Genomic DNA, 72089 nt, shown 5'->3' on the forward strand with positions numbered 1-72089 from the left:
TGCCCTGTGACGCAGGGTTGCCCACCCCACCAAAAGGGTGCAGGGCATATGCGTTGTAGAGGGGTGCGAGGGCCCGCTGCCTACCCCCAAGTGTGATCATTGATCCAAGATTGAGATAGCGTAATCGTGATTCAGCCAATGAAGTTTGGGGAGAAAAGCAAATGTTTGAAGATCGTCAAAAGTTCTGGCACTATTGCAGTATAGGCAAACAGGTCGTTTTTCGTGTTAAGTAAGAGTCAATTGACAAAGGTTTTGTAATTGAGACTTACTTGTACTTGATTTTTAAATAATAAAATTGATTTTTTTGGATTTGGCTTCCTCGTAAGGTTTTACCTTCAATCAATTCATTAAAAAGTTTCCCTTCATTACCAATTTTGGTGTTATTCAATTAATTTATTGTATATTATTATTTAGTTATTAAATAATTACATAATTGACGACTAACCAATTTTATAAGTGAATTGGTAGATCTTTGTGTTATGATACAGGGATACTTGAGTAATTTCAATTAACATTAGAGCATGGTTCACTCATTTTAGTGTGATCTGTATCCCTATAAATCATGTCGTCACTAGTCCCACCATATTTTGATAGGGACAATTATACTTACTAGAAAGTTAGAATGACGTGTGCAATTGAAAAAGGACAGACTAAACCTGAGACAAGACAGACTAAACCTGAGACAAGTCTGGACACATCTAGAGATGAGATCAACAACTTCCACTAGAATAACAAAGGACTTAATGATATTTTCATGAATGTATTTCATGAAGAATTTAAAAGAATCTCTATGTGTGAGATTGTCAAAAAAGCATGAAATATTTTGGAGATTATACATGAAGGCACAAAAATTAAAAAAAAAAAAATCAAAATTATAGCTATTAACATCAAAATTTGAAAACATTAAAATGTTGGGAGACGAGAGTTCTAATGATTTTTATGAAAACTTAATGATATTGTGAATTTCATGTTTAATCTCATCGAGAAAGTGGAAGATTCAATGATCCTGAGAAAGATTATAAGGTCCTTACTTGAAAGATTTCACCTAAAAGTTACAGTCATTAAGGAAAGCAAGAATCTGGATGCTATTAAAGTTGAAGAACTAGTTGGCTCTTTACAAATACATGAGTTCTCACTTCCTCAACGATGAAGATATAGATCTCAATGCAAGGAAATTCAAAAAATTCTTATTTAACAAAAAAGCTAGTGGAAAACAAAAATGAGGTAAGGAATTTCCTACAAAGTGATAAAGAAAAAGGACCAAGTACAATGTCATGAGTTCTTCGGTTATGGGGTCACATTAGAGTGGAGTGCCCAAACTTTAAAAAAAATAAAGGAAAAGTACTGAATATCACACTTAGCTGCAGTTCAGAACCTAAAACTTCTAGTTCAACGTCTGGTGATGAAAATTCATTTATGGCTTTTACTACTATTGTTGATGATTTTTCAGAAATAATGCTAACAAAATATGAAAGTGAATTTTATGATAATGATTCAGAGATAGCTCTTGTTAATACTAACCATAAGCTTAGCATATATGAGGCTTATAATGATTTATGTGAAAAATTGGTCAAACTGAAAAGGCTTAAGTAGAAGCTGTACAACAAACTCACAGTAGTGAAGAATGAAAAGAACAACCTCTCGGAAGCACTAAAACTTTCTTAAGTCAAGACATTGAGATTGAAGGTTCAAAATGAGGCACTAGACAAAAAATTGAAGAATTCCCAAGAGTGCCAGCAAAAATTAGCAATTGAGAAATTAGATGAGATGTTAAGTATTCAAAATTCTAAGTGTGACCTTACTGGACTGCGGTACACAACTTCCCAAGACAAAGATCTTCAAGCCTCATCATCCGCTACCACTACCTCTAAAAGTATCTTTGTCAAAGGAAATCAAATTGTGGATGGTCCAAAAGTAGTCACTTCAAAGTCAAATCATCTTGAAAAACCACCTGAAAGATCAACCTTAAAGAAGTTGAACCGAGGTAAGTTTGTACTTGCTTTTCATCATTGTGGTATTATTGGCCATATAAGACCATATTGTTTTAATTTGAGTAAAATGCAAAAAAGTGGAGGAAAAATAAAATCAAAACATAAGGCAAAAACTCTTGAAAATAAAGTTCAAAGTTGAGTCATCAAATAATCTCCATAATCCTAAAACTTGGTGAACTATTAGAATTTTGTCTTCAAAAAAAGAAAAAAAAAAATAGATCATGCAAAGTGGTGAGGATGAAAGAATAGTCCAAAACTTAAAACAAAATGGGTGGTCAAAGAAGATACCATGTGACATTAATTGATAGGAATCATTGCATATTCTTGCAATGATTTGTTTGTTTGTATCTCTTTTTGTTTGGTTTGGTTGAGTTTTCTTCTATTTTTCTATTTTTATTTGGTTAGGTTGAGTTATCTTCTATTTTTCTGTTTTTGTTTGATTTGGTTTAGTTATCTTCTATTTTTTCTATTTTTATTTGGTTGAGTTATCTTCTATTTTTCTGGTTTGCTCTATAAAATAAAATAAAATAAAATAACTTGAAAAAGGAAGAGTTCATTTTTGCCTTACCAAGTCAAGAGTACTCAGACCTTCACACTTCTCATATTTGGAGTTGGAACATCTCTCCATTTTTTGTTAACCACAATGTGAGTGTAGACCCCATGGTTCATATTTGCCCAAAGTCAAATTCTAACACTATGAGAAACGAATTCTCCACATTTTACTCATTATGTATGTTCAACAAAGATTCATGGATGTTGTCCCAAGGGGGAGCTTAAACCTCAAATTGACTAATAATAGTTGAACCTAGTACTAAAAGTCAAGGTCTCTTCTTGACAGACATAAAGGTTTGATCCATATAGAAAAATTCAATGTTTCGTCATTGCAAAAAAAGGCAAACACCTTATACAAATCTTGTTGCTTAAGTCCTTAAATAAAAAATTAAAAAAAAATCATTCCTTTACTCATTATCGAAAAGATGAGCAGTAAAATAGACATATAAATGGTTAAACAACCTTATATATGTTCAGAGGAGATACTCTTGTCAAGAATTTAAACCCTAGCATAAAGTTTAACTTTTGAGACAAAGATGACTCATTTGGAGTATTTATGTGCCAAAAAGGAAATATATAAATTACTCTATCTATAAGAAAAACTGACCATTGTGTTAAGTTGCCTCACTCACACACACACATAGACTTTGGCCGTGTTAAATTTGTGGTGTGTCATTACTTTTTTTTTTTTTTTTTTTTTTTGACTCTTTATTTCAAATAAGATAGTATGAACCTTTTCAAAGTTGGTTGTGTGATTGGTATATTGTGCTTAGATACTTGGTGCATTTAAACATGTGATTTGACTTCAAAAGAATTAAGTTGCTTAAAAAAAAAATATTTTACTGCTCATTGCAAAACAAAGTGTTGGTCAGTTTTTTGGTTGGGCATTTTTCTACATTAGGGCATGTTTCATATAGGGTCTAAAAGTTGTGTGTGTGAATGACTGTTTTTGGTCTGAGAGTTTAAGTCGTAGTGGGACTCTAAGCCTTAGGCTTAGGTGCGTGAAACATTAAGTCACTTATTAAGTCACTAAGTGTCTTATTTGCCTTAGAGGCTTACAATAGACACTGCGCCAAACCCCCCTCCCCAAGGCGATACTTTCTCTCACATACACCCACAGCAATATCACTCTGAGTGCCCTAACCGAACCTCACTACCCATATCACTAGTGTTTTAGAGCACTTGACTTCTTCCAAATTGCACAAACCATCTTACCTCAGGGATTCTCATTCACGATAAGTGAACTTTACTTGCTTATCTCTTCTTTTCACTTCTAGGGCTCAAAGCACACCCATATTTGGAGACTTTTGAAATTTGCTTTCATTTGTGATTTGAAACTTGGCCTCTTGATGCTTGGGTTGTGATTTGTGCCAATTGTGAATAGGCTTGTGTTGTTGATGTATTTAGGAGGGATTTTTGGTGGGTTCATAGATTTTACATTTTGGTTTTAATGCTATGACCACCAAGTATTTGGTTTTTTGTCTCAATAATTTGCTCATTATTTGACATACATTCATACCCATACATTAGATTCATCAAAATGCATGGTTGAGTTAGGATCAGAGAAAGTTTTAGCAATGTCAGGGTCTTTCTTAGTGTCCTCATCTCGGCACACATAGGCTTGGTATTTATTTATTTTTTTATTCTCTTGATGAAGATGTTTGAGCCTTGTTATATTAGTGATAAAAAGGGGGGAGTTAGAGGAGCATTGGAGGAGCAAATTGATTTTTGATATTGGGAAATTTAGGAAGAGTTGGAGTGCGTATATTGCTGAGGGGTAGTTGAATGAATCTTTTGTTGTTCTGTTTAAGATAGTTTAATATTGCAAAAATTACTTTAGAAACTTTTACTTGATGGTTGATTTCATCTAAGTTTATTTTTTATGGACATAATTTTGATGTTGGACTACAACATTGTTAGACTTATATTATTTTTAAACTTATGTTGATGAAACTAATCTTAGTCAATGCTCTATGTCAGTATTTTTGTTTCATTATTATTGTCTTAGATTTTCTACTTAGTTTCTTTGTCAGCTAGTTGTGTTTTGATGGGTCTATATTACATTAATTAAATGTTGATTTTGTCATCAATCCACCAAAATGGAAGATTGTAGATGCAAGAATTTGGCTAGAATTAGCTAACTAAAATAATAAGTTTGGATAGGACTATGTAACTAAGATGATAGACTTCATCTTATGTAGGGTTTTCTAATTTAGATGGATGTAAAACACTTTGAGTTTATCTAAAGTTATTTTTATTTTATCTAGAGGTTGTTAGGAAGTGTTTTAGATAAGTCAAAACAAATAGAATTTGAGTTCTAAGAGTTTTAATCTTATCCAAAGAAGAGTTCGAATGTGAAACTGCCACTACTGAGAAGATAAGTATTAGACGCTAGAAACCGTCAGTAGAGTTTCACTTTGACTTGAAAACTTCTTCTATAATTATATCTAAACTGTCCTACTAGCTAGGAATGGTAGAAATTCAGTTTTAGATATTTTTTAGAACACTTTCCCAGATAGCGTGATCGTAATTCAGCCACTAGAGTTTCAAGAGAAAAGCAAATGTTTGAAGATCATCAAAAGTTCTGGCTGCTGGTGCGGTAGAGGCAAATGAGTTGTTTATCGTATTATGTAAAAGAGTCAATTGACAAAAGTTTTGTAATTGAAACTTTTACTTGATTTTCAAATAATAAAATTGACTTTCTATAAAGGGTTTCCTTTCGTTACCAATATTAGCGTTATGCAATTAATTTATTTTATAATATTGTTTGGTTATTAAATAATTGCATGATTGATGACTAACCAATTTATTAACTAAATTGGTAAATCTTTGTGTTACGATATAGGGATACTTGAGTAATTTCACAACCAATTAAATTTCTTGAAAAACATGACACCTCTTGGAAAATAGCCATTCAAGCGATTGGTGGAGTACTCATCATTGATGTAGTGGCCATACATGGATTTGATCAATTAAAGTACACAAGAAAAACGAACATTTGTGATAATTCATTTACGATAAAAAAGACTATTTGTGATCAAAATAAACTCGTTTTGATAATAAATAGTCATTTTCATAAAATAAAATAAAAAATAACCAGCCAAAAATAAGCAACTTTATTTTAGTACGTGAGTTGATCAGTTCCCCATTCGACATGGATTAAATGGAAATATCACTAATGCACTCGTTCAGAGATAAGAAATCATAATCATGCAACTTCACTACTTTCTCCTTTTACTTTTTGCCTGTCTAGTATATATATGTTGCCATTAAATCAGATGAAACTTTGACTGAAATAAGCTCTGTATATGGTTCTATTATGATCATAACAAGGATCAGTTGCAATTGGTGATCAAAATCCATCTTCCAAAGGAGAAAAAATAATTAGCTGTGAAGTTAATACATTAAAGCGGGAATAGATCAGAAAGATGACCAATCCTGTCAGCTCTATACATAGATATCTTTAGATTTTCTCTCATCAAACGCAAAGCTTTTTCCAGAAAATAATGGGCGACTAGTTTCTTATATTGTAATGTTGCAGTGTGGGGCTAAAACTCCATTTGCCCATGAATGAGGAAAAGAAAAGAGCACAACATCAAAAAGCTCACTGCATTGAATACTATAAAATTTTGTTTAGGATCGAAGAACCGTAATGATCTGATCTTCACAGATCATGTCTGATTATTGGTTAACTCTGTAAATGGTTCATTGTGGGGGTATTAAAAGGCATATAATGATAGATAAAGAAACCCTAAAAAGACAGGTCTCCTAGTGGCTGATTGATTGAATTATATATAAAGGTATCCCACATTATATTTATATTGTGGAATTTGAAATGAATCTTTGACTGGAAGAAATGACTTCATGCATGGGATGGATTAATCAATCATGAAGAGGTAGTAGTAATCAAGGTCACGACAATTAATGCATGGAGTTTTGGACGATTGAAAATGGTGGAGACTTTGATTAATATGCGTAAGTGTCCACCAAAAGCATGCATGCAAGCAGTTGTCTTGACCAATTTGATTAATATGCATAAGTGCCCACCAAAAGCATGCATGCAAGCAGTTGTCTTGACCAATATATGTAATTAAAGTACGATAACTTTGCAGTAGTCATGTCTTCAAAAGAAAAAGATGAAGAAAGGGAAAGCTTGAAAGAGAAAATGAAACTGATCATAGGTGCGTTTAAAGATCAATAATTCAATCCACAGAAATGTTGGGGACAGATCATTTGGATGTTCTGATCCTCACGTTTCATCATCCTAATTTATCTGCCAATTGATCTCCGTGTAATATAAGCCGCAAATAAATTTTGTCTCTTGAGATGCTCTAATTTAGACGCAAGAACTTAAAATTATGTCGCAAAAGCTTAATAACCATTCGATTAACCATTTTGGCACTAGTTGCGTCAAAAATTAGCAACCACTTCAATTAAAAACGACGTAGATGTTTTCTTTTTATGTCAATTTTAAAAAATACGGAAATATTTTAGACACAACAAGTCGTTTTTTTTATAGTGATATAGTACTTGATTACTTGAGAATAAAGAGGAGAAGTGGTCCCTTTTTCTTGTACCCATGATCTCAATAATATTACTTGATCGAAGTTTTTTTGGTTCTTAATTGGAATAAAGAGGAGAAGTGGATGAAACCCAATAAGCATGATCTCATTCATATCAAAAGAATTACTCATAATACACTTCTAATTTAATTAATTATTGAGAAATGCTTTAATCACAAAAAAAAATTATAAAAATAAATTTATAAACTAACGTAAAATAATAAAATAATAAATGATAGAATCACTTGAATTTCTATGATGATTGAGCGGATCTCTCAATCTCGCTAGAAGGGGGAGTTGCATAGCTGACATGGATGAGGTTGAAGTTGTTCTCAATAATAATGTCGTCGAACTGAATCCATGTGTAGTCATTGAGATAGCTAGCTGTAGTGCTGCCCCCGTGGACCTCTATTAGGTGTGAGCTCACAAATTCGAAAATCCTTTTTGGCATATCTTTCGTTTTAATCGTTTATATATTTAATTTTTTAATTTTAATAATTCATATATTTAATATTTTTAAAATTTAATAATTAAAAAATTAATTATTAATATATTGATGTATTTTTTATTTTCAAAAAATATTTAAAAATACTTTTAAAAAAGTAATAAATAAAATATTTGTACAACAGCCATAAGATTTCTGCTCCCATGTTTTACTGTTTTCCCATTTCCCTGTCCAATGCATATAATCTTTATTCAAATTGTTGGGCTGCTAGCTGTACCTTGGAGCCCAAATTGAAATTAATGAATGTTCCTCCAGTATGAGCAAAAACAAAATGATTATAGTGGGCCCAATCTCAGAGACAACCTTCGACTAGCGAGTCATGGACAACCATAAAAATTTATTCTTTCTTCGCAATAGTCTACGATGCAAACGAAAACAGAGAGCTACTTTTGTAGTTTAGGTAGTAAATTGAAAAATAGGTGATGGTTTTTGCAGCTTGTTAATGTTAATATAAGATCATGTGTAAGGATTATAAGCCCATTCAAAAGCCCAAATTGAGTTATAAAAGCCCATAACCGAATGAAGGTTGACTATAATTAAAAAAAAATTAAACAAATCCCGCATTTTTGAATTAAGACCTTGTGTGTCACAATCAATACCGATTTTGTTGGCAGTTTTGCCTTAATATACATAATTTTGGTCTGTCATTTCAATCAAAGATTACACATGGCATGCTAGCTGTTTGGAAAAAGAACGGCAAGTAATTTTCAAGATATAATACCGGTCGTCTAAATAGAGTGGAATAAGGAATGTAAATAAATTATCATGCTGGTTTTGTTTTCAAGATAAATGGCATGCCATTTTACGTGCAATAAACAAATTATAACCTACGCACAACGCCACAAAAGGATTAGATGCCCTTTAACCTAATTGGAAAATAGATGCATGCAGTACAAGAATTTGTGTCCTTTGAATTAAGCACAATGATGAAGAAAGAAGAAGGAGAAGGAGGAAAATAAGAAGCTTTTTTTTACTCACTGTCAGCCTTACATTATTTAAGATCATATTGCTTATTTTCTCGTATTATAGCCCAGCCATACATTTTGATATGAAGCCAAATGCCTTGGAGAAGTCGGGTGGTCATGTCTTCTTTCAAAGCCTCTGCCTATGGCTGATTAGGAGGTGGGGGTGAGTAGAAGTAGAATGCCTTCGAAGGGGAAGATCGCCCATCTGCAGCAGCACTAGGTGGTGGTGGAGAGTAGAAGTAGAACCCTTTCATTTTAGGCGAAAGTGAAAGCAGCTTCCGGTTGAGGCCGTGGCGTTGAGGCAAGTCCTCAGCTAGATAATTAGTCTCTTGCATGGTAGGGTGTGAGAAAAGAGGCTGAAATGAACTAAAGAGAAGTGAAAACATGAGGAGAACACCCCAAACTTGGGTTTGAGAGAACTCCATGATTCTTAAATGGTTGTGAGAATGTGAAAAGGCCAATCCAATTTATAGGCTAAGAGGGATGGAAAATTGGAAAGTACATTTATGTAGGCAAAAAATAGTCTAAATTATAAGGCAGGGCCACATGTTTTCTTGTCAACAAAAAGATAAATTTGGGGTGGAAAAGTAGTCAAATTTTGATAGATTTTTGGTCAAAACCGTCCAACTTTTGGGGCGTAAAGAATGGTTTATGGTCGAATTTCCTTTTTTTTGGCCTACGTGATTTGATATTTGAACTTAATATACTCTCTATTTAAAGGATTACTTAAATTTTATCTATAATTAGCACATGATTTCTTCAAAATTGCTCTATAGCTAGCATAAAACATATGGATTTTTACGATATTACGAGGATGTTTTAGAACAACTCTTACAATAATTTAGGACATAAAAGTTGTAAATCCCAATTATTTTTATTAATTTAGTATTTATGGCATTAATTAATATATATATATTTAAGATATTTTTTTATTTTTTTCAAATAGAATGCACAGAACTTGCACATGCTACAACTGTAAATATCATATATCAATTTTATAATATTTATTATTATTTATGTAATTTTTTAAAAATATTAGAAATTTGTTAATTATTGTAGCCACCACAAGAATTTGCTTTTATTGATAATAAAATGCTACCTAATAATGCACTAGGGGTAGGGACTGAAATAAATTGGAAATTACTCTTACAGATATGATAGCAGCTGTATTAAATGGTTTAACTTAAAAACTATGCAATTCTCCACCATCCAAAAATGGTGGACCCATTTTCATTTTTTACTATTTTCTTTTCTTTCCTTTTCCTCTTTTTTTTTTTTTTTTTTTTTTTTTTTGTCATTTTGCTCCCCAATAAATGCCTTGTTAAATGTTAATTTTTTTTCTTTTATAGTAATAAGCTCTTAAATAATTTTTCGTTTAAGGTGCAGAAGTAGGGGCAATACGGTGTGGGGGTGGGGTTTTCCTCCCCGCCACCCACTCCCGCATCCTGGGTGCGGGACGGATATCCAATCCACCCTATCTCATTTTCACTTTAAATATTGACTACATTTCACTATGTTAAAAAATTATTTTTAGATCTAAAGGCGATAAAAAAAATATATTTTTAGATCTAAATTGTAAATTTAAATTTTATAAATATGACTATAATTTAAAAATTATTTAGTTTTTAAATTTGCTAGTGCGTATTTTGTGTAAGTTGTATTGTAGTAATTTTTAAACTATATAGTTTTTAAATTTGCTAATGCATACTTTTAAACAAGTCTAGTAAATTGTAATATATATTTATATATACACAATTTCTAAAATATAAATATATATTTATATTTATATATATAAACATATATTTATGTTTTTATATATATAATATATATATATATAGATGAGGGCAGGGTAGGGGAAATGCGGGGCCTCCCCACCCCCCGCCCCCACCCATGCGGGGCGGTGTTGCCCGCCCCGTCGTGCGGGGGTGAGGTGAACGGGGCCGGGGTAGCAGAGTGTGTGGCCCCGCTACCCACCCCTATGCAGAAGAGTCCATATATATAATAAATTAAAGGGACCCCTCTTGATGCGGAAAGATCTCGTGCAATTGATTTCAAAGGAAATATTGAAAAAGACAGTTCAAGACGCTACATCCCTTTCAAAAAAATAAATATTTTATGTGTATTTTATGTATAGTTATTTTTATATAATCTTTATGCATTTTACTAATATGATTAGCTGTAACATTTTTTTTTAATATAAAACAACTGTTTTGATCAATCACATTAATAAAATATATAAAAAAAATATAAAAATGACTATATGTACTTGATAGAAACAATCATTTCCCTAGTACGGGATTGCAGATGATCACTGGCCGTAGATCAGTCCGCTCAACGCCGTGATTTCTACTATATTTTCGTTTTTCCTAACCAGTAATCTCGAAAAAATAATTGCGGATCTCTCCAAAAATTACCAAAAGAATTGCGAATGTCTTATTACCATCTTTTAAGACAGCGTCTTCTTGATATGACATGGATGAAAACCAAAAAATTGGTCGCTAAAACCAATTTTCTTTATTTTTTGTATCCACCTCTTTGCACTGTTATCATTGTTCATGGATGTATGTTAGGGAACCCACCCCCTCCTCATGTATCATCTTTTCTACTTTTTTAATGAAGTCTACTCGCTTACTTAGAAAAAAAATTATATTAATTTTGATAATATATTAATGTTTTCAAATATATTTTATTAAGTGTCTAATAAGGAGTCTGTCTCGGAATAATTTTGAAATATAATTGATATGGTATTTCTCGCCTATCACAAAATGTCAAACTAGCATTCACATCTTTTAATGATGAAAAACATTTTAGTCAGAAAGAGATTATATAAAAATGTTATTTGATATAAAATGTTAGATTGTAAAACTATTTTTATTTTAAGATAAATCTAACTTATCATATAAATTCAGGTTATGGGTTTATTTTTGTAAAATCTATATGCAACTGTAATATTTCTCTTAATGATATGATATTTTATGGTAAATTAAGAATTACATTTATATATAAAATGTTAGATTGTAAAACTAATTTTATTTTAAGACAGATCTAACTTATCATATAAATTCAGGTTATGAGTTTATTTTTGTAAAATCTATATGCAACTGTAATATTTCTCTTAATGATATGATATTTTATGGTAAATTAAGAATTACATTTATATATAAAGTATAAACTAGAATTATGATACCCTTTGTTTAAACTTGAGATTTTTATTTATTTTTTGGTAAGCAACTACAAGTCAAGAGTTCTTCTTTTTTTTTTTTAATTCTTTTTCTTTTTCCTTGGACATGTCTAAAGTTGCTACTAGAGCTGAGAATCGGACGGTCCGGACCGAATAAACCGACCAGACCGGCCCTATTTGGACCGGACCGAACTGGACCGAATCGAGACCGGTCCGGTCCTGTCCAATTTTTAAGGGACCGAAAGGGTTCGGTCCGGTCCCGGTCCGAGGGGTTTTCACCCCGGACCGAACCGAATAGAAATTAAAAAAATATATATTATTTATATATATTATTTATATAATAGTTGTATATAATTAATTATATAATATATGGTATAAAAAAATATTAATAGTCTAATTTAGACTATAGTTATACTTATACTAATATAGTTATACTAAATCACTATAACTAATACTTTAACAATAGTTATAGTGACCTATACTAATAGTCTACTATTAATACTAATATACTTATTATATAATTTATATAGTTAAACTAATCACTATAATTAATACTATATATAGCTATATAGTATATTTATCACTTTAATTAATATAATTTAATTATCACTATACTTATATTTAATTAATATATATAAATCATTATAGTTAATACTTATTTAGTTATACTAAAGCACTGATTCACCATAACTAATATTACTAATATATAGCTATATTAATGGTCTAATACTATTATAATTTATATGGTTATACTAATCATAATAAGTTAATAACTAAATCACTAGAAATATAACTATATATATTTAATATGAATGTATTATTATATTATTTAATATATGACTATAATATATAGTACGAGTATATATTAATATATTATAAGAGTTATAGTATAAATATAATATATAAATTATAATATACTAAATCACTATAACAATATAACTAATACTAATATATAGTTATACTAATAGTCTACTATTATATAGTTATACTAATCACTATAATTAAAACTAATATATAGCTATACAATATACTTATATAATTGTACTAATACTATTAGTCTATTATATAGTCTAAGACTCAATTCTAATATAGGCTATATAGTTATAACTAATACTAATATTTATATTAATACTAATAATGTAAAATATAGTTATACTAACTAATTGATTCAATATAACTAATATTACTAATATAATATAGCCAAATTGAATTACTAATAGTCTAATACTAATACAATTATATAGTTATACTAATCATAAATTCATAATAATTAAATCATTATAAATCTATAACTATATATATTTAGTATCAATGTATTACTATATTCTTTAATGTATAACTATTAACTATAATATATAGTACTAGTATAACCAATCAAAAAAATATATATAGTACTAGTATATATATTAATGTATTAACATATTATAAAAGTTATAATATAAATTATAATATATCATATATTTGTAAATTTATAATAGTATTAGTATAGTTAGCTTAATATATAATATGTTAGTATTAAATCACTATAACTACATAGAGTATTCGTAATAAGAGTATTACTATTATTTAATATAGTATTACTATCATTACATATAGTTATTAGTTATAGTATTAGTACTAGTATAGTTATTAGTACTAATAGACTAATAGTATTAGTTATTAGTATTACATATAGTTACATATATAGTTATCAATATTACTATTATTACATATAGTTATTAGTTATAATATTATTACTAATAGATTAATAGTATTAGCGTATTACTAATATATATATAATAGTATACTATATGTATATATATTAAATATATCATAATATAATTATATAAGTATTAAACAAAATGTCATTAAAAAAAAAGTCAACAGTGGACCAAATGGACCGACCGGATCGGACCGATCCCAGATGGAGTTCGGTCCTGTCCAGGGTGGACCGGATTTTCACCGTAGACCGAATAGGTCCAGTCCGGTTCACAAAATCTCTCCAGACTGGATCAGATCGGATCGAACTCACCCCTAATTGCTGCTAAAAGAATGAACCTTAATTAATTCCGAATATTTCAGCTTTGTTTCAAACAAGTCATAGACAAACCTATCTAATGCTCTAGAAAGAAAGCAAGGGAGAAAGCAATGAAAGTGATGCCCTTCTGTTGAAGGACGTTGCTGGTCTATTTGGAATTTATTTTTTATTTTTCTTTTATCTATTTTTTTAATATTTTTTATTATTAAGAAAAAAATACACAACTTAGAAAACCTTTTTCACATGTCTTTCATTTTGATCGTTTATATATTTAATTTTTTTTAAAACTTAATAGCTAAAGAATTGATTATATATTGATGTATTTTTTATTTTTAAAAAATATTTAAAGATATTTACAAAAAAGCAAAAATAAATATAAATAAATAAATAAAATATTTGTACAACAGCCATAAGATTTCTGCTCCCATGTTTTACTGTGTTCCCATTTCCCTGTCCAATGCATATAATCTGTATTCAACTTGTTGGGCTGCTAGCTGTACCTTGGGGCCCAAATTGAGATTAATGAATGTTCCTCCAGTATGAGCAAAAACAAAAATGATTATAGTGGGCCCAATCTCAGAGACAACCTTTGACTAGCGAGTCATGGACAACCATAAAAATTTATTCTTTCTTCGCAATAGTCTATGATGCAAACTTTAAAACAGAGAGCTACTTTTGTAGTTTAGGAAGTAAATTGAACAATAAGTGTTTTAACTTTGTTAATGTTAATATAAGATCATGTGTAAGGATTATAAGCCCATTCAAAAGCCCATATTGAGTAATAGAAGCCCATAACCAAATGAAGGTTGACTATAATTAAAAAAAATTAAACAAATCCCGCCTTTTCGCATTAAGATCGTGTGTGTCACACTCAATATCGATTTTGCTGGCAATTTTGCCTTAATATACATAATTTTGGCCTGTCGTTTCAACCAAAGATCACACATGGCCCACTAACCATCTGGAGAAAGAACGGCACACAATTTTCAAGATATAATACCTGTCGTCTAAATGGAGTGGAATAAGAAATGTAAAAAAATTGTCATGCTGGTTTTGTTTCCAAGATAAATGACATGCCGTTTTATGTACGATAAACAAATTATATCCTACGTACAACGTCACAAAAGGATTAGATGCCCCTTAACCTAATTTGAAAACGGATGCACGCAGTACAAGAATTTGTGTCCTCTTAATTAAGCACAATGATGAAGAAAGAAGGAGGATGAGGAAAATAAAAAGTTTTATTTACTCACTGTTAGCCTTATATTATTTAAGATCATATTGCTTATTTTCTTATACTATAGCCCTGCCATACATTTTGATATGAAGCCAAATGCCTTGGAGAAGGTGGGTAATCATGACTTCTTTCAAAGCCTCTGCTTATGGCTGGTTAGGAGGTGGGGGTGAGTAGAAGTAGAATGCTTTCGAAGGGGAAGATCGCCCATCAGCAGCAGCACTAGGTGGTGGTGGAGAGTAGAAGTAGAACCCTTTCACTTGAGGTGAAAGTGAAAGCATCTTCCGGTTGAGGCCGTGGCGTTGCAGCAAGTCCTCAGCTAGATAATTAGTCTCTTGCATGGTAGGGTGTGAGAAAAGAGGCTGAAATGAACTAAAGAGAAATGAAAACATGAAGAGAACACCCCAAACTTGGGTTTGAGAGAACTCCATGATTTTTAAATGGCTGTGAGAATGTGAAAAGGCCAATCCAATTTATAGGCCAAGAGGGATGGAAAATTGGAAAGTACATTTATGTAGGCAAAAAATAGTCTAAATTATAAGGCAGGGCCACATGTTTTCTTGTCAACAAGAAGATAAATTTAGGGTGGAAAAGTAGTCAAATTTTGATAGATTTTTGGTCAAAACCTTTCAACTTTTGGGGCGTAAAGAATGCTTTATGGTCTAATTTCCTGTTTTTTTGGCCTACGTGATTTGATATTTGAACTTAATATGCTCTCTATTTAAGGGATTACTTAAATTTTATCTATAATTAGCACATGATTTCTTCAAAGTTGCTCTATAGCTAGCATAAAACATGTGGATTTTTAAACATCGTTACGATATTTTGTCAAAGATCTTTTCTCTCTATCATGAGGATGTTTTAGAACAACTCTTACAATAATTTAGGGCATAAAAGTTGTAAATCCCAATTATTTTTATCAATTTAGTATTTATGGAATTAATTAATATATATATATTCAATATAATAAATCTTGCTGTATAAAGATTTTATTTCTTTAATTTGAAAAATAGTGATTCAAGCTTGTGAAACTATATATCACACAATGTTTTGGTGGCCATGAAAGGTGGCACAGATAGTGGCCTTGTGATCATGTTGAGAATTAGAAGACCATGGGCATCAAGTACAACTTTCCTTTTTGTCGTTCCAATAAAGTCATGTTAGCACTAGATAACTCGAAGAATAATATTAGATACAGTTCTAAAATTTGCAAATCTCATGCGCTCTTTTTAAGAAAAAAAAAAAAAAACAGGAGAATGTACAAGGCTTGCACATGCTACGACTATAAATATCAAATATCAATTTTATAATATTTATTATGATTTATGTAATTTTAAAAAAAATAGATATTTATTAATTATTGTAGTCCCCACAAGAATTTGCTTTTATTGATAATAAAATGCTACCTAATAATGCACTAGGGGTAGGGGCTGAAATAAATTGGAAATTACTCTTAGAGATATGATAGCAGCTGTGTATTAAATGGTTTAACTTAAAAACCATACAATCCTCCACCATCCAAAAATGGTGGACCCATTTTCAATTTTCACCCCCCTTAAATGCCTTGTTAAATGTTAATTTTTTCTTTTATAGTAATAAGTTCTTAAATAATTTTTCTTCTCTCCATTTGAGGTGCAGAAGAGTCCATGGCTGAGGTGGACAGGATATATAATAAATAAAAGGGACTCCTCTTGATGCGAAAAGATCTCGTGCAATTTTTTTTTTTATTTTTTGATAAATAGAGTAAAACTTTATTTCATGGCATAACAAGAGTTACATAACAACGTGATCAAACCATAAGGCATGACCAGCAAAATCTAGGATAGAGCCCCACCACATCTGAACATCCAACACATTCCAAGCATATCTAACTAAACTATGACCCACTCCATTACCCTCCCAATATACATGCTCAATAACCACTTCATTAAAACAACTCATCAGACTTTTAACTTCCATGATTAAGTTGCCATTTACTGATGATGATTCCTGTGTAGATTGCAGCCCAGAGGAAGACACATTTGCGATCCCCTCAAGATAGCTAACAACTCAATAGTAGATGGTTCATGCACTTCAGGTTTTGAGACTGTTGTTGCCATCACTACCATATCATTGTTGTCACGTAGTATCATCTCAATACCAGCCTTTCTGTACTCTATGAAGATCGCCCTATCAATATTTAGTTTCAAGAAATTAGGTTGAGGAGGTTTCCACCTATAAAAATTCCTTGCATCAGATACATTTGTAGTCTTTAGGACAGAGAAAGACTACATTTGTCGTTAGTCAATACATTCTTCACATTTTCCTTAAACCTTTTCTGTTGTTGAAACCGTAAACCTGTTAGAACAAAATAACTCCACATTTTTGCTAGTTGAAGACAAAACAACAATATGATTAACATCTTCCTCCCTTTTTTCACAGAAACAGCAACCACCTTCCACTCCAATGTTTCGATGTCTTAAACTTGTGAGGGTAGGTAGGATAATTTTGCAAGCACGCCATGCAAAAGTTTTGATCTTCTGGGGCACATTCATCTTCCATAATTTCTTCCACATGTGTTTATCTTGAAACCAACTAGAAGATTCTGCCATTTCTCTCAAACTTAGTGCTTGAAACAGCCTATAGGCACTCTTCACGGTAAAACAACCATTAACTTCCTCTATCCATATCCATTTGTCTCTATACGGCACAAAAGGCACTATAATCTTTAGAATTTCATCAGTTATCATTGGATTAAAGAGAGCTCTAACAGTGTCAATCCTCCAAGTTCTTGTGTCTTGAGTAATAAGGTTATCCACAGTTGCATCCTCTTGACACTCCAGCAACCCAACCTAGGAATTTCTATTTAAAATTTTAAAACCAGGAACCCAATAATCTTTCAAAATAGAGATAGATGCAACAAACCCTATTCACCGTCTACAGCCCTCTATTAACCATTTCTTTACCTCAAAAATCCCTCTCCATGCATAAGAGGGATGCAACCCCAACTTTGACTAAAAAAAGAACTAGTTGGAAAATATTTAGCTTTATGTATCCTTTGCAACAGTGACCCTTTATTTTGTAGTATTATTGAAAAAGATAGTTCAAGACGCTACATCCCTTTCAAAAATATAAAAATTTTATGTGTAGTTATTTTTATATATTTTTTATGTATTTTATTAATATGATTAGCTGTAATTTTTTTTAATATAAAATAACTATTTTGATCAATCACATTAATAAAATATATAAAAAAAATGTAAAAATGACTATATGTACTTGATAGAAACAATTATTTCCGTAGTACGGGATTGCAGATGATCACTGGCCACAGATCAGTCCACTCAATGCCATGATTTCTACTATATTTTCGCTTTTCCTAACCGGTAATCTCGAAAAAAGGATGTGGATCTCTCCAAAAATCACCTCAAGGATTGCGAACATCTAATTACCATCTTTTAAGACAGAATCATCTTGGTAGAATATGGGTGAAGACCAAGAAATTGGTTACTAAAATCCGTTTTCTTTATTTTTGTATCCACCTCTTTATACTGTTGTTATTGTTCTTGGACGTATGTTGGGGAACCCACCCCTTCCTCATGTATCATATTTTCTACTTTTTTAATGAAATCTACTCGCTTGCTTAGAAAAAAAAAAAATTATATTAATTTTGATAAATTATTAATTTTTTCAAATATATTTTATTAAGTGTCTAATAAGGAGTCCATCTCGGAATAATTTTGAAATATAATTGATATGGTACTTCTCGCCTATCACAAAATGTCAAACTAGCATTCACATCTTTTAATGATAAAAAACATTTTAGTCACAAAGAGATTATATAAAAATGTGATTTGATATAAAATGTTAGATTGTAAAATTATTTTTATTTTAAGACAAATCTAACTTATCATATAAACTCAGGTTATGAGTTTATTTTTATAAAATCTATATGTGATTGTAATATTTCTCTTAATGATATGATATTTTATGGTAAATTAAGAATTATATTTATATATAAAGTATAAACTAGAATTATGATACCCTTTGTTTAAAGTTGAGATTTTTATTTATTTTTTGGTCACCAACCACAAGTCAAGAGTTCTTTTTTTTTTTTTTTTTAATTCTTTTCTTTTTCCTTGGACATGTCTAAAGTTGCTGCTGAAGGAATGAACCTTGATTAATTCCGAATACTTCAGATTTGTTTCAAACAAGTCATAGACAAACCTGTCTAATGGTCTAGAAAGAAAGCAAGGGACAAAGCAATGAAAATGATGCCCTTCTGTTGAAGGACGCTGCTGGTCTATTTGGATTTTTTTTTCTATTTTTTAATATATTTTATTATTAAGAAAAAAATACACAAATTAGAAAACCTTTTTGGCATGTTTTTCATTTTAATCGTTCATATATTTAATTTTTTTTAAAACTTAATAGCTAAAGAATTGATTATTAATATATTGACGTATTTTTTATTTTTAAAAAATATTTAAAGATATTTAAAAAAAACAAAAATAAATATAAATAAATAAATAAAATATTTGTACAACAGTCATAAGATTTCTGCTCCCATGTTTTACTGTGTTCCCATTTCTCTGTCCAATGCATATCGTCTGCATTCAACTTGTTGGGCTGCTAGCTGTTTTTTGGGGCCCAAATTGAAATTAATGAACGTTCCTCCAGTACTGTGCAAAAACAGAATTGATTATAGTGGGCCCAATCTCAGAGACAACCTTCGACTAGCGAGTCATGGACAACCATAAAAATTTACTCTTTCTTCGCAACAGCCTATGATGCAAACTAAAACAGAGAGCTAATTTCGTTGTTTAGGTAGTGAATTGAAAAATAAGTGATGGTTTTTGCAGTTTGTTAATGTTAATACAAGATCATGTGTAAGGATTATAAGCCCATTCAAAAGCCCATATTGAGTAATAGAAGCCCATAACCAAATGAAGATTGACTATAATTAAAAAAAAAAAAAATTAAACAAATTCCGTCTTTCCGCATTAAGACCTTATGTGTCACATTCAATACCGATTTTGTTGGTAGTTTTGCCTTAATATACATAATTTTGGTCTCTCGTTTCAACCAAAGATCACGCATGGAATACTAGCTGTCTGGAGAAAGAACGGCAAGCAATTTTCAAGATATAATACATGTCGTCTAAATGGGGTGGAATAAGAAATGTAAATAAATTGTCATGCTGGTTTTGTTTCCAAGGTAAATGACATGCCGTTTTACGATAAAGAAACTATATCCTACGCACAACGTCACAAAAGGATTAGATGCCCTTTAACCAAATTTGAAAACAGATTCATGCAGTACAAGAATTTGTCCTTTTAATTAAGCACAATGATGAAGAAACAAAAAGGAGGAGGAGGAAAATAAAAAGCTTTTTTTACTCACTGTCAGCCTCACATTATTTAAGATCATATTGCTTATTTTCTCATATTATAACCTTGCCATACATTTTGATATGAAGCCAAATGACTTGGAGAAGGTGGGTGGTCATGATTTCTTTCAAAGCCTCTGGCTATGGCTGATTAGGAGGTGGGGGTGAGTAGAAGTAGAATGCCTTTGAAGGGGAAGATCGCCCATCTGCAGCAGCACCAGGTGGTGGTGGAGAGTAGAAGTAGAATGCCTTCGGCGGGGAAGATTGCCTATTTGCAGGAGCACTAGGGGGTGGTGGAGAGTAGAAGTAGAACCCTTTCATTTTAGGTGAAAGCGAAAGCATCTTCCTGTTGAGTCCGTGGTGTTGTGGCAAGTCCTCAGCTAGATAATTAGTCTCTTGCATGGTAGGGTGTGAGAAAAGAGGCTGAAACGAACTAAAGAGAAATGAAAGCATGAGGAGAACACCCCAAACTTGGGTTTGAGAGAACTCCATGATTTGTAAATGGTTGTAAGAATGTGACAAATGCCAATCCAATTTATAGGCCAAGAGGGATGGAAAATTGGAAAGTACATTTATGTAGGCAAAAAAGTGTCTAAATTATAAGGCAGGGCCACATGTTTTCTTGTCATCAAGAAGATAAATTTGGGGTAGAAAAGTAGTCAAATTTTGATAGATTTTCGGTCAATCCATTCAACAAAACCTTCCAATTCCAACTTTTGGTGCGTGAAGAATGCTTTATGGTCTAATTTTTTTTTTTTGGCCCACGTGATTTGATATTTGAACTTAATATACTCTCTATTTAAGGGATTACTTAAATTTTATCTATAATTAGCACATGATTTCTTCAAAATTGCTCTATAGTTAGCATAAAACATATGGATTTTTAAAAATCTTTATGATATTTTGTCAAGGATCTTTTCTCTCAATTACGAGGATGTTCTAGAACAACTCTTTCAATAATTTAGGACATAAAAGTTGTAAATCCCAACTATTTTTATCAATTTAGTATTTATGGCATTAATTAATATATATGTTTTCAATATAATAAACCTTGAAAAAAAGTGATTCGAGCTTGTGAAACCATATATCACACAATGTTTTGGTGGCCATGAAAGGTGGCATAGATAGTGGCCTTGTGATCGTGTTGAGAATTAGAAGACCATGAGCATCAAGTACAACTTTCCTTTTTGTCATTCAAGAAAGTTATATTAGCACTAGATAACTGGAAGAGTAATGCTAGATACAGTTCTAAAGTTTAAAAGTCACACATACTCTTTTAAAAAAAAAAAATAGAATCAACTATTAAAAAATAATTTTTTTATATGAATTTCAGATATATTAATGTTTTTTTAAGGAGAATGTACAGAGCTTGCACATGCTATGACTATAAATATCAAACATCAATTTTATAATATTTATTATTATTTATGTAATTTTTTTTTTTAAAAAATAGATATTTATTAATTATTGTAGTCCCCACAAGAATTTGCTTTTATTGATAATAAAATGCTACCTAATAATGCACTAGGGGTAGGGACTGAAATAAATTGGAAATTACTCCTACAGATATGATAGCAGCTGTGTATTAAATGGTTTAACTTAAAAACCATGCAATCCTCCACCATCCAAAAATGGTGGACCCATTTTCAATTTTCACCCCCCTTAAATGCCTTGTTAAATGTTAATTTTTTTCTTTTATAGTAATAAGTTCTTAAATAATTTTTCTTCTCTCCATTTGAGGTGCAGAAGAATCCATGGCTGAGTTGGACAGAATATATATAATAAATAAAAGGGATTCCTCTTGATGCGAAAAGATCTCGTGCAATTGATTTTATAAGATATATTAAAAAAGATAATTCAAGACTCTACATCCCTTTAAAAAAAAACAGTTATTTTTATATATTCTTTATACACTCTATTAATACGATTAATTGTAATATTTTTTAATATAAAATAACTGTTTTAATCAATTATATTAATAAAATATATAAAAATGACCATATATATTTAACAGAAACATCCTTTCCCCGGTGTCTAATAAGGAGTCGATTTCAGAATAATTTTGAAATATAATTAATATGGTACTTCCCGCCTATCACAAAATGTCAAACTAACATTCATATCTTTTAATGATAAAAAATACTTTAGTCATAAAAAAAATTACACAAAAATGTGATTTGATATAAAATGTTAAATTGTAAAATTACTTTTATTTTAAGATAGATCTAACTTATCATATAAAGTCAAGTTATAGATTTATTTTTATAAAATCTATTTGTGACAATAATATTTCTTTTAATGATATGATATTTTATGGTAAATTAAGAATTATATTTATATGTAAAGTATAAAGTAGAATTATGATACCCTTTGTTTAAAGTTGAGATTTTTATTTTTTATTTTTGTTAAGCAACCAAAAGTCAAGAGTTCTTTTTTTTTTTTAATTCTTTTTCTTTTTCCTTGGACATGTCTAAAGTTGCTGCTAAAGGAATGAACATAAATTAATTCCGAATATTTCAGCTTTGTTTCGAACAAGTCATAGACATAACTGTCTAATGGTCTAGAAAGAAAGCAAGGGACAAAGCAATGAAAGTGATGCCCTTCTGTTGAATGGTCTATTTGGAACTTCTTCTTTTTTATTATTTTTCTTTTATCTATTTTTTAACATCTTTTATTATTAAAAAAAATACAAATTTATTAATAATGACTTCCTTAATTATTAAATAAAAAAAACCGAGCGGTCAAACCAACTGTATAAGTTGGACTATCATTTTCCTTTATTGAAACCAGAAGATCACTTTGAAGTTGCATATGCGCGGCCAAGTAAAAGTTATCCAGAGATCTCACAACATAAATATTACCTATGGACAATTTACAACAAAGTCTATATATTGTGTAAAATTGAAGAAAATCCTCATCCTTGAGTCCTAAATTATTCAACAGGCTAGCCACTCATACCAGACCCAAAACAAGATCACAAATTCACTATATCATATGCAACGTTACAGACAAACTCAAGTTCATCTCAATAAAGGGATTGCGGGTAGTACAATTTTAGAGTAGAAATATATGATGCGATCTCGTGAATCTAACATAAGTACGATACAAAATTAACAGATTTGAGTTTGATATTAATGGATTCGGATCAAAACAGATAGACCCGTTAAAACACGATTTATAAACTGGTCAATCTGTTTAACCTGAAATCTACCGTTTAAATTTTATTTTAAAATTAAAATTTTATTATTGTTGAGTTATAATAATAATATTTTCAATATGCTTATATTTTTATTCTTGAGATTATAATTTTGAATCTATACTCATACTTGTTATTGTAAAGTTTGTAATATTAGCTTTATTATATGTTAAAATTTTTAAAATGCTTATATTTTTTGTTAATAGGTAATCATTTTTTAAGATATTATGGCTATTAATAAATATAGATTTAAATTTTTATATGAAATTATGTTAATAAAGCCAAATAAGTTGTGTGTTAATTCAACCAATTTAAATAAAACATGTTTAAATCAATTATGTCACGTTGACATATTTCTAATTATTAAATGGATCAAAGCGAGTGACACAACACGACCCGACCCGACCCATGATTTAAATGGATTGGATTAAAATTTGAAAACTTAATACGTTTAGCTTAACGGATTAGATTCGAATTGACTTATGTAGTCGAATAATCATGACTTGACACGACACGAAAACGACCCAAACACACAATTGGTCATCCCTACTTTACACTCCATGAAGAAACCCTTGGAAGTCAATGGATGGCAAATGGCAAGACATCTATATAAATGCAAAGCAATAACAGATGGAAATATATATACATTTCAAAAACCCACTTCCCAGAGTCAGCAATACATTCAACCAACCTTAGAAAGAAAGCCACAAGGGCTTCTTTAGAGGTCCGGTCACCGTTTTACATATATCTACATATATAACTAAGCTACCAAAAAGTAAGAACCTCTATAACTTGGAAAAAGTAATACTAACCTACTAGGGGAAATGAAAGACATAGACAAGCCAGTGATAAATATGTTACAGAAATCACTAAAGAGGGAAGTGGACATTTAGGTGCCAGTAGTATCTGTTAGCATAGAAAAGCATATTCATAGCTCTCCATTTCTTCCCCACTTCATTTGCATACAGTCTTGAGTCTCTTTGCAGCCTGGACAAACCCGACAATGACTTGCAACTCGTCCATTTGCTTCACGACAGGAAAAAAGTCATTGCATTTTTCAGAACAGGATAATGCTATCTAATAAAAAAACAATGCTCAACCAAAGGAATCAAAGGAAACAGCAAACAAATTTGTAAACACCTGTGACATGAAATGCCTCTGAACAACATCTACCAGTTGCTCTTTCGAGGGATTGGGGATAGCATCCACCTATAAATCAAATATGTTAGTAAAAACAAAAAAAAGAAATGTATCCCACAGCTTGTAATGGAACAATATAAATTTATTCCCTTTAAAGAACTCACAAGATTAAAGTGTCGCCAATATCTCCTCAAAGCAGCCATCTCCAGTTTGCTCAAGTCAACCTTCTGTGAAGAAGATGTTTCAATAAAAATAAACACTTAACAGTAGATATGTTTAATGGTCTAGAAAACCCAAAAGATATGTTTGTCACTTTATTTCGTATGAAAGCTAGACAGGAGTACGAAAGGGTAACAATAAAAAGTAGCAAAGGTCACATACCATGGACCCACGAGGGGTAGAAACAGATCCCTTAGATTGCGAATCACAGGAGAGTGATCTGCTCATAGTCCTATGAGATGAGCCGGATGATTTATGCATTCTGTGCCTTGATCTGTGGGACTTTTGAGTGTCATCAGATGCTGGATAACCAGAAAAGCACTACCAAGATTAAAAAAGTGTTGCGGTCCAATGAAAGGATAAAGATATAAGCAACAAAGCTTTTGAAAATAGTAAAAGTAAAAGCTGAAGGCACAATGGATCCTATGTATAATGCTCATTCACTTTTCTCTAGAAAGCATTCTGTTCCAAACCCACAAACAGAGAGGCCCAAAAACATAATCACATTGAACATAAAAAGATCAATGTCAACCCTATCCAAGGCCATAGGCATGCACCGAAGGTGATCGCTGGCAGTTACTGGTGGATAGCACTGCCACTAAAATATGGGTACAAGATAATAAACCTGTATTCAGAATGCTATTCAAAGAAATCTCTGTTTAAGTTCCATATCAACACAGTCAAAGACAATCATGTCTTTACAAAACCCATGGTCGTGAAATCATTCTATCTTTTCCAAATAATTCTCAGGAGTCACGTAACAAAAATTTGCTGACCACAGCACATAAGTTACCATCCAGAATGCATTATGCAAACATACCCATATCCGAACCATTCCATGGCACATTTTCGAATTCAAGGTCATCATCTTCCTCGTTACCAGTAGGAGCTTCAATCACACTGAGGGCATTTCTCTGTAGCTTTACTTCTATGCCATTTGTGAGAACCTGTAAATTTTACAGTCAAGTACCAAAATCAGGACCATTAAGAAAGGCCTTACATTACTTTGGATGATAGCAAGTGAACATAAAATAATAAAACTTACAGGAGATAGGGAAGTAAATAAAAATTCCAAGAAAGGAAAGAATAAAATTCAAATCAATTCAGTCAGGTTGCATCCATGTTTGAGGATTTAGAGAAAAATAAATAAATAAATAAATATACGACTCAGAGCAGTTGTAGTATAAATCGCAAGATATGAATTTTAAACACAATGGATTTGAGCTTTGCAGATTTAGCTCCAATAAAAACACATGTTATGAATTTGAAATAACACTGTCCAAATTTAGAGCCAAAAATATATCTCACCCGTAAAAAAATTTCACTTTCGAATTTTTTTGCAAGTAAAATATCAAAATTAAAATTTCTTCAATGGGAGAGATTCATTGATAAAACTTCTGATATTTGCTGAAGCAATAAAGCTAAAAAACTAAAAACCAAATCTTTGTGTTAAAAGACTTCCATGCAAATGAACCACAAATTCATTCATATGGCGACACTCAATCAAAGGATACCTCGATCAGATATTAAAAACTGAACAATGAATTCAAAAGCAGGCCAGAATTCCAAAGAAATCTAACAAAAAACCTAGCCAGTTACCCACAAAACAATTGCACTTTAAAATCACATAATTGACTACTAGAGAAGTAAATAAGCAAAACAATAGAAACAACCAGAATATCTTTCAAAACAATAATTAGCAAAAATATTATTAGACCGATTGGGCAAAACAAGTCTTAGACAAATCATAATGTGATAATTTCTGAGGGTATCAATCTCAAGGATAAACATGGAAGTACTTCAATCAATCCAATCACGAAAACGTGAATAATACCAACATCCAAAAAAATCGGCTAACCATCTTCAATCTATCCATACCAACAATTCCAGAAATATCCTCTCCCATTAGCCAATTATGAAAAACTGCTAATCAATCTAAATGTAAAGAAAATTTCCCAAAGCCATGACCAAAGGTCCAAAACCCTGAAAGCACGCACATAAAAATGGAAAGTAGAGATAAAAGAAAAACCGTAAATAGTTATAAAGCCAAGGCAATAAGGCAAATTGTAAACCCACATTATTAAAAAAGCAATCAAATCCCCAGATCGATTGATAAAACAAAACATGCAACCAAAACCCATATCCAAAAGCTCAATTTTGAAACTTACCATCCTCATATATCATCAAATTCACCCAAAATTGCATCGGAGAAATCGAAATTTTGAATTTTTGTATCCAAAAACAACATGCTAACTCAAAAAATGTATTAGTAACTGAAAATTGGATTTTACTTAACACTATCAACGAACAGAGTCAAAGAATCGCTGAGTTCATATAAGTAACCAGTATGGTCAAATAATGGGGTCAATAATCAAATTGGCCCACATTGAATTGTTTCATATCAAATACCCAGCAAAATAAATTCTAATCCAAAAATTGCAAACAACGCAAATTACAAACTGAACTCAATCTCGGAAAACCCCGCACAACCCAAATCATTTCCCCAAAATCCAAAATTGACGAAGACAATTACCAGCCAATGCCAGCCGCCTAGCCCAACGGCCTTCTTGACCACACCTTGAAGACCCACAAGCACCGATTTGGTCCTGTTATTTCCGGTCACCACCACCTTGGTGTGACGCGGCAGCACCGAGAGCTCTTCCTCGCTACTGTCTCCACAACTCTGCAACTGCGAGAACCCGCCATTAACGGAATTCTCAACTGCCTCGAGCATTTCCGGTCCAACTCAGTGAGTTTCAGGAGCGAAAAAACTCTGAAAAAACCCGGGAATCAGAACTCGAAACTACATTAATTGAAAAGATCATGCATTGCTCATCACTTATTCGTGGGTTTCGGAGGCAAACGAGAGAGAAACGGAAGAGAAATTTGGTATTTTCCAGAGAGAACAAAACACAGAGTTGGAGAGAGAAAGAGAGACAGATGGAGAGAGAGAGAGAGAGAGAGAGAGTGTGTTTGTGTGTGTACGAGAGAGAGAGAGAGCGGGTGGGAGTCAGAGTGAGTGGTATTGATAATTGGCGACTCGGTATGGATCCCGAAGAAGAAGAACAGACCAACGAAAGAATGCCACGCTAGCAATAGTGCACTGAGGTTGCGGGCATGTTATGCTAAATACCTCCAGCGGTTTTGGTTTTGAGGAGCCGTTACCGTGGGTTGACCGTTTGACCAGTGATAAGCGAGAGAGTGCGGACTATGAATTGACTATACAGCCCTTGAGTTTCTTACATATAATCACAATTTCTTTTTCTTTAAAGTCACATTACTTTTTTTTTTTTCTAAAATGATATAGTATTTATAACATTAAGCACAATATTACATGTATTTAAGAATAGTATTATTTTTTTATTTTTTTATTTTAATTCAATTTTAAAATTTTTATTATTTGACAGCTGACATGTCAACAAATATAATTATAAATATAGATATTTTTTTTATTTTTTTATCATCTTTTGGTATTAAATGATTAAGGAGTTATTGTACTTAATTTATCTAATAATTAAATATCCCAGTAAATAATTCAGTAGATCATAATTAAAATATAATAAATAATATATTTATTAATTTTATTTATAAAGTTAATTAATTTTATTTCTAGCTATGAGAAAATCTCATAAAAACCCAATGATATAAAAACTAAGAAAGTTAAGGAACTCATAAAAAGAAATAAATACACATAATATTTGTTATCATTCATATGGGTTTCTCTAATATATTAAATATTTAAAATTTTTATGTTTAATTTATTTTATTTAATTATCTCTATAATTCAAATTCAAATTTTATATAAAAAATTACTAAAAAATCTTAATATTTTTTTGTAATATAGGTTATTATAATGAAATAAAAATCTAAACGAAAATCTAATGAAATAAAAATAAGAAAGGAGGAAAGCTTAAGAGAAATGGGCAGATTGGTAATTTTAGGCAAAGGAAGAAAGCAGAAAAGGACAAAAGAAGAAAAAGAAAAGTAACGGAGAGGAATGGAGGAAGTAACGGACACCCGAAATTCATCGGAGGGGTCCACGTCTTTTGGGGGAGGCTCTACCTGCCGTCGGTGTTGTCTTATCCAGCATGGGATACCTTCCTACCCCCACTCCCATGTTTACCACTAACAAAACATCCTTAAAATATTTGTAAAAACATTGTTATATTTTTTTTATATTTATTTATGTTTAATTTTTCCAACACCCTGATTTTCTTTCCCGCCACAGCCTGGAAACATGGACCGTGGATATAGCCTCAGCAGCATCTCATCCGTCGGATCTTTGCAGCGTAAATGTTAGCCGTCGGATTTAAGAAATCGGCAGTTGTGGAAAAGAGGAGACATGTTCACAGTTCACGTATACACTGTTCCACATTGAATTGACATCCTCCTTATGTCATACTCAAACTCAAAATGAGTGTTTTTTCTTTTTCTTTTGTTTAAAGTTGATGGAGGAGAAAGAAATCATTTATATTGTTGACATTCTAAAAATTGATTTACAAGAAAGATTTTGTTTTGATTTTTTAATTTTTTTTTAATAAACATTTTAGAATTGTAACCACAAATTTTAGATAATCTATGTAAGAAATATTTTAGTCATAATTTATAAAAATATATTTATACGCTGTATAGGTCGATATGGTATATCAAATTTTAAAATATATATATCATATTAAATAAAATTATACCAGTTTGTAAAATAATTATATAAAATTAAATTCATAAAGGATATGATTCGATATGTTGCATTAATTGTAATATTATTATAAATTTAATAAAAAAATTATATAAAATTACATTAATTTATAAATTAATTTAAATCTATAATACATTTATTTATAAAATTGATCCAATTCAAAAATAAAAATAAAATAATATCGCCTTTTAATGATGAAAAAGTTGAAAGAGTGCGCGTACTTTTGGACTCCAAGGCCTAAAGCAAAAGGATAGGATTGATAAAATAAATATTAATATCTTTTTTCAAAAGAATTTAAGTGGGGGATTTTATTTGGTGTACCGCACACGCATCCTAAATGGTGCTGTTAAAGGGATAGAGCAGTGTAATTATTTTTTTATATTATTTATATATTCTATTGATATTATTAGTAAAAATAATTATTTTGTATTAAAAATATATATAATTAATTAAATTAATAGAATACATAAAAAATATATAAAAATAATTATCTATAAATTTTTTGTAAGTGATACGGAGCAGCGAAGAGGTGTTCCACTGTTTCTTAAGACCCATAAAAATGAAAAGAAAAATAAAATCTATTTTCATATTTATTTTTTGAAACTATTAATAAAGTAAATCTCATAAGGACGAAAAAACATTTATATTTTATTTTCTTATAATTATAATAAAGTCTGCACACTAGAGTTACAAATAGTAAAATTATAAAATAATTAAAAAAATACAATTGGTTTGCGAATAAATTTTATAAAATTCAATTTAAAAATTAAGGCGGTTGATAAATTATTTTTATTTTAAAATAAATTTAACATATAATATAACATTACGTCAATTTATAAATTTATTTTTATAAAATTTTATTATAGAGTAATGCTACTCTATGCGTCTTCTATAAGTTAAATGTCATTTTTTTTTTTATATTTTTTTAAACATATTTACGTATTTTAAAAAAATAAAAAAAAATCAATGTACTAATATTCATTTTTTTAATTATTAAATAAAATAATAATTAAAATATATGAACAATCAAAATTAACGAATAAATTCATGAAACACAGTAACATTTTCCTTCTTTATCGCAGACAATTCTCAATCCAAATCTTTTTGCTTTATAACTTAGGTTGCCTTAGACAGGTGGACAAGCACACTATTCACACACTTTTGATCATCAATGTCCAAAATCTGATTTGACTTTTTCTGTGAGGAATATTTTGAACATGGGCAAAGGAGTGGGGACAGACAGCCTCAATGATCGACCACCATTTTTATTTAGTAAAAATATAGTTACAAGTATAATTGTGCACTAATCTATATATTAATATGATGTGATTGGTCAAAAAGTAAATTTTATTGAAAACAGTGTTAATTTAAATTTTAAGTATGAATAAATCAGTATTGGTACACAGATTAATACGCAACTGTGCTTGTATGTAGCAAAACTCTTTTATTTATTGAGTCATTATTAGATATTTTGAAAATACGGATGTATGATATTCTTATTCTAAATATTGTATAGTTAATCATCGATATTTATATAAATAAAAAGAGTGCATGCTACAGTTAAAAAATTATATAAAAATAATCTCACAAACTGACATATTTTCACAATCATTATTTCCTCACTCTTTCTCTCTACCTTGCTTTCCAAACCTTTTTCTTTTTTAGCTAGGGAAAATTAGGAATCCTTTTCCGAATATGAGATGCAAAAAAATGACCATTTTTTCAAGTGTTGGAAATCATAAGAGTTAATATATATATATATATATATATATATATATTTATATGTATAGTAATATGCATATATCGCGTAATCGTTTTAAAAAATAATAGAGTCTATTATTAAAAAATTAGATTTTTTTATGTGTGTTATATATTTACTTATTTTTTTAAAAAGATCACGCGACACTTATGTACCCCATCATTACAAATATCAATTATCATTCATGCATGAATGGTCCAGTGGTAGGAATCCCTCAAATGGAGTGGTAGATAAAAAGGGGAAAGAGATTAGGGCTACCATTACCATAACTATAACTACCCATGAGTCACTCTCACTGAAACTTGTTTGATGTGAAGTTGTGGCCTCTGCTAAATATAGGCAAACATAACGACTACTTTCAATATACACTATTGACTTGTGGATGTTAATGATCGAATCAAAGTGAGTGTGATATATAAGAACCCTAATGAGCTCCAATAAATACTAAAGAAAGTATTGGGATAATCTCGTAGGAATGCATTAGGATCTAGTACTCTTTGAGCTTGAAACTGTTTGGCCATCAAGATTTCTCATCTCAAACACAAAATTCTCATATTATCATTACAATTTTCTCAAATCCTTATATAAAATATAATAAACAATTTAACTTTTTCTTAACTTTTTTAAATCTCAAAATAATAATAATATTAAATAATAATATTTTAATATTTAATTTTAAAACTCAAAATTCTCATATGAGAAATCTCAATGACTAAGCATAACCTCAATGGAGGTGGATTCTCTTCAATGTCCTGCCTTAATTGGGTGGTCTAACTCGACAAGAAAGATATATCATTTGAGCCATATAATATTCAGTATAGTCTAGATATAATTTTTTTTAAGGAAATTAAAGATGATTTTTTATAATTTTTTTTGAAGGAAATTAAAGATGATTTTTTATTGTGCTTGTGTATAAAATTTGATGAGACTATTAAATGTCAAAACCAAATAAATATATTTATAATAACAACAAAAGATTTTTTTTTTTTTTTCTTTTTTGAAAGTTAGAATGACACTCATATAATTTGTTAGCATTCAGTTAGTACATGAGCTGAAACACATATATGACTATAATCAATATCAATCATTTCTTTTGTAAGAGAAACAACATGATCTCTAGCAAGAATGTGAATTGGCCCATTGACATCTCTTTTTACATGTATAATTTTTGTTGAACCCAAGGTTTCAAGTTTTATGTGATTATAAATCTATACATAGATTTTGATGATAACAAATGAATTCAAAGAATAAAGGAGTTTCAAGATCAAGTTGTCCACACAATGAAGCCAAGCACATCAAAGAACCAAGTACGAGCAAGAAGGAAATAAGTTCACATTAAAGTCATAGAGTAATGTTGTAAATCTCTTAAAATTCGAAATTAGGATTAATGTTCAAAATTAATATTTTATTATAAAACATTAAAATACATTTTCTACATGTGCATGAATATTTTTGAAAATTAAATTTGAAAATTTTAAAAGATGATTGATTGTCATCTTTTACATGTACATGCCTTGATTAAATGGTTGAACTTTGAAAATATTAAAGATGATTGATTGTCATTTTTTACATGTGCATGCCTTGATTAAATGGTTAAACTTTGAAAATATTAAAGATGATTGATTGTCATCTTTCACATGTGCATGTTTTATTTGAATATTTTCAAAAGTGATTGATACTTTTTTAGACTTATACAAAAGGTAGATGATTTTGTTTGAAAATTTTGAAAAGTAAAGTGTGCTCCTTTTGTCATATACAAAAAGTAAAAGATTAGGTTTGAATTTTTTGAAAAGGAAAGTGTGCTCCTTTTGTCATATGCAAAAAGTAAAAGATTAGGTTTGAATTTTTTGAAAAGGAAAGTGTGCTCCTTTTGTCATATGCCAAAAGTAAAATATTAGGTTTGATTTTTTTTAAAAAGTGAATAATGTTGTCTTTGACAATTGAAAAAGAAGAATCTTTTATTTGAATTTTTTGAAAAAATGAATGATGTTGTTTTTGACATGTGAATCTTTTTTAATTTGAATATGAAGTCTCATATGCCTATAAATAGATCATTTGAGAGCTTCACATTTACAACACCAAGAGCATACAACATTCATTCAAAGCTTTCATTCTCTCTTCTCTAAGCATTGAGCCTTAATCCTTATTTATTTTGAGAGATATATAGTTTACGCTGTATTGTTCTTATTTCACTCATTGAGGAGTATTTTCTGATAACCTACCCACTATCTGTAACAGTCCGCTAGAAATTCAATTGTGAAATTTCTATTAACTTTAGGAATCTCGTAAAAACCTCATAAGTTTTCACGAATCCATTAATCGTATAGGTTTTTGTCTAACTATATAGTTAGTGTTATTATTTACTATGGTATCATAAGTGTATTTTTGATTATTGGAGATAGTTAGAAGTGTCAAAATGTATTATGGTTTGTACCATTAGACTCGGAGGATTATTTAAAGTCTTATGGCGCAATAACATTTTTTCATATTTTCGGACAAAACGTCTGTTCAAAACTGTAAATATTATTGGATAAAAAGAAATATCTTGAGGTAATTTTCGTGAATATTATTAGGTAAAAATATTTTGAGTTGATAGATATTATTAGATAAAAATATCTTAAGTTGATTTTTTTTTTAGATATTATTGGATAGAATATTATAAGATAATCATTTATAGATTTTTTTTGGGTAGGAGAAAACTACACTCAACTCTCAACTCCAGTCTAATCTCTTCCATATCTCATCCATAAGTATCTCCAGCCACCTCTCCCCACGAAATTATCTTCATTTACACTTTCCATTGAAAGAATATCAAACACTCTCTCTCGGACAGCTTTTAAGAGGTCTTTTGCACACCCATTTCGAAGCTTTTGTAAGTATTTTATCATAAAGTCTCCTTCATATAAGTTGTTCCTTTTGAGTCTAGTTTACATGGATATCTTATTTGCCCCATTTGAAGATCATTTGGTCAATCAAATATTGTGTAAACTATAGAAAGGTCATTCTGGGAGATAAATTGGAGAATATGTTATAGTTTGGAGTTTTTGACCAAGCTAATGGATAGATATTGGTCCGAAATTTTTATGAAGTATTGTTAACATGTATATGTGACTATTGGTTGATGATTTTTGCATGATTAAAGGTTTTGATGAAAGATTTTCTTAGATTTAGAAACTTAGAAAGTGGAAGAAGAAAAACAGTTTCTGTTTTGAGAAAGTTTAACTCTTTGGTGGTCTAAACCTATTCCAATGATTTTGATAATTTTATTGGAGGATCCTAAGCATCTTATATACATGTTATATTATTATTTTGAAGATATTTGATGTTAGTTTCAAAGATATGAAATTTTATGCAAAGAAATATTCAAATAAGCCAAAGTGTGGATATTCTTGGCTAAATTTATGTTTTGGTTAATTTCTAACCATGTGATATTGAATTAGAAGCTTATATATATTTTAGGACATCTTTTTAAACCATGTGATGGTTTGGTTTGAAGATCATATATTTATAAGTCATAGATCAAGAGATTTATCAAAACTAGTTGAGGAAAAAGCTTCTGTTTTTGGACTAAGTGTAAAACCAAAAACTCCAAATGTTATTTTGTGATTTTGGTGACTTTAGTTTGATGATTTAAAGCATGGTTGATGTTAGGATGATATTATGAATATGTTAGAAGTAAGATTTGATTTTTGAAATTCTTGGAGATGTTTTGATTTAAGGTCAAAACTTGTGATTCAAGTGCTTGGATCTTTTTACAAAAAAAGTTTGGTGTTAATTATTAGTTTTTTCTAAATGGATGTTTTAAATATGGTTTTGAACTTAAGATTGGAAGATGTTTGTTGCAAAATTTTGGTTTAAGCATGAGTTTTGAAGTTGGAAGGAATTGCAACAAAAATCAAGGGAAATGGCCTATGGATGTTTCGGCCATAGTGTGTTCTTCGTAGTTGTGTTTTGTTTTAAATTTTTCTGAGTTGATATTTAAATTTAGGACAAAATTTACATGAGAAATGTAAATTTTGAAAACTTTTGGAGTTAGTATGCAAAATCCTTAAGTTATGGGTAAAACGGTCATTTTTCCACATGTAGAGAGTAAAATGAAAATTTTACTCTTTAAGTTAGTATTTTTTCATATTTCAAATTTTTAGTGATTTAGTTCTAACTTTTAGAATCACTAATTACAGTTCCTCGTGATCGCACTTGAAGTTTTATAAGAAACGCGAAAATCGAGGTAAGTTAACTTTTAACTTACTAGCAGTTTACTGTGTATGTGTGCTAAGTAAAAGAACTACAGTGTATGTATGTGTGTTATCATATATGTCATGCCATGCCAAATTATCACGTAATTGTCTATTATACAGAATTTATTTTGTCATCAATTTTTTATCTGTTACATAATATATTCTGTCATGTATTACTGTACCTTACAAGTACGTCATGCTAAGTATGTCATCTATTACATGTATGTCAAGTCATGTAATATTTACTGTTGCAAGTATGTCATGTTAAATATGTTGTCTATTATATGTTATGCCATGTTACGAAATATTTCTATCTCAAGTTGGTCATGTATTTTAAGTTATGTTCAAGTCACGTTATGTTACGTCAGGGTTTCAGTCATTTCGTATTCTAGTCACGTTTCATCTTGACTACTTATGTATGGGGTCACAGTAATTGTGGCGCATATACTACGTGAGACGCAGCAATTGTGACACGTAGAATACATGGAGCCACAACAACTGTGGAGTATGTATTTAAGCAGTTAACGAATAAGTTTCCGTAGAATACATGGGGCCACAACAACTGTAGAGTATGTATTTACACGTAGAATACATGGGGCCACAACAACTGTGGAGTATGTATTTTTCATATTAAGTCAAGTTTGTGTAGAATACATGGGGCCACAACAACTGTGGAGCATGTATTTACACGTAGAATACATGGGGCCACAACAACTATGGAGTATGTATTTTTCATGTTAATTCAAGTTTCAAAGCAAGTTCATGCTAAGTCAAGTTTCAGATCAAGTTCATGTCAAGTCAAGTTCAGTTCATGTTTCAATTTAAGTTATGTCAATTATGCTATATTGTACGCCAAGTTATACTTTAATTACTTATGAATTTGATTATGCATTTATGCTTTTACTATCATCCATGCATCATTAGCTTGTGTGGAAGTTTTTTGTTAACTTACTGAGATTTGTAATCAAATCTCACTTTGGTAGTCCTAACTACCATTCCCTCCGAATGGTAGATCTTGTTACAGGACCTGAAGGAGAATCAGGAGCTGATCAACTAGACGCAGTTGACTAAGCGACGGTGCGACGTCAATGTTAATATAGTAGTTAACGTAAATTACTACTTTTACAATGGAGTTACATCTTTAGTACTTTTTTTATCATAACCATTTTGGACTAGTGTTGTGATCTATTCAATGAGTCTTTATGTATGAAGTATGTTTTAAGCATTTGGGATATTTTCAATTTGGTGCATAGTATTGCTAAAGAAAAAAAAATTATCCGCTGCGAATATTGCATAATGTTATATGCATGTTAGGAACATTGCATCTTAAATGTCATGAACGGGGGCAGGTAACCTTGTGTTGCACGTCTCGACGCTTCAAATGTCCGTCCGATCCCAAACGGAATTTGGGGGCGTCACACTATCAGCTCTTGTATTAGAAAAATGGTGTGTATAACCCTCGTGTGTGTAGAAAGTATTCTACACGGGGAATAGTTGAATCACCACGTGTAAGGTGATTGCATGTGTAAAGGGTGTTCTACACGGATCCTTTGTAGCGGTGTTGTTCAAAGATATAATAGGTTTCTATCTCCACCTGAAGGAGGTTGAATAGTGAATTTGGGAATCATCAAGGGGTAGCTTGAGGCGAGAACGTAAGCAGTGGAGCCGAACCTCGTTAACATACTGAGTTTACTTCTTTCTTACCCTTACTCTTTATATTTATTGTTATTTCATATTTTGTTTATATTTTATATTATATATTTGATTTATAATTGTTATTTTTTTTAATACAACTTAATTCACCCCCCATCTTGTGTTAGTCATTTGGGCAACAATTTTCTACCCAAAATTAGAAAATAAAAACTTTGGTTCAGTAGTTAGACAACAAATTTTAATAACAGATGCCTCCTTGACTAAAATAGCATTAACAACATGAGCTGAATCTCCTTCAAAGATGACCTGTTGCAAACCAAGATCTCTGCAAAAATGAATTGCTTCTAGCTCTTAGATCTCTTACTTCAATTGTAGATGGTTCCAAGCAAGATGTGAGAGGTTTCATTAGTACTATTCATCTAGATTCTAATCTAGAAATTTGGGTATATTCATACTGGAACCCAGGTTGTACCCGAGTTGTATCTAGATTTTTTTTTTAAACATTAGAATTCACAATTTAACTAAAAACAATTCACAATTTTGTAGAATCTTTTTATAGTTAAAGTATTTTGCTTTGTGAAATTTAGATGATCCCATATTAATCAAGATGTCTCAAAAATATGATTCTTGGGAATTTCTTACATTAGAAATGAGCAGCTAGCCACTTTTGTAGAATTAATATACCTTGATAAGGCCAACTTACATTAGCTCGATCCTTACATGCATCTTAATAATTATAGCAACATTAATCTATTGATATCGATTGAATTGTACCCGTACCACGTTCAATTGTTTTTTCCTCCTAATTCCTATATTATATATTGTTGAGAAAGATCGTGTAGAGACAAAAACATTAATATTATACAAGATTACCAACATCCCAGCAAAGACAATTTTGTTCGTAATGAATCGTGATCCTAACAAGTTAATCTTAAATATTTATTATATATTGTCATAATAAAGTCCAGAAATGCGGGATCCAGAAAATAAATGCTTCAATATTCAATGTTGGTCAATTAAAATAAAACATCAAAACATTCAAACCAAAAGAAAAAAAAAAAAAAGGTTACCTGGTTTACCCGAGTTTTTTAATGTGGGTACCGGCCCGGATAAACAGTCTTAGGTTTCATTAAGGTGGCAAAGACAAAACTAGAACTATCTCTTATAATAACATCAATGCCAATTTTTTTATTGATGATATTTACATCTACATCCCAATTAGCTTTAACCCAATATTCTGGAGGTGCTTTCCAAAGTTGAATCAAGATTGTGTAGAATGGGGTGAATGCCTTGAAGACTCTATAGCAACTTTATACTCAGTACATGCATTAAGAGCATTATTGTAAAGAGTAGCAAGATATAGAAAAATTCCTTCATAGATTAAAGTATTTCTTCTTAGCTAGATGGATCTAACAAGAATATAAAACAAAATCAATTCTTGTATAAATAACATTTCCATTATCTGTGAACAAATGACATCAAATGTTGTGGATGTAATAGAGGCTTTTTATAAAACCACATCACCATGGAACCAAACATCTTGTGCAGAAGGATAGGAGCAAATATCATGTCTAGGAGTTTCATCATCTTGCAGACAGATTGGACATAAAGATTCAGCAACAATATTTTTTTTACAAAGATTCAATTTTGTAGGAAGAGCATCCACACAAGCATGCCACAGAAAAACTTGAACTATAGTTGGTGTAGGTAGATGCCAAATCTTCTTCCATAACTGTTACCACTCACATTTTCTTGAAGATTCCCCCTACTACTCATTTGAAGTTGTATACATAAGTAGTATGCACTTTTGACTGTGAAAAGTTCGTTTGAAGTGCCACTCCACACAAGCTTATCTGAAGACCCTATAGGATTCACTAAAATATTCAAAATAGAGAAATATCTTCTTCATGAAAAACACTTTGCATGAGATTTTGTCTCCACTTACTCTCAGATATATCAATAAGTTCAGCAACCAAAACATTTTCAGATAAGATATTTACAGTGGATTGAACTTTGTGGGAGCTTGCTCTTGGTGACCACTTATCCTTCCAAACATGAATTTTTGTACCATCATCATCCCTCCAAATAAATCCCTCCTTAAGAAGATGAGCGGTTTGCCAAATACTTTTCCAAATAAAAGAAAGTCTAGAACCAAGACAGCAAATGTAAGAGTTAAATTAAGAAAGTATTTTGCCCTGCAAATCCTACTTGAAAGTGAATTAGGAGAGTGCAACATTCTCCATACTTGTTTAGCCAAGAGTGCTAGATTAAAATACTCTAAATCCCTAAAGCCAAGGCCACCATATTGCTTCCCAATACACAAAGTACTCCAACTTTTCCAATGAACTCTAGAATTGTTATCTTGATAGCCTTACTAGAAATTGGAAATTAAAGAATTAAGCTCTTTACACAAAGATTTATGTAATAAGAAGACACTCATGTTGTATGTAAGTATAGTTTACAAGACAAGTTTAATAAAAATCTCCTTCCCAGCCATGTAAAGGAATTTGGTTTTCCAATTCTTCAATTTACTTCTAACTCTATTCACAATACCATGAAAAGTAGTCACCTTTCATCTTCCTACCAAAGATAGAGTCCCAAATATTTGTCAATATTTGATGAGGATTTTATTCCTATAATCTCTATTAAATAAGACTTGGAAGTTAATATAGTATTTCTGCTAAAAAATAGAGAAGTTTTATCCCTATTGAGAAGTTATCCCGAGGCAGATTCATAAACTCCCAAGAGATAATTAAGACTTCCTCATTCATGCATGTTTACTTGACAAAACAAAAGACAATCATTAGCAAAAAAGAAATGGCTCATCTTTATCACACCTCTTGCTAATGGGACTCCAATCAGCTGACCTTGTTGTTGAGCCACAGGTAGTTGAGAACTTAAAATCTCAGCATAAACGATAAATAATTAGGATGATAAGGGTTTTGTGGCTTAAAACTGTCATAGGGAGCACCATTAACCAAAAGAGAGGAGGAGGAGGAAGAAGTAATAGGTTGCATAATCAAATCAATCCACCTTTTAGCAAAGCCTAACTTGGACATTATAGCAGAAACAAAATGTCATTCAATACGATCATATGCCTTACTCATATCCAATTTTAAAGTCATACAACATTGTCTCCCATGTAGATGAGTATGCATAGCATGAAGGGTTTCATATGCAGCAATGATATTGTCTGTAATTAGTCAACTAGGCACAAAGGTACACTGGTTTGAAGAAATAACAGAATGTAGAAGCAGCTTCAAATTAGCACCTTAGTCATAAGTTTGTAAATCACATTACATAGACTTATATGTCTATACTAGACACATTATGTGGGTTATTACCTTTAGGAATAAACACAATTTAAGTGTAATCAATGTCAGCTCTATTAGCTTCAACATTTAGAAAAGATAACACAACTTGACATACATCTTCTCCAACAATAGACTAATGATCCTGATAAAAACAAGCACCATATCCATCATAACCAAGTGCCTTGAAAGAACCTATTTGATATAGAGTCATTTCAATTTCATCCCTTATGAAAGGTTTTAAAAGTTCAGTATTCATAGCTAGAGTGATTTTCTCTATAAGAGTAGTAATACATGTCTCAATGTTAGAAGGAGAAGAGGTAGTAAATAACCATTGATAATATTCTATGAAGGCCTTGCCAATGCCCTTTGAGTTTGTAAAGACATATCCTTGATCATCCATAGCCAGCAGCATCTTGTTCTTTCTCTTCGCTTGACTTGCCAGTGATCATAATACTTGGTGTTTTTATCCTCATGCTAAAGCCAATTTACTTTTTCTCATTGCTTCCATTTCATGTGCATCCTTTCCTACAGGCAATTAATTTCTTGTCGAAGTACAAGAACTTCTTCAACTAAATCATCTATCAAATTTTACTGCAATATTTCAAGCCTTTTAACCTTGGCCTGTAAAGAAGCATCATTGACATGGTCTTTACTTTTACTCTAGAATTTTAGATTTTACATAGAACATCTCAATTTATTTGTAAGAGTAGATAAACTCCCAAAGGAATTAGAAGACTGAGATCATGCTTGCTTAATCACATCCCCACAATCCTCATAGGTAGACCAAGAAGCTTCAAATCCACATGATCTCTAAGACTTCCTTCTCTGGATGTTGGTAGAAGAAATATTAATTAAAAGAGGATAATGGTCAGAAGATGATGAGGCCAAAACCTGAATATCTCCATCACCAAACTTGTCACACTAGAACTTAGTTTCCACTGCTCAATCCAACCTCTTCTTTGTGAAAGTACGATCCTTTCTATTATTAGACCATATAGACTTTCCTTTAGAAAATCCCAAATCACTAAGTTGGTAGTGACATAACATTATTCTAAAAGAACGCATTTGCCTCCTCACATTTTTTAGCTCCACCAACTTTTTCATTGTGGAAGAGGAGTTCATTAAATCCTCTAAACGAATCCATCTCAAAGGGTTCAAGTTGGAAAGATAACTCAATATATTGTAGCCTTCCTGTGTCTTTGCCACATCAAGATGGCCCATAAAAATAAGTGAGCATCCATTGGAATTTATCACCATCATCTTTGTGAATATTAAGGTTTACATTCTCTGCCCACAACAATGTTAATCCCCTACCTCGACCAATACCATCAATAGTGAATAGATAAAGAAAACCCAAATGCACTTTCAATCTGTCTATTCGAGAGTTATCAAATCCCCGACAGTTCCAATTTAGAAGCATCGCGCTTCCTTAAGGGGTTGATTAACAGTCTCAACCAATAAATCAATGGTTTGACCAAGTGGACGTGTCCCCCTTAATGTTTTTGTTACCTCCTTATAGTCTAGAGAAGTACCAACATACTTCTTTCTCTCCCTAAGAGCACTAGATTTAGTAGATACACTAGCAGAAGACCCACCCTCACCCCCTAATCTACTTTTCCACTTCAATAAAGAAACTATTGGGGAAATATCTAGTGGTTGGTTAGGAATAGCCCACAAGGAAGCCTTGTTTTTCTCATACAATGATTGATTAGCAATCGAGCATTGTCCACTTTTCGTGCTACAACTATTGGAACTAACATCATCTCTGTCTGAACCCAATAACTACTTATAGCAGAAAGCTTGTGAAGAAGAAGTCGATTTAATATTACAAATCTTCCAATACCAGCATGATGAAAAGGCCCTGAAGCCTTAAGCTAGGAGTCATATTATTGCAGAGTAGAGAATCTATATATAATAGCAACATTCTTCTATGGAAAACTTAATCTAGAATGTGTAATCATGCCCCAAGAAAAACAGAGTTTGGAAAACCTTTCATATTTGAACAAGACAAAAGATATGCTTACTATTCAAATACATCATTTTCCTCCTGAGCAAGCCTTTATTAAGTTAGATTTAACAATGATTCTCATAAATTGGTCTACCTCTTGCCTTGGTTATCCACTACAACATGGAATACTTTACCAACACATGCATCAAGTTTGGAACCAATTTCTGAATTCATACAGCCATAAAGGTAAGTTATACACTTGAACCCAAATAAAAGTGTGAGAGAAAGAAATCTCAGTAGGTGGAGTCAACCATCAAACCACTTGACACAAATGAGATATTGATCAAATAATCATGACTGACCATTCCAAACATGTTGTAGGTCACACGCAGAACCAAATTCAAAGAATATTTTCTCCCATTTTAACAAAATTAATTAAAGAAGCAGGTTTCCAAATTTTAAGCATAATATTCTTAAAAACTTCACAATTGATATTATTCTCAACGATAATCTTACTAATCAAACAACATTTTCCACATTCAAGAATATCCCAAATGTCATCACCAACAACCACAAGATCATGCTTTTTAAATTATATGAGACTCAACTTATCTCATAGATGAAGAATATCATCAACCATGAAAACTAAGAGGAATAACAACTAGCCCTCAAATAGAACTTGAAATACAAACACTTACCTTTAGAAATTGCACAAGGTAAACGAAACTTTCCACCAGATTAGGAAAAAAATTTACTTTCGACTCAACTGAACAATGAGAAGAAAGACGCCAAACACTGGTTAAAACTGTCACAAATCAACCCAACGGATTTTAGTAACTATTTCCTAAATCACCAGAGTGGACAAAAAATTTTAGTAACTAAAAACAAAAATAACCATACAACAAAATATAGTTGCTTTCTAATTTATTTCTAATTAATTATCCATTACATACAGTTAATATATTACAATTTGACATAATCAAATGGTTGGTGGGACTGATTTTTTTAGTTCCTAGCCAAACTCTAAGACCTAAAATTTGAGAAAGATGGACAAAGAATAATAGTTACATATTAATTGATATTCTCCATAAACTTTACCTAGATAACAATATATATTATAGGGTTCACATTTTATGGCTATATCTCTTCAACTATGGATCCTAGAATTAGCACAAGAATTTCAAAGAATCATAATCCTATGTAATAATCTTGATGAACTATATTTGACAATTTACCTTAATTGGAAATTGTTAGTCTCAAGTCTTTTCACACAATCGATGGTTTCCCTTTAAAAAGGGAAACCTAATTCAACTAAGATCAATACCCCTTTAATCGATACTATATTTATTTTTATTTTTAAATCTAATTGATAAATAAAACCTAATCAATTAATGGCATGGTATGATTATTTAATATCATTTGTATTATTTATACTTTTCATATTTTATTCTCCTTATTGGGCAATGAAGTGTCATTGTGACCCCCCCTCTTCTCATTCTTCTTTATTTCTCCACCTTCTCATCTCTCTCTCCCTTCCATTTTCTTTATTTCTCCTTCCCTATTTTGACTATCTCAATTCTCATCTCTTTTATTTTTTCACTCGTTAAAGACAAAACATCACCGGAGCCTCCAATTTCTAGAATCTCTATCCAAAAATGAAAATTGCATTATAAGATAATGCTTAGTAAATTAGATGAGATGAAAAATCTGTAAATAGTAATAAAATTATTTATAAATAGTAATAAAATAATTTGAGTTATGATATTTATTACGATTTTAAGAATAGAAATGATAGACTAACAACTTGTTAACGATTAAGGATTAAAATAATATATTTTTAAAAATTTTATTTTGATTTGATGTTTTTAAATATTTAAAAAATATTATTTTATTAAGATTTGTAAAAAATAAAGTATGATAGAGTTGTAAAAATATCACTACTCTTTTGAAAAATGAGAAAGAAAAGGTTGAATAAAAATATTATAAAATTAGAATATTACTAAAATATAATTTTTTAATATTACTTTTATTTTGAAATTTAAAAAATTTGAATTATTTTTTATATTTTATTCAAAAGTTTGAAAAATTGTAATGATTAGGTAATTACTAGATGAAAAAGTTAAAAATATCATGAATCTTGTGGATCCCAACTTTCTTATATTTTATTGTATAATATATTCTTTTTATATTGACAACTTTAGTCAACTATTTCCTTCCTTTTGTGTTTTGTAGCATAAGGGATTTGAATCCCTCCTCTAATTATATAGGTCATTATACATTTTTATGAAAACATATAGAAAGTTTTTTTTCCATAGCAGTTTCCTTCCATATGGAGTTGAATTCGTCCTCTGATTTGTTTTTCGTAGCATAGCGTTACTTTTGTTTTACTTACGTCTTAACATGGGATCAGAGCCCACATCGACATGACGTTCCTGCCCATATTCTCACCATCTTCTGCACCAAGTCTCGTCCCTTTTAACATGGCTTTTTTGTCTCTTCTCAATTGCATGTCCCAATCCATTACATATGCTTCATCGCCATATTTCCTTCACTTTGGAGATCACCCCAATTCCCTTATTGTTTCTATTTCTACCTTACATAAAATTGTGCCATGAAGATGGCCTTCAACACCAAAAACAAACTTGGTTTCATTGATGGGTCACTTACCAAATCGATTGATCATCTTGCTAATGTTCGTTAGCTCACTAAAAAATGAGTAGCACAAAGGATATCCCAAGTGCAAGAGGATGTCGTGTAAGAATTAGGAATAAAATTTTTAAATCGTCTCCTCGGGAAAAGTTGTTTAAATTTAAATTCGTATAAAATGATGAAAAGTTTTACAAATGAAAAGTAGTGGTATATACAATGAATGGAAGGATGCAACAAAAATAAAAAGGGCACTAGTCATAGACTAAATTCATACTTTTGAATTTTTTTTTAATGTCGAAATGGAACGTAAAAGACTAACAAATTGAAATTAACAATTAAAGATTCAAGTACGCTAAACAATTTTAATTAATTTGAAAATTAAATAATAAACTAAAATTAATATAAAATTTAATTACAACACATATTTAATAGAAGCTTAAAAAAAGAAAAATAACTGACATAAAATAAAATAAACAGCAAATAAAATGTCCAAACTTTTAATCTAAAAAAATATCAAGAATACACCATAAATTTCAAATTGAAATTAAGTAAAAAGTAGGAAATGAAAAGATCAAGCCAAATGAACGGAGATAGAGATTGAACGTAGTGGAGAAGGCTGGATTGTAATAGCAATTGGACCCCCAAAGAGCTATTCAACGGCACTGCAGATCCTCTGTGAAAATAGTGTGCGGCGCTGATTTAATTTCCAGTAGATAGAATTGTGTGTGCGGCCTGAAATAAATGAATTAATGCCAAGAGAGAAATTATGTGCTGCTGAAGACTTCCGCTGAATGAAAAAGAAAGTCCTTGTTTTTAATCTTCCATCTTGGTTCCGTGCGGCGCTCAAGAGTATAATTTGTGTTGCCCTCCCCCTCGGTCAAAGTCCAATGCGAGAATTAAGTGTTGCCATGTGCCTAGGAGAGAATGAATGTTGCCGTGTAGTCTTCAAAGTCCACAAGTCTTGTACAGGTGCCTCTTCCTTTTTAAAAACAAAGGTGTCCTGTAAGTATGTGTGAATGCATGCCCCAAGGTTAAAGTCTCATGTGAATAAATGTATATCAAGGTCAAAGTCTCATTTTCATTTATTAGCCTATATAAAAAAAATTATAAATAAAAATTATAAATAAAATAAAATAAAAATAAAAAATAGAATATCAAAAATATGTTACGTATGTCAATGAATATTATCCAATTAAATCACAAGTTATAAGATTAAGCAAAAAACATGTTATTTATCAATTTAAATCACAACTCGAATTATGCATCTTAATATTTTTTCCATCTAAAATAATAATAATGTAATGAAAGAATTAAAATATATTGATTCTAAATGTATCAATATTTCAGCTCAATCATTCGTCTCTGGGATTGTTGCAATGACATGGTACTTTCATGGCTTCTCAACTTCATTGATAAGTCTCTGGTCTCTAGTCCCATCTACCATGAAAATGCTTGTTTTATCTAGGCTGATCTTGAAGCCCATTTCTCTCAAAGTAACAATCTCATAATTTTCAAATTGAAGCAAGACATTGCCACATTACTTCAAGATTCCATGTCCATCTCTAATTGCTACATGATGATCAAATCATATTGGGATGAACTAAACATGTTACAATTCATTCCTCCATGCACCTGCGATGCTTTCTCGACTCTTCATCAAATACATGATACTAAGCAAGTCTTCTATTTTTTTAGGCCTTCATAATTCCTACAACTCCATTCAAAGTCAAATTTTAGCCATGGACCTACTTTCTTCCATGAGCACTCCATCCTTCACCAAGAAGACAAACAACACATTCTCCATCCACTTGGATCTCCTTAGGATACTGTTGTGAGTTACGCGATGTCTGTAACTCGCTCACTAAACCAACACTGTCATTTTGAATCCAAATGAAAGGGTCATGTTTGTCCTAAATGTGATCACTATGGCGCTCTCAAACATTGGAAATCCACCTGATACAAGCTTTATGTTTATCCCACCACGCCAGCACTCATCATCCTCTTTGGATGAGCCACTTGAATCCTCTTCTATAGTGAATAGTGTTATCTCTAAGTTCTTCAACAGACAATGCTATCATTGGCCTCTCAACCAAGAAATATCGACAACTCATGGATTTGCTCTCACCTACAACCTCCAACTGCGTCTTATCTTCTTGCAACCTTATTTCTTCCCAGATTAGGTCATTGATACATGTGCGTCAAATCATATGTCCTCCTCATCTTCTAATCATGTGAATGTCCACCCTCTTGATACTCAGTGCACCATTCGACTAAACATTGGTGATACCATTTATATCACACAACTTGACATCGTTCACCTGTCTCCAAATCTTTGCTTAACTGACGTTCTATATGTTCATTTTTTAAAATTTAATTTATTATCCATTAGCTAAATCACCGCTACCCTTAATTGTGTTGCCTTATTTTTTTCCACTCCCTTATTACACTCTTAACATCTTTACAACCATTCTCTTTGGCATCAACGTCTTGGTCACACATCCTCATCTTATATTCCAAAAACTTTGTCAATTTTTACTTTTAATTCCCCATTTGATTTTTGTGCACAAGCGAAACACACTCATATTCCTTTTTCATTAAATCCTAATAAAAACTCTTTTATTTTCCATTGAGTTTATTGAGATATGTGGAGTGGTTATTCTACTACTTCTGGTGCTCACTATTTTTTAACCATAGTTGATGATTATTTTCAAGACACATGGGTTTATTTGATGCATGCAAAATCTGAAACATATACGTACCTCACCTATTTTCATGCCTAAATCAAAACTCATTTTCAATGACCCATTCTTAACATTTGCACCAACAATGGCCAAGATTTTTTTTTTCCTACTCAAATGAAATCTTTTTTTCATGATAATAGCATTTTTCATGAGCGTACGTGTGTTGAAACTCCTCAATAAAATGGGATTGCTGAACACAAACATCATCACCTACACTCAACGTAGCTTGTTGTTTACGCTTTCAAGCACATCTTCTCATCTCCTTTTTGGGTGAATGCATTTTAACTACCACCTACCTCATTAATCGCACTCTCTCTTTCCATCTTGACCACAAATCACCCTATGACCTCCTCTTCAACAAATCTCCTTCCTACAATTACCTTCACATTTTTTGTTGCTTATGTTATGCCCACACCCTTCACTCCGTGACAAATTTCCCTCCCGTGCTATTTGTTGCATTTTTTTTTTGGGTACTAAGCATATCTAGTCTACGATTTAGAAAACCATCATTTTTTTATCTCTCGTGATGTCACCTTTGTTGAACATGTATTTTCCTTTCAATATCTACCTCATTCTCCATCTCAAACCCCTGTTATTCCCTCTCCTTTTCCTGAGCCTACACCTCCAACTCTTCCCCAACCCACATTGTCTAGATCCATGCCTTCCACACCTTCTCCATCTCCTCCCACTCACACTCATCTTCAACGTACCGTCACTCGGCCTGCTTATCTTCAAGATTACATCTATCCACTATTGCCCTCTTCGACATCCAGAGTTCACCCGCTCATCGGCTCTCCTCAGGTACAGTTTATTCTTTATCTTCTTTTCTTTCTTATCATTTATTTTTTAACTATCATTGTGCTTTCCTTTCGGCTCTTACACACCAAGTTGACCCTACCTCTTACTCCCAAGTTGTGTGACACTCTCATTGGCATGACGTCATAGCTATCGAAATCCAAACCTTACAATCCAATCACACTTGGTCCTTTGAACCCCTTCCTCCTGGTAAAAAACCTATTGGTTGCAAGTGGGTGTTCAAAATCAAACTTAAAGTAAATGGATCCATTGAGCATCATAAAATTCATCTCGTGGCTAAATGATACTTTGGTTAAAGGTCTTGACTACCATGGCACGTTTGCCCTTGTTGCCAAGTTGGTCACAATGTGATGTATTCTTAGTGTAGTTGCTACTTGGAACCGGTCCCTTTCTCAATTGGATGTTAACAATGCCTTCCTTCATTGTGATCTTGATGAAAAAGTCTACATGACACCTTCACCTAGTTATTGCAAACAAAGGGAGACCAATGTTTGTTGTCTTCAAAAATCTCTCTATGGCCTCAAAAAAGCTTCCCACAACTGGTTCTCTAAGCTCTCTTTTGTTTTGATTACTGATGGATTTCGACATTTTCAGACTAATCATTCCCTTTTCGTTGTTACCCAAGATTCATCTTTTACTCTCATCCTTGTTTATGTTGATAATTTTCTTGTAGTAGACAATGATCCCTCTACCATCACCAAGATCAAGAGCTTTCTTGCTTAACAATTCAAAATCAAGGATCTTGGCACTTTAAAATACTTTCTTAGATTAGAAGTGGCCTAATCTCCTACCAATATTTTTCTCAATCAACGTAAGTATGCCTTGGATATTCTTACTGACAGTGGTCATTTAGGTGCTCGCCTAACTTCTTTTCCCATGGAATAGAACCTTAAGCTGATCAACACAAATGGTGCCCTTCTCTCTGATTCGAGCTCATATCGACGTTTGGTTGGTATATTATTCTATCTCACCATTAAGGCTAGACATTGTTTTCTCTATCAACATTTTGAGTCAATTCATGCATCAACCACACCAACCACATTATGATGTTGTCATTTGTGTTCTACACTACATCAAATGATCTCTTGGTCAAGGCCTTTTATTCTCTACTGATAACTCATTGCAAGTCTTTGCTTATTCTGACTTCGATTGGGCCAATTTTCCTCTCACATGGCGTTCAACCACTAGTTTCTTTATCCAACTTTGCACTAGTCCTATCTCTTGCCATATGAAGAAACAATCCACAGTTTCTCCATTTTTGCTAAAAATGAGTATTGTGTCTTCCTCCACTACCTATGAACTTATTTGACTCAAGACACTCCTTAATGATATTACTATACCTCATCCTTAGCCTATGTTACTTTATTGTGATAGTCAAGCTTCTATCCACATTGCTCAAAATCCTATTTTTTATGAATGGACCAAGTACATCAAGATCGACTGTCATATTGTTCATAAAAAGTTAGGATCTCACTTTATTTCCACCACCCATGTATCGACCACCAATCAACTTGCTAACATCTTCACCCAAGCCTCGTCTCATGAATGCTTTTAGACCTTATCACGCAAGTTGGGCATTAAGGACCTTCATGCTCCAACTTGAGGAAGAATATTACAGATCTTGTGGATCACATATTTATTATATTTTATTGTATAATATCTTCTTTTTATATTGAAAACTTTAGCTAACTATTTCCTTCCTTTTGTGTTTCATAGCATAAAGAATTTGAATCCCTTCTTTGTATTATATAGGCCACTGTACATCTTTATGAAAATATATAGAAAGTTTTCCATCAATTGTATTGCCTCTATTTGCTTACATCTTAGCAAAAGATTTGAAACTGAAAAGTATGTGTTTGAGTGATATTTGATAAGGAAATTATAAGAGATGAGATGAGATGGGATATGATGAGTCGTTTGCTTTTGCGACCGAAAACAAAAACTTTGAAAACTTTTCAAAGTTTTTGTACTGTAAGAGGTTTTACAAAACAAACACACATTTTGATCTACTAATTTTTATTTCAAAAGATTTCAAGTTTCTTCTCAAGTTTTCATCTCTCTGGATCTCACTTTATTTCAATAATATTCACTCCAATAATATATTTTAAATAAACAGTATATTGACATGAATACATAATGTAAAAAAAGTAATAGCTGTACCAAATGTGCATCAAAATATTTGATTAAAAATAAAAATATTTACACATAAGGTAAATAAATAAAGGAAACAGCAAAAAAAAAAAATTGCACCATTGGTAAATAAATAAACAAAGGAAGCAGACAAAAAAAAATTGATCAAATGGTTTAAAAAAAAAAGAAGCAGCAAAAAAAAAATTGCACAATTGGTAAATAAATAAACAAAGGAAGCAGTAAAAAAAATGATCAAATGGTTTTCAAAAAAAAAAAAGGGGAGCAGCAAAAAAAAAACATCATTGGTAAATAAATAAACAAAGGAAGCAGCCAACAAAAAAACAAAAAAAAAAAAGAATGACCAAATGGTTTAAAAAAAAAAAGTAAAAAATGCATTATTGGTAAATAAATAAACAAATGAATCAACAAAAAAAAAAAACAAACAAAAAATTGCTCAAATGGTTTCAAAAAAAGGAAAAAAAGGAAGCAGCAAAAAAACTAAAAAAATAAAAAAAATAATGACCGAATGTTTTTTTTTAAAGGAAGTAGAAAAAACAAATTGCACCATTAATAAATAAATAAACAAAGGAAGCAGCAAAAAAAAAAAAACAAAAAAAAATTAACCAAATTGTTTACAAAAAAAAGAAAAAAAGGAAGGAGCAAAAAAAGAAATTACACCATTGATAAATAAATAAACAAATGAAGCAGCAAAAAAAAAATTTGACCAAATGATTAAAAAAAAAGAAACAACAAAATAAAATAAAAAATTTGCACCATTGGTAAATAAGTAAAAAAATAAAATACTATAAAAAATACTACAAGTACTTGTGAGTCCCATTATTTACTAACTATAATAAAGTCAAACTAATCTCATCTCTGAAAACAAACATATATTTCATCTAATCTAATCTCATCTCAACATATCTCAAAATATTTTATTTTATTTTATCTCATCTCTAAAAATAAACAAGGAAGATTGCGTTAAATTGAGTTGAATTCTTTATAAATAGTAATGAGTTGAGTTAATTGAGTGAGTTATGTGGGGTCCATATAAAATGAGTTTATATGTGTTTAGATGTTAAGATGAGTTTAGAAATATTTATAAAAAAGTTGAAAAAATGTTGTGGGTCCCACATATAAAGAGGTGTTGAGTTGAAAAATGTTGTGGGTTCCACGTGTAAAGAGATTTTGAGTTGAGATGAATTTAGTAATTTGAGAATTGGATGCTTTGATGTTAGACTCGGCTTAAAATTAAACTAAATTGAATTGATTTTAATTGAGTCTAACAACCAAACGAGGCCTTAACATCACATCTTCCAAACAACCCCTATGTCTTCATTATCCTTTCTTCTTATTCAAATTTTCTTTGAATGGGTTTTTAGAGAGCAAAATCATATATGATTATGCTTGAGTTTCTATAATCTTTTGTGTTTGCTTGAATTTCTATTAAATCAAGATTGACCCGTAATTTTTTATGTAGGTCATGGCCTATAGTTTGAACCCCTCTATACCATTAACTAGACTTAATTCTTTATACACAGAAGTCATGGGTGACCATTGATCCAATGCTTTAGGTGAAACTAGTTTTTAGAGTGTGATGAGTGGCGTGTACCAGTTGGCCTCATTTTTTTTTTTAGTAATATTATTCTAAGATTTCTACACTATATATAACTTATATGACATAATTTGATCTAAAATACAAATTTTAAAATTTAAAGTTTTCAAATCAAATCTTACTATTTAAGTAATGTGGATGAGGTGCATTATACATCGGTTTAAGAATAGAATAATTATTTTTTACGAGTTTTTCTATTTGGAAGCCGATGTGCAAAACACAACCCCCATTTTATTGATAGACTTGATTTGTAAACAATTTTAATTTTAAAATTTTCTAACAAATCAAATTTTACCATATCAATGACACGAAAGATGTATATGTACACCGGCTTTTAAATAACTTTTTTTTTTTTTTCTAATAGATGCACATGATTTACACAACTCTAAGTCAATATTAGATCATCTATAAATAATAGTTAAATCGAATAATAATAAAATAATAATAAATAATTTATAAATGATAATAAACTAATCTAAAAATATCTTAAAACAGTTTTGTACGTAGTTAGTCTTTTATTTAAATACAATATAGAAAAGACTACGGGTCTTATCTATTGTGTTTTTCCCATAAAGTAGCATGAGAATGTTGGACTAATTACCAATATTTATTTTGGCGGGAGAGAGATGATCCATGCGGGGCCACCAAGCGAGAGAAAGTCCCGAAAATTTGCAGGTGGGCCATGTTAATTGAAATTGCCAATTGCATTACCATTCCAACTTATTGGTCAACTCTCTTAATCTCTGTCCTCCTTTTTTCCTTATTTAATTTCATCGATTTTTTTTTTTTTTAAAAGATCTTAAGAGGTGGCATGAGTCATTAATTAATCAAAAATTTTCAGTGTGATCATTTTTATATATTTTTTATATATTTTATTAATATTAATATGATTAATTATATTATTTTTTAATATAAAATAATTTATTTAATCAATTATATCAGTAAAGTACATAAAAAATACGTAAAAGTGACTATATATAATAAAATACATAATAATTATTGAATATTAAAATATTGTTCAAAAAATTACAAAAAGATCGATAAATATTATATAAGTTATTTATGTGATTATTTCTCTAACTCCAAACGTTAGAATGTAAGTTCTAAAACGTCCTAATTCCAAGTTTGCAATTGTAACAAAAGCAATATGATCATATTCTTATGATTGATTACAAACAAGTCAATATATTTTCTTAACAACTTAATTTTTTATATGAAAAACGTTTATATACTTGCTTTTTTCTACAAGTTAAATTAGGCTAAATATACAAATATGTAATTTAACGCTAAGAGTAACTTTAGATATGGTTTAAAGTGTACAAATTTCATGTATTCTTTTTGAAAAATAGTAAGAACTACTATTAAAAAGTGAGAATTTTTATATTAATCTCATATTTGTCCCCTATTATTCAAATGGAGTATGTGAGATTTACATATACTAGAACTATACAGATCATTTTCTTCATTTTTATCGGCAATTTCATAGTTTGAGGGTTTCTATTTCTAGAATTGAAATACTAAAGGAACATAAATCCCTCTCACATTAAAAGCACCTATTCATCTATTCCAAAATATTTTAACTAAAGGAGTTGCATTGAAAGCTAATTCTTTTTATAATCGGATTGATTAAATTCTTAATTTCTTATAGATCGAGAGAGATAGGTCATTAAATGCTCATGTGGAATTTATAACACTCAAAATTCAACATAAAATAATGTAAAATACTATAAGATTCACATGTGAAGTTTCTATTTGGACACAAAATTAGAGGGGACCTACATTTAGAAGAATATAACATCCTAACGATTTTATTTATTATATGTTGGTCACACAAACTTGAAAATAAGGGATAAATTAGGTATATGTTCCATTCATATATATGGCAGTGCATTACAAAACTAATATTATATCATGTCAAGAAATAACAGAAACAAATAATTTGATGTGACCGCTATTGGTTAACGAGAAATAAATTTTTATAGTTTTAAAATATATAAATTTCAGTATTTTTTTTTTAAAAAATAGTGAATAAATATGAAATTAATATTAATTTTTTTAATGGTGATGTTAGATAATTTGTAAATAATAATAAAAATATAATAATAAAATAATAAATAATAATAAAATACTGAAAAATAATAAACATAGAAGTGGTAAAGATTGGCGGATCCAGCTGTTATGGTTTCCCACCACAAGTCTTACAAATTGGTTGTTATATATATATATATATTGGTGCACCTAACATTAAAAGCATGTTAGATGCTCCTGAGTAGGGAGCTTGACTTCCAACGACAAAGTTTGGCAAACAACATTTACACTAGGGATTATTTAGGTCAATGCCCACTTCTGTTCTCCAATTATGTCTTTTCTTAGTGTCGTTTGTTGGAGGTTTCATATATTTTAATGGATGATAAATAGGCCCTTTATCCCTTTTTTTTCTTTTCTTTTTATTTTTTATTTTTTTTGTCATACCCCAAAACTAATATAGTTTCCAATTTTGTGTCGCTCAGTTTTAATTTTTGTTTTAACCATACTATAATTCATCTAAATTTTAATTATTTTCGTATCTTTCTTACATATTCTGTTGATGTAATTGGTTAAAGTAGTTAGTTTATATTAAAAAAATAACACAACCAATCATATTAGTAGAGTGCGCAAATGAGTATATAAAAGTGATTGTACATAGGCCTGAAAACCGATGTCTTTGGTGCAGTTTTGGTCCAAAACCGAAACCACACTGATACCTAAAACTTTCATCTTTATCGACCGAAACCGATCGACAAGGGAGAAGGGAACCGGCTGTAGTTCAATCGGTTCACATCAAATGGTTCTGCAGTTTGAAAATCGGTTTCCTATCACCATTTACGATCCATTAACCAGAAGACTTTCCAAACATAATCCATAAAAAGAAAAAGAAAAAAATAAAGTTAGAAGTAAGATTTGATATAACGAATCACATCACTAGAGAGGTTGGCCATGGCTGCGTTGCTTGTGAGAGAGAGAAATCTAAACTCGAAAGCGAGGGATGAGGTTGAGGCTTACCAATATAACCTTTAGAATGTAGTGGCTGAGGAATGACAAAGACTCAGAGAGGGAGAGGCTAGGGTGGCCGCCGCTGGGGAGTGTAGAAGCTGTTGGGAAAGCCAAATGCACATTAAAAACGACGAAGAGAGGGATATAGTTACCCTAATCCAAAACGGTACCATTTGGCATAAATGGTGCCGTTACATATATATTTTTGACCGGCTGCGTCCTAAAAACGACATCATTTTCACTTAAATGAGTGAAACGACATCGTTTTATATTAGTATATTTAAAAATATATATATATATAAGTTGATGTCGGCCGGTTCAACTGTTTTCCTTGGGTTGAATTGCGAACCGAGCCGGCCGACGTAGGTTTGGTTTAAATCCTACAACCAGCCGACCGATTCTCTGCCGGTTCCCTACTCCGGTGGCCGGTCTGATCGATTCCGACCGGTTTTTCGATTTTCTGTATAGTCCTAACTGTACATATAATTTTTATATGGGTAATCTAATTTAACATATTGTAAAAAATTGCAACTTTTTGATAATATAAATATATAATATATTATTTTTTATAATTGAAGGGGAAAAGTATAAAAAACGGATAACTCAAAAATGTATTTTTTATTTTAATCTTTTTATGGAGGTTATTATGAAAGTTTTTTTTCTTTTTTAGTTATTTAAACAGTGTAAACAGAGTCAGCTAACATGGGGTAGCAGAATTTGGCCCAGTGGGCCTTTTTTTCTAATCATCATGGGCCCATTTCTTATCTTTTTCTTTGCCGAGTTGTCTTTGTTCTGGAACCGAGGGACAATGCTGGCCTCAATTCCCCACTCCTTGCCCGGAAAAGCAGAATACAAATAATTCATACAGCATATTACAACGAAAGACTCCAAACAATATAGAACACCACCTAAGTATCTTTCCAAAAAATTAAATACCAAAAAAAAAAAAAGATTTAATGATTAACTGGAAGTTTAAAACTCTTAAGACAGGTTTAGTAAATGAGAATTCTCATCTCATCATTACAATTTTTTTAAATTTTCACATAAAATATAATAAATAATTTAATTTTTTTAAATCTCAAAATAATAATAACACTTAAAAAATAATATTAAGTTTTCATTTTAAACTCAAAATTTTCATCTCTACCCTCAAACATGCCCTTAGGGTTTGTCTTACATAAAACTAAGCCAAGAAAGTTTCTAAACTTGTGTGAATATTCTTTTTGGAATAATACTAGATATAGTCATGGATTGTGCAAGTGTTGCACATTCTTTTTGAAAAAGAGTAAGGTTAATTATTAAAAAATTAATTTTTTTTTATGTAGGTATCATATTTATTTATTTTTTTAAAAAGAGTGTGTGGCACAGCGCTTACGCATTTTATGACTGTAAATATCATTTATCTTATTTTTAGTATCCTCATAAAAGGTGTATGCTTGTTTAGAAACAAATGTGTTTGCTTGAATGGATAATGTAGGAAAGGAGATTAGATCGGGGAAACTGTTAACCACTAAAAGTAACAAGCAAAGTTATCAGACAGCCTACAATCGAGACTCATGGTACTTGTCACAACAATTAAAGAGATATGCCATACAAGCCAATAAAGTGGAAAAATTATAATGACAGATTCACAAGCGAGTAAAAGCTTAGGCTCCACTCTTATTGAGTATATTATTATATAAGCAGAAAACAGGGGATGTAGAACATATTTATTTACAATAAGGAAAAATCTAGTTACAAGTATAATTACGTATTAATATGTGCACTAATCTAATATGATTGGTCAAGAAATAAATTTTATTAAAAATAGTGCTAATTTAAAATATAAAGAAATTAGTATTAGTATACAGATTAGCATGCAATTTTGTTTGTACATAACAAAACTCTTCCTTCGTTTCATTGGGTTTATTCATCCTATCGCACCGAACCCGAACTAGGGCCACGGTCCCTTCTTCGCATCTGAGCTTTCTGGGGAAGAAGGACGTTTAGGCTTTACTAAAAAAATAGAAAGGGCTTTTTCATCATGGTACACTACAGTGGCAAACCAAGATACTGATCAATCCATCGTGTTACTTCGATTAATTTCGCACGTAAGTGCCCTTTCCTACTCCTTAGGATGCCATCAATTAGCTAAATTTCTAGAGTATCAACATTAAGTGGAGGATGCCTCTCCTTTCTACTGAGCAAGCTCCATTCATGCCCAACCATCGCACACAAGAGACAGCCATATAAATAGTAATATTTTGTGGATCCTGTTAAGATATGTATTTGAATGTATAAAGTATGTTGAGATGGGTAGAAGTTAAAAAAGTAATGGGTCCCATCAATGATTAGTTGAGATGGATTGAGATGATCTAGACATCCAAATATAACCTTTAAGTCTAGAAGGGATGGGTGTAGAAATGAAAAGGATTCTCCTAGAATGTTAAAAATAAAAAACCTTACGTCCCCAAATTCCGTCAATTTTCATGTTAAATGTCATTTATATGACTCATCCATTGCCACTACCGATGAATGATCCTACCATTATTGAACACGGGATAAAAAGTATGTTTTTAATGGACAACAACTCATAAAACTACACAAACATAAATTCTAGAAGTCTCTTTTTCGCTCTTGTTTGTGAAGAGAGGATAATGCAACTGTAAGAAATAAATTGACTATATATAACTTTGTGAAGGATGGTTAGAGGTTTGGTGGATTCCAAATTATGGAGGGAAAAGATGCTTCTTACAAAGGATGCAACTTGGGGTAAGTTTGGCCCAAGCCAATGAGGACTTCTAGAGAAGTTGGGCCACAATTTTAAAGCATGAGTTTGGTTTGAACTTTAGGATCAAAGTTCTTACGGCCCAATTCGAATCTATAATTTGAAGTTTGAACCATCTCGCTTGGGTCCACAGAGGAAGGGGGGAGGATTGGCAGGACAGCCCAACCGCAGGCGGGGGGTGGTGGGCAGGAAGAGAATGGAGTGGTAACGGAGAGATAGGGGAGGCTAGGGAAGAAATTTATGCCACCTCTAATCACATTGCAAAACTCATGCAACTTTGAAAATCATCATGCTTAAGCCATAGAGAGAGTGGATTGGAAAAGAAAAGATGAATAGCCACCCGAGGAAGAGCAACTAAGAAATTAGGATCGATTCTAGATGAAACTAGGAAGTGCAACTCATGCATAAACCATCCCCTTCTATGCTCATCGTCCAGTTACACAGATGAGATAAGATAAGATAAGAAATATATAAATAGTAATGAAATAGCTTGTGAATAGTAATGAAATAGTTTGAGGTAAAATATTTTATAGAATTTTAGAAAATGAGAGAGAGAAAGTTGAATAAAAATATTATAAAGTTAAAATATTGTTATAATATAATTTTTTTATATAATTTTTATTTTAAGATTTGGAAAATTGAATAGTTTTTTGTGTTTTATTTTAAAAAGTTATAATGATTAGATAATAATTAAATGAAAAGGTTAAAAAGTTGAAAATTAGAAATTAAAAAAAGTTTATGTTTAAATGAATGTTGAGATGAAAGAAAATGAAATGAAATGAGTTGAAATCATCCATGAAACCAAACATGAATAAACTCAAAATAAGCTAAAAACCATATTACCCAATTTTACCAACAAGCATAAGAGAACAAAGAAACTCTCAGAAAGCTTAAAACTACAACAGAAACGATCAATGTTTATGGGGTGTGGGGAAGAAAGAGCAAAAGAGAGTTGGAAGCTCCTCCGAAAGCACCTCCTCGAGTCTTGGGCTGCTATCTGTGCTTCCTTCTCCATTTATTACACCCACGGACACACTCTCTTTTCTTCCTCTTGAATGCTCAAAGGTGGCGGCCCAAGGAGCAGGGACGATTAAGCGAAGGATTGGAGTTTGAGGAGCGGCAACAGAATCTGCAAAAATTAGAGAGAATGGCTGAGTGAGAGATGGGAATCTGAGGTTAATCTTGTTTTTTTTTTTTTTTTTTCCCCTTTTTATTATCAAATATATGGTATTTTATTTTATTTATTGTTTCCCAACGTGATTAGAAAATTAAGTAAAATGATAAAAGCATTCCTTACTTTATGCTAAGTGAAATTAAGAAAGATAATTTTTTTAATTGTTTGGGATGGACCAAACTTTCTGGTTGATTATAAATTGAGTAATGCTAAGTACAAATTTTAAATATACAAATTTCGTGTAAGCCCTTTATAAAAAAGTGAATTCCATTAATAAAATTTTTTTTTTCACAAATTTTAAAATGAAATCCACTTTTTTTTAATAAAAAGACTTGATTTATCTATTTAAAACTTTTACAAATCATTTCTCTTATAAAATTGAGTTGAGCTTAAAATTATAAAAGTGAATTCCATTAATAAAGACTTTTTTTTTTTTTTACAATTTTTCAACATGGAATCCACTATATATATATATATATATATATATATATATATATATATATATTTGATACATAGACTTACACAAGACTTATCTATTTAAAACTTGTACAAATCATTTTTCTTATAAAATTGAGTTAAGCTTAAAATTATAAATTGACTTGGGCCCTGAGGTTGTATCCTGTGTGTGTGTGTATATATATATATATACACAGACATGTTCATATATTTTGCTCAATATCATGTGTATATAGAATATCAATTTGTCAGGTGGTTGTGAATTGATATTATCCAGTTCTCAATACACGACTCGACGACCATGACTAAGCAGTTAAAAAAAATGTAGAGGTGTGCTACGCCCTGACTTAAAAATAGAATAACTCAAACAAATAAATTCTGATTTTGGCTGATTTCAATAGATCCCAATCGATCTAACATATTTATGTGAGAGTATTTATTAGGTACGATATATGGTATTTTTATCCAGTCATGAGATGTTATGTTAATTAAAAATAATACTTTCATGAATAGATTTAATTACATGCCATGCTATGTTATGATTAAAATATAAAAATCCAAGTCTAGCAAATGGCACCAATTATTAAGAAATTCATATTTTTAATAAGTAAAAACTCGAGAGAAAAAATAAATGCAACTCAACCGTACAAATTTATCTGCAATGAGTAATGCTACTCATCTTCGCTTTTACCATTATCTTCTCATTATCCCTTTTACTATTATTCTTTAATACCCCATCACAGAATCCTAAAGAGGATAATAATAAAAAGGATGGTAATCTACAAAATGAGGAAGGAAACCCAAGAGGTGAGACAATCCCTCACTGTTTCAGTGGAAACAATGGGCACAAATCTCTCCCTGATGTTTTCATGAGTCAATTTTACAGGTCATGTTTTCCCTATAACTTGGCCAATTCTGAAGGAGAAAACAAGAAACGATGTACAATTTTTTCCCTACTTTATAGTAATAAACAATATTCAAGGACAGAAGAATTAATTCCTTGCCACTAATAAAAAAGTACACACAAAAAGAGAAAAAAAAACAAAATAAAACATATACCCTTTACATTTAAATGCAATGAGTTCAGAAGAAATAACAGCTAGCTCACAAGAAGAAAACAGCAGAAAAAGCCTCCATTGCCCTTGAATATTGGAGATGATGAGTATAATCAGCTTCCTACCTTTGGCTTTCCTTAAATGAGGGTCTCTTATTCCTCTGCCTCAGTATCAATTTCAACCTATATGCGTGTTTATACCTTTATTTTATCACCAAACTCACTCATGGTCCATGGTGTTCCTGATCTTGGAGCCTACTGCGTACAAATGCATTACTTGCTACTACATTGGGGTTATTATACACAAATGCTATCTGTGTTTACCTGTAAGGAGGCTCTAAAATTACATAAAGAAGCACAGATAACACAGATACTTCTTAAACTTTTTCTTACTAGCTGCATCTGCTTTTTCTCCACTTGGTGCTGCTGTCCGGCTATTGGATGATTGGGACACATTGTGAGATCTTGATGATGGACCTTCATTTCTGAAGTTTGTCCTCAGATTTCTGCTGGCATGCTTTAAATTGTTGCTATCTAGGTCACGACCACGTGCAGCTGATTTGGGAATAGACCAATCCGTTTTGATGTTTTCTTCAGGTGCCAAGGTTTTTCTTCCACTCCTAACAAGAGATCCTGCAGGGTACACATAAATTAAATTGACTTGCGTACATGTGCACCTAAATTGTAGAGATCACAACAGCATCGAATGTGAGTAGAACTCTGTGTACAGCAATAAAGGAAAACTTCATAAATGCACAGATGTGAGCATGGGTGTCAACAGACCAGATTGGTATGATAATAGAAGACAAGAAATTCAGCACTTAGTAATAGATAGTTTGCACTGCAATAGATCACACTCGCCTACTGAGCATGTGTAAAAGCAACTGATGGGACTAACAATCCTCATATTACCTTTTTTTTCTAAAAAAAACTTACACTAATAATTATAATAAAGAAGAGAACAAATAATGTGAAACAGTGAACTGTTTAAGGCTCCGTTTAGTTGCAAGGCTCAGCTGAGATCAACTCAGTTCAATTTAATTTTAAGCTGAGTCTAACATCCCCACACCCAACTCTCAAATTACTAATCTTTTTTCAACTCAAAACCTCATTTACACATGGGACCCATAACTTTTTTCAATTTTTCATAAATAGTACTAAACTTATCTTAACATCACATTTAAACTCATTTTAGATGGATCTCACATAACTCACTCCACCTACTCAACTTACTACTATTCATAAAGAGGAGCTCAATTCAGCTCAACATCTAAATGCAGCCTAAAATGTTTACAGACCTGAAGTGGGTAAAGATATGAACCCCTCATCCGCTTTGACTGATGCAGATACACTCCACTTGCAATCTACATCCTCCTGATTCTTTACGGGCTCTAGTATTTTCAAAAAAGCATCCGAATCAAAGTATGCATCTGATGACATGCTTGTGCAACCAGAATTTTCTGAACTTGAAGACAATGCAGGATTATCAAGATCCCATAGCCCCAAGCCATCATCTCGAGAGGGGTAATCTGGCCAATGATCTGGAAATATATCTGCCAAGTTCAATCTGCTCGTGTCGTCATCCGCACTTACCTGCAAGACATAATTATGCTTTCATCATACAGAGAGAACCTCCAACCCAGAAAGAAAATGCCAACCCCGACAATCAGAAACAAAAGAAGGGATAGACTCTAATCAAATTCCAGTAATAACCACGGATAAAATATTCTTGATTGACACCTAGCAATCAAGAATATTTTACATGATATAAATTTTAGGCTGTAGAAGGCCCAACATAAATTCAGCTTGGTTACATAGATGTATTTTTAAAAGTTGAAGAAAATATTGTTATAATATAATTTTTTAATGTTAGCTTTGTTTTGGGATTTGAAAAAGTAATTTTGTTTTGGAATTTGAAAAAGTTGTAATGATGAGATGAGATGAGATGTTTTGGGTAAACAAACAAGGATTGATATGTCTGATTCCAAGGAATGAAACTCATAATCTCCCAATTTACTATAAGCAAACGTCCCTAACCAACAATTTCATTGCTTAATTGGTTAGCCATTCTGGTATTGAGAAATCTCATAAATGCAAAACTATTATGGCTGGTTTGGTTACCTAAACCCAAACCCAAACTATCTCATATCATCTCATCTCATATAATCATTACAACTTTTACAAATTTTCACACAAAATATAATAACTAATTCAACCTTTTCAAATTCCAAAACAAAACTAATATTAAAAAGTTATATTATAACAATATTTTATTCAATTTTGAAAAAAAATCTCATCTCATCTATGTAACCAAACGAGGCCAGGCGCCAATATAGAAGCCATTTTTCTTATAGAGAATGGCTAGGTCTATACAAAAATTTTACAAAAGAAAGTTTACAAACTGACATGGATTTGGCCCCATTTGGATGTTGATAGGGTCTCCTCAACCCATCTCATCTCATTATCCAAAAACCACTCAAACACAAACACTTTTTAATTTCAAATTTTTAAATTTTCATCTTTTTCATCTAATCATTACAACTTTCCCAAACTTTCAAACAAAAGATAAAAACCAATTCAACTTTTTCAAATCTCAAAACAAAAATAACATTAAAAAATAATATTATAACTATATTTTTTTTTTATTCAATTTTTTTTCTCATTTCCCAAAACGTCATAAAACATCTTAACTCAAACCATTTCACAAAATTCACACTATTTTAATATTGTTTACAGATTTTCCATCTCATCTCATCTCAACATCCAAACGAGGCCTTAATGTGATGTCAGATCTACTTCATAATATAAAAAATTTTAAAATTTAAGGGATCACATTAAGCCACGTCAATTTGTAAATTTCCTAGTGTAAGACTTCTGTATAGACCAAGCATTTCTCTTATATATATATAAGCCAAATGACAAAAGATTAATAAAAGGAATAATAACAATTAAATATAATGCAAAATAAGCTGCTCATCTACTAGTGTCAAATAAATATATAAATATCAATGTTTTCTACGAGTTATAAAACTGAGAAAACCATACCTGTGGCTTGCTTGTGGAACCTTTTCCAGTAAAATTGTCAGCAACAACTGATTTAGTTGGGTGAATGCGGTTTTCACTGGCAATATCAGTGCCAGCTGGTTTCTGCTGCCTTTTACAGTTTTGGCTTTGCTCGCAGCGACCAAAGAATCTACAAAGGGAGCCCACTTCCTGCACATCATCCAACCAACTGGCAGTTGAATGACAGGTTTGGTTCATAATTGTACAAAAAGACATACATTAATAGTACTAATGAGTTCCATAGAATACCTGGGCCTTGCTGCCTTCATAAGGTTCTCCCTGAACTATCCTGTATTCTTGAATCATCCAATTGGTTTTATGCTCAGGAGCGTGGTCTTCAAAGAATTCAAATGTAGTTCTCCAACCAGTGATCATGGCGTCCGAGTATATTTTACAGGCCACCCCTTTGGCCTTCCAAAACCCAAAGTCGTTAGTACCTTTGTTCTCCTCAGAGGGTATGAAGTACCATACTTCTGCATATATACCCAATTACCAACTAACTTCGTAAGCTTCTTTCATGTTATTGTTTATACACAAAGATGATATGGAAATTCCCAAAAGAAATCTAACAGCATGCGACAAACAGTATCTTCAAGAAAAAGTAGCATGCTTGATTTCTTATTAATTATAAAAAAAAAGTAGCATGCTCGATTTAAGTGGCAGTCTATCATCTAAAAGACTGTTTGAAATGGGGGCCATACAAACTAGAAATTAATTTCTTGGACATAGAGATTGACACTAAATAGAGATTGACACTAAATTGAGCACATATGCATAGGAGAGGATTACTCAACTTCTTACAATAGAAGTAAACACTATATTAACTAATATATCCAGAAATTCTTGTCCAAAAAGTAAATGTGTACCAATACACAGCTTGACATTCCACTAAGTAGCAGACTGATAAATAAACATTTATAAAAAAAGAAACAGAAAGTCATGTCTTACATACACTTTCATAAATTAAACGTCAAGGTCGGTCTGTAAAATCTATCTTCAAAAGCTCAAGATACTGTTTCAGTCATGTATTTTCAAAAGCTTTTGCCACTTCAAAACATACACGTTGCAATACAAGCATTTATAAAGAGTTTATGCCTGCTGCTACCTCAGACCAACTAAAATTTATTATATTAATATGAGAGAGCTCAAATAGGCATTCAACAATGGGTCATCTCGTGAACAGGAAGAGGTTTCTTTTAAGGTACCAACAATTTACACATCATTGGGAGATATCATAATCTAAAAGAACATAAAACTCACCAGGCAGATTTGAAGGTTCCAAAAGGAAAGGATTCGCTTCTATCACATTCTGTGGGAGATGGGATCTAGTCATTTTCAGAATAGAATAAACGAGCTCCTTGTGGGTACAATCGAATGGTAACTCTCCAAGTGCGGTAGCTGCTGGAGGAAACATATTTAAAACAAAATGGGGACCAAAATCTGTCTCTGAGTAGATTGCAAAATTTTCCTCAAGCTGGCAAAGAGAAAACTAATTAGATGAGGTAGTCAGATACAAAGAACCAAGTTACCAATTACTAAAAGCAAAAGAAGGAAGCGAAATATTGTGAAGCTGGGAAAACAATTGTTAGTTTCAGTGGGCAAGTAAACCTCAAGATTCACTACAGAAAAGATGTGGAATCCGTGAAAATTTTCCATTTGGGGTCAATATTGAATGAAACAGAGAGAAAGTAGCAAAACATCAAACGACAATACCAGTTAATTTTTTCAGAATAGAATTTGAAATAAAACATCGAGTATTGATTTTTCATCGACCTCACTAGTTTTTAGTAGTTTTTAGCTACTGAATAACAGCACCCGACCTGAATAGGCCAAAAATAGCAATATGCAGTGAAGATTTACATTTGTAAGCAATAGGCAAAGATAAGTCATTGAGAAAAGTTGATAACATCTCAAATAAACAGTAGACATAAAGCCCGAAAAGGCTTTTTTTTTTTTTTTTTTTTTTTTTGGGTATTCAAGAAATCTCATAAAGGTCAAGAACATAGGCTATAAAATAAAAATCAACAACTGAATGAGTAATGAATTAACCCAACACGTTTACATTCAGATAATAATCAGGAACCAAAGTACATGACCTGGTACTCTAACATGATTGTTAGATAACAAAAAACAAAGCCTCTTTGGGCTTTATATCTGCTGTTCATTTGAGATGTTGTTAACTTTTCTCAATGATGAATTAACGGATTGATCAACGGAAAAATTCTAACCCACTGAATTTGCAAACAGGAAAAAAATACAACCCTCCTCTGCCACAATATGTAGAAAATTATAAATTCATTTAAATAAAGTGAAAATCAACTATGACATACCCAGGAAAAAAGAAGAATAAGAAGAAGAAGAAGAAGAAGAAGAAGAAAGAAAGAAAGAAGGAAAACAACGGATCCGAACAACGAATCGCAGTTCTAATGAAGAAATCAATGAAAACACAGAAGATGATGGAGTTTTATCGCAATCAATAAACAATCAATCATAATTAACAAAATAAAATCGTAATTAAAAGCTCCATCGTACTTTCCTTTTCTTTCTTTCCACCTTTTCTCATCAAACAAACGGATTTTTGCCGAAAAAGGAAAAAAACACGGATTAAAGAAAAAGGGAAACTCGTCGATAGATAAGATAAAGATCCGAGATCGAACCTGCAAGACGACTTTGATGGGCGTAAGTCGATCAGTGACTGCTAGTAGTAGTAGAGTCAACTCCCGAGCCCCTTTCTATACGCCCCTCGGGCTCGGGGAAGGCTGTCTTGGCCTGGGGTATATATATAGCAGTGACTAGTGAGTGTGGTTAAGGTCCAAGGCTAGAAAACCATGGTTGGGTTGTCTCTTGCAAACAGAAAATTATAAATTTGTAATATACATTAAGTTTAATAATCCCTCTTAAAATAAAAAAATAAAAATTATTATTAAATAAAAATAAAAAATCTATTCATTATTTTATTTTTTGTTATTTTATAATATGGTATTAAATGATAAATTTATAAATAAAATATAATAAATTATTTCTAATAATCAAATGTCACATCATAAAATAATGAAATAATAAAGATGATGAGTAGTATTATACTTATAAAAAATATTACAATCACAAATAGATTACATGAAAGTAAAATTTAAAATTAATATAATTTTATATGATATTTTAGATCTATTTTATAAAAAAATAATTTTATAATCTAACATATAATATCAAGTCATTATAATTTATAAATTTATTTTTATAAAAAATTTATCTAAAAATATATATAGCTGATATATTTGATGAATTATTAAACGTGTTTATAAATTATTTTTCTCGTATTATAATAGAAGTTTCATCTTAATATAATAGAATTCTTCTTTGAATAGTTAACCATGACCACCAGTTTTATCATCACCATTTGGGTACCAATACGTGATCACGTGGCGCGTCATCGTTGGATGGAGCTCATCACGCCTTCGGCAACTTGTGTATCCCCCGAACAGCCGCTTGCTAGGAAACTTCCTTTGTAAGACTTTTAAATGTGAAAAGAGGATTAGCCTTGGGGGAATAGAAACGTGGCATGTTTTGGTTGGTCGTGGTCCATGTTCTAGTAACAGTTTGTCCCGCCATCCACCCTACTTTATTTTCTTTGAATTGAACACCCATCAAATCTTCTTCTGGAAGTAACCCCAGTTCTTATCCGAGTGGACGGTATATTAGAATGTAAAATACTTAAATTTCGTTTAAATTACTTGAAAAAAAAAATATAAATTATTATAATAAATAAATTCTTATATATGGATATAATTTTTTTTTATAATTATTATAATAAATAAATTCATATAGGTATATTAGAATGTAAAATACTTAAATTTCGTTTAAATTACTTGAAAAAAAAATATATAAATTATTATAATAAATAAATTCTTATATATGGATATAATTTTTTTTTTATAATTATTATAATAAATAAATTCATACATTCAAGTGATAAATTCATTATGAATTAAATTATATACTTTATTGTGTTAAGATGACCTTATTTATAGATCCTTATATTAACCGGCTTTGCTACATACAGTCGGGAAATACAGTCGGCGTGCAGTCAGCTGTACGGAATGAATAAAAAAAAATTATAAAAAAATTATTTTATATTCAGGGAGACCTACATGAATAAAAAAAAGTTATAAAAATAATTTTTTTTTTCATGTAAGTTCCGTATTAATTCACTTTTTTCTCCACGACTGCACGCCGACTGCATTTCCCGACTGCAAAAAGTATTTCTCTATATTAACTCTTACTTTAAATACATTTCAAAAGTGGTGGACTAGTTTACCACATTAAAATGAGATAAAAGTATAAGAAAAATTATATTATCAAGTAGGTGTATAGAGTACACTATACATTTGTAAAGTTCTTACATGATATAATTTGATTTTAAATATAGATTTTAAAATTTAAATCTTACAAATCAAGTTTTATTATTTAAGTGATGTGAATTGTGTGCTCCATATATTGGCTTGAGAACATTTTTCATACTATGATTTGCTTCTAAATTACTTACATCAATCCTATAATGTTAGCTAATTAACTCTAGTAGGCCTACACATGACACACCAATGATATTTTGAACCATGACATGCTTCTATGTAGCTTGTCGACGTATTATTAAAAAGGGTCGTGGCTAATAGGGCTCTGATCTCGTACATTTCTCGCCTATAGTGACAATGGCGCCAAAAAGGGAAGACCTCAATGCGCGACGACACAGGTCAATTAGTATTAACTCCCTCAAAAAGACTTGCTGATGTATGTTCTTTCTTTGGTATTTTTACTCTTGGATATATGAAAAGGGTCAAATCCCATAATGGTTTTCTATTTGATATGGTGGTGGTTTCGACAGAGGCTGAGGTTTAGCCGCTCCAACAACCATGAGGGTTCTCAACTAGAACCCTCGTGCACTTAGGGTTCGAGTCCTTCGGGACTTAATTCTAAAAGAATATCCCTATTTAGTTTTTGCGATGGAAACCAAATTATTAACCAATAATTTAGAAAGGTCGTAGTGGTGGATTAGGACTATTTTGGTGTCGGGATACTAATCTAGATATGGTGTCTTATTCAAAGCATCACTTCAATGCTTGGGTGAGTAATGGGCTATCGGGATTAAAGTGGCGATTGACAACAATATATGAGCATCTTGAAGTTGCAAAGCGATGTGAGGTGTGGAAATTATTGAAATTTATTTCTACTTCTATTATAGGTTTGTGGTTGTGTTTTGGAGACTTTAACAAAATCTTAGTTCAATATGAAAAGCAAGGAGGTCGTAATCATGTGAGTGGACAATTAATTGCTTTTAGAGAGTTTATTGATTATTGTGGTTTTAAAGCCCGCAACACTGATGGATCTTTGTTTACCTGGTCTAATACGCGAGATGGGGTAGCTCATATACAAGAAAGATTGGATCGATTATTGGCTAATGCAGATTGGTTGTCTTTATTCCTAGGATTCCATATTAGAAATTTTACTACTTCTTATTCTAACCATAGTTGTTTCATTCTCAATACCATTGGCTAAGTTCAATCTCAAAGACGAGGTTCTAAACCTTTTCAGTTTGAGGTTATGTGAGTGGGGGCTAAACGGTGTGAAGACGTCATTAAAAAGTCTTGGCAATCAATAGAACATGCTGATGCAATTTCAAAGTTGATGAGTGCTATCTCTTCATGTAATCAACATTTGAAGCTTTGGCAAGGAAGTCAATTTGGTAATTTGCAATCTCAGCTACGATTTAAGCAAAACGAATTAACTCATTTAGTAGAGCCCCCCCCCCCCCCCCCCCCCCCCAATCTCTATTTTCCAAACCTGGTTTGAACTCTCTTAGACATGGCATTAATCTCTTACTAGAACGTGAGGAGTTGATATGGAAACAAAGGTCTAAGGCTTTATGGTTACACTTGGGGGACCAAAATTCTAAGTTCTTTCATCAGAAGGCTTCTTAACGGCAGTCAAGAAATTTTATTTCTTAGCTTAAAAATGACTCTGGTTGCTAGACTGAAGGTAGTGCATTGGATTCTCTGGTGTTATCATATTTCCAACACTTATTTTGCACTTCTAATCCAACATGTATGGAGACTGTGCTTGAGGCTGTCAATCTAAAGGTACAATAGCAATGAATGACGATTTTTGAAACCCTATTTAGCTGACGAGGTACAATATGCTTTTATTTTAGATGCACACTCTAAAGGCTTCAGGGTCTGATGGTTTGTGTCCAATGTTTTTCTAAAAATATTGGCACATTGTAAGGAGTTTGGTTATACAGATAGTCATAGACTCTTTAAACCATGGTCTAGTTCCACATGCTCTAAATGAGACTTTTATTATTCTTGTACTAAAGAAATTATTACTATCACTTGGGATGTTTGGAAATATAGGAATGGGAAATTATTTCAGAATTCTAAATGTATGCTTAATGATGTGGTTGATAATTGTTTGGCATATGTTGAGGGGTATATTATCATAAAATTGCATCAGTCAATTGTACATAAAGATATAATTCTTTTTTAAAAATATGCAATGTACGATTAAGCTTAATTTTGATAGTGTTTTGTGTTGAGTTTTGCTCTTTGGAGTCCCATATTGGTAGTGAGTGAGGAAGAGGTAAGACTCATGAGTTATAAATAAGAGGCTTAGCCTCTTAGTTTAAGTGCACCAGTTGAAAGTTTATCTAGTAACTTTTGACTTTAGTTAAATTCCTCTATTAGCCTTTTGTAAAAGGGGAAGAGGTGTAAAGTTAAAGTTTTACTAGTAGGGTAGTTTTGTAGGTGTGGTGAGGAGAAAAATTGTGTGATTGTAACAATTTTTCACATAGTGAATTTTTTTCTCTGGGTCTGGTGGTTTTTCTCCTATTTTGGAGTTTCCACGTAAATTTATTGTGTTGTTATTATTTCTCTATTTTTCTTGTTATTCCTGCAAAGGGTAGATTCTAGGGGGGGTGAATTTGGGAGGTTCAAATTTTCAACAATTGGTATCAGAGCCACTAGGCTCTTTTTGTGGGGTGGAGCTTTGGTGTGGTAGTGTGGATACACAGTCTAAGGAGGTTCTGTCTAGGAGATTGGAAATTTTAAGTGTGTCCATTGTGACCCTCCAATCTTTCCTGGGAACTGAGTTAGTGAGGTACTATTCATTTCTACAGTAAATTCATCAAAGCAATGTCAAGAAGTAGGCCTTCAAATCTTGTCAAATTTGAGGTGGAGAAATTTGATGGGAGAATCAATTTTAGCTTGTGGCAAGTACAAGTCAAGGATGTCTTGATTCAATCAGGATTACACAAGGCATTGAAGGGCAGACCAACACATGAAGTCAGCACTGGTACTAGTGTGACTGGTGAAAGTAGCAGATCTAAAATGAGCGATGAAAATTGGGAAGATCTGGATTTGAGAACAGCAAGTGCAATATGTCTGTGCCTGGCCAAAAATATTCTTGCAAATGTGCATGGAATATCTACAGCAAAGGAACTCTGGGAAAAACTCGAAAAGTTGTATCAGACGAAGGGCGTTTCAAATCGCGTGTACCTGAAGGAGCAGTTTCATACACTGCGAATGAGTGAATGTACAACTATTTCAGATCATTTAATCATTCTCAATGGCATTGTCGCTGAGCTAGAAGCTATTGGAGTTAAAATTGATGATGAGGATCAAGTCTTGAGACTCATCTGGTCTCTTCCACCTTCCTATGAGCACATGAAACCTATTTTGATACATGGGAAGGAGAAAATAATTTTTTCAGAGGTTACCAGTAAAATCTTTTCTGAAGAGAGAAGACTAAGTAGTGAAAATAATGTTCCTCTTGAGAACTTAACGATGGTAGTAGTTGGAAATGGGAAGATGAAGAACTCCATGAAGAAGAAAGTAGTCTGCTGGTGGTGTGGACAATCTGGGCACGTCAAGAAAAATTGTCCAAGAGCTGGAGCAGGTTCAGCAAGTGGCTTCAAGTCAGTAAATGGAGATACTGATATTGATGCTAATATTGTGTCTCTCTCCATGGAAGATTTTGATATTTAAAAAGAGACATGTACACCCTC

The 72089-nt window shown here is 31.4% G+C and overlaps 3 protein-coding genes across 5 annotated transcripts; all 3 read right to left on the bottom strand.

Moving 5' to 3' along the window:
- Nucleotides 1-8496: 8496 nt before the first annotated feature.
- Nucleotides 8497-20900, bottom strand: LOC122295769 (leucine-rich repeat extensin-like protein 3). The gene is made up of 2 exons (XM_043105006.1): nucleotides 20559-20900; nucleotides 8497-8757 (listed from the first exon to the last, which is right to left on the bottom strand). The coding sequence occupies exons 1-2, from the start codon at nucleotides 20865-20867 to the stop codon at nucleotides 8716-8718; spliced, it is 351 nt and encodes a 116-aa protein (XP_042960940.1). The 5' UTR covers nucleotides 20868-20900; the 3' UTR covers nucleotides 8497-8715.
- A 3281-nt stretch (nucleotides 20901-24181) lies between these two features.
- LOC122297787 lies at nucleotides 24182-27937 on the bottom strand. Of its 2 annotated transcripts, none has more exons than XM_043107979.1 (6): nucleotides 27464-27937; nucleotides 25751-25877; nucleotides 25093-25232; nucleotides 24876-24935; nucleotides 24712-24780; nucleotides 24182-24597 (listed from the first exon to the last, which is right to left on the bottom strand). In XM_043107979.1, exons 1-6 carry the CDS (start codon nucleotides 27662-27664, stop codon nucleotides 24526-24528), a joined length of 669 nt encoding a protein of 222 aa, XP_042963913.1. In that variant the 5' UTR covers nucleotides 27665-27937; the 3' UTR covers nucleotides 24182-24525. The 2 variants fall into 2 exon arrangements, with proteins under 2 accessions (XP_042963913.1, XP_042963911.1); XM_043107977.1 differs by having other exon boundaries at nucleotides 24876-24938; nucleotides 27464-27933.
- Nucleotides 27938-60963: 33026 nt separating this feature from the next.
- LOC122297117 lies at nucleotides 60964-66844 on the bottom strand. Of its 2 annotated transcripts, XM_043107021.1 has the most exons (6): nucleotides 66694-66844; nucleotides 65297-65510; nucleotides 64286-64509; nucleotides 64019-64186; nucleotides 62272-62566; nucleotides 60964-61606 (listed from the first exon to the last, which is right to left on the bottom strand). In XM_043107021.1, the coding sequence occupies exons 2-6, from the start codon at nucleotides 65448-65450 to the stop codon at nucleotides 61317-61319; spliced, it is 1131 nt and encodes a 376-aa protein (XP_042962955.1). In that variant the 5' UTR covers nucleotides 65451-65510; nucleotides 66694-66844; the 3' UTR covers nucleotides 60964-61316. The 2 variants fall into 2 exon arrangements, with proteins under 2 accessions (XP_042962955.1, XP_042962956.1); XM_043107022.1 differs by lacking the exon at nucleotides 66694-66844 and having other exon boundaries at nucleotides 65297-65525.
- Between the last annotated feature and the right edge of the window lie 5245 nt (nucleotides 66845-72089).

Source organism: Carya illinoinensis, chromosome 15 (genome assembly GCF_018687715.1).
Source record: "Carya illinoinensis cultivar Pawnee chromosome 15, C.illinoinensisPawnee_v1, whole genome shotgun sequence".
NCBI lineage: Eukaryota > Viridiplantae > Streptophyta > Magnoliopsida > Fagales > Juglandaceae > Carya > Carya illinoinensis.

What these genes read in the sequence shown, in the direction of transcription:
- LOC122295769 (XM_043105006.1), bottom strand. Translation starts at nt 20,867, where the DNA reads ATGGAGTTCTCTCAAACCCAAGTTTGGGGTGTTCTCCTCATGCTTTCA. An exon ending in GGCGATCTTCCCCTTCAAAG is followed by an intron (nt 8,758 to 20,558) that starts GCATTCTACTTC and finishes TCCCCTTCGAAG; the next exon opens with GCATTCTACTTCTACTCACC.
- LOC122297787 (XM_043107977.1), bottom strand. Translation starts at nt 27,664, where the DNA reads ATGCTCGAGGCAGTTGAGAATTCCGTTAATGGCGGGTTCTCGCAGTTG. An exon ending in ATTGGCGACACTTTAATCTT is followed by an intron (nt 24,781 to 24,875) that starts GTGAGTTCTTTA and finishes TTTGATTTATAG; the next exon opens with GTGGATGCTATCCCCAATCC. An exon ending in AGAGGCATTTCATGTCACAG is followed by an intron (nt 24,598 to 24,711) that starts GTGTTTACAAAT and finishes CCTGTCGTGAAG; the next exon opens with CAAATGGACGAGTTGCAAGT.
- LOC122297117 (XM_043107021.1), bottom strand. Translation starts at nt 65,450, where the DNA reads ATGTTTCCTCCAGCAGCTACCGCACTTGGAGAGTTACCATTCGATTGT. An exon ending in GTTCCACAAGCAAGCCACAG is followed by an intron (nt 62,567 to 64,018) that starts GTATGGTTTTCT and finishes TATGTCTTGCAG; the next exon opens with GTAAGTGCGGATGACGACAC. An exon ending in CATATCTTTACCCACTTCAG is followed by an intron (nt 61,607 to 62,271) that starts GTCTGTAAACAT and finishes TGTACCCTGCAG; the next exon opens with GATCTCTTGTTAGGAGTGGA.